The following is a 63,858-nucleotide window of genomic DNA, read 5'->3' on the forward strand; positions in this document are numbered from 1 at the left end:
ACCTATACAGCGTGTCATATACAGCAGTGTTAATGACACCTATTCAACACTGTTAATCACACCTATACAGAGTGTCCTATACAGCAGTGATAATCACACCTATATAGCAGTGTTAATCACACCCCTACAGCAGTATTAATGAACCCTTTACAGCAGTGTTAATGACACCTGTATAGGGTGTCCTATACAGCAGTGTTAATGAAACCTATACAGCAGTGTTAATCACACCTATACAGCGTGTCATATACAGCAGTTTTAATCACACATATACAGCAGTTTTAATCACACCTATACAGAGTGTCCTATACATCAATGTTAATGAAACCTATACAGCAGTGTTAATCACACCTATACAGAGTGTCCTATACAGCAGTGTTAATCACACTTATACGGCAGTGTTAATGACACCTATACAACACTGTTAATCACACCTATACAGCAGTGTTAATCACACACATATAGCAGTATTAATGAAACCTATACAGCAGTGTTAATGACACCTATATAGGGTGTCCTATACAGCAGTGTTAATCACACCTATACATCAATGTTAATCACATCTACAAAGAGTGTCCTATACAGCAGTCTTAATCACACCTATACAGCAGTGTTAATGACACCTATACAGCACTGTCCTATACATAAGTGTTAATCACACCTATAAAGCAGTGTCAATGACACATATACAGCAGTGTTAATGAAACCTATACAGCAGTGTTAATGACACTTATACAGCAGTGTTAATCACACCTATACAGCAGTGTTAATGAAACCTATACAGCAATGTTAATGACACCTATACAGCAGTGTCAATAACAGATATACAGCAGTGTCCTATACATCAGTGTTAATCACACCTATACAGAGTGTCCCATACAGCAGTGTTAATGACACCTATACAGCAGTGTTAATGAAACCTATACAGCAGTGTTAATGACACCTATACAGCAGTGTCCTATACATCAATGTTAAGCACACCTATACAGCAGAGTTAATCACACCTATACAGAGTGCCCTATACAGTAATGTTAATCATACCTATACAACAGTGTTAATGCCAACTATACAGCAGTGTTAATGACACCTATACAGTAGTGTTAATCACACCTATACAGAGTGTCCTATACAACAGTGTTAATCACACCTATACAGCAGTGTTAATCACACCTATACAGAGTGTCCTATACAGCAGTGTTAATCACACCTATGCAGCAGTGTTAATCACACCTATACAGAGTGTCATATACAGCAGTGTTAAAAACCTGTATAGAGTGTCCTATACATCAGTGTTAATTACACCTATACAGCAGTGTTAATCATACCTATACAGAGTGTCCTATACATCAATGTTAATGAAACCTATACAGTAGTGTAAATCACACCTATACAGAGTGTCCTATACAACAGTGTTAATCACACCTATACAGCAGTGTCCTATACAGCAGTGTTAATCACACCTATACAGAGTGTCCTATGCAGCAGTGTTAATCACACCGATACAGCAGTGTTAATCACTCCTATACAGAGTTTCCTATACAACAGTGTTAATCACAACTATACAGAGTGCCCTATACATCAATGTTAATCGCACATATACAGCAGTGTTAATGAGTGTTAATGACACCTATATAGGGTGTCCTATACAGCAGTGTGAATCTCACCTATCAAGCAGTGTTAATCACACCTCTACAGCAGTGTTAATCACATCTATACAGAGTGTCCTATACGGCAGTGTTAATCACACCTACACAGCAGTGTTATTCACACCTATACCAAGTGTCATATACAGCAGTGTTAAAAACCTATACAGAGGGTCCTATACATCAGAGTTAATCACACCTATACATCAGTGTTAATGACACCTATATAGGGTGTCCTATACAGCAGTGTTAATGCCAACTATACAGCAGTGTTAATCACGCCTAAACAGAGTGTCCTATACAGCAGTTTTAATCACACCTATACAGCACTGTTAATCACACCTATACAACACGGTTAATCACACCTATACAGTAGTGTTAATCATACCTATACAACAGTGTTAATGCCAACAGTGTTAATCACACCTATACAGTAGTGTTAATCATACCTATACAGAGGGTCCTATACATCAATGTTAATAAAACCTATACAGTAGTGTAAAACACACCTATACAGAGTGTCCTATATAGCAGTGTTAATGGCACCCATATAGTGTGTCCTAAACAGCAGTTTTAATAACGCCTATACAGCAGTGTTAATAACACATATACTTAATGACACCTATACAGCAGTGATAATGAAACCTATACACAAGTGTTAATGACACCTATACAGAGTGTCCCATACAGCAGTGTTAAAAACCTATACAGAGTTTCCTATACAACAGTGTTAATGCCAAGTGTCCTATACAGCAGTGTTAAACACGCCTATACAGCAGTGTTAATGACAACTATACAGCAGTGTTAATGCCAACTATACAGCAGTGTTAATCCCCCCTATACAGCCGTGTTAATCACACCTATACAGTAGTGTTAATCATACCTATACAACAGTGTTAATCAGACCTATACAGCAGTGTCCTATACAACTGTTAATCACACCTATACATCAGTGTTAATGACACCTATACAGAGTGTCCTATACGGCAGTGTTAATCACACCTACACAGCAGTGTTATTCACACCTATACCAAGTGTCATATACAGCAGTGTTAAAAACCTATACAGAGGGTCCTATACATCAATGTTAAAGAAACCTATACAGCTGGTTAATCACACCTATACAGTAGTGTTAATCATACCTATACAACAGTGTTAATGCCAAGTGTCCTATACAGCAGTGCTAATGAAACCTATACAGCAGTGTTAACCACACCTATACAGAGTGTCCCATACAGCTATACATCAATGTTAATGAAACCTATACAGTAGAGTAAATCACACCTATACAGATTGTCCTATACAGCAGTTTTAATCACACCTATACAGAGTTTCCTTTACAGCAGTGTTAATCACAGCTATACAGCAATGTTAATCACCCCCATACAGCATTATTAATGAAACCGATATAGCAGTGTTAATGGCACCCATATAGTGTGTCCTAAACAGCAGTTTTAATAACGCCTATACAGCAGTGTTAATGACACTTATACAGCAGTGTTAATCAAACCTATACAGAGTGTCCTATACAACAGTGTTAGTCACACCTATACAGCAGTGTGTTATTGACACCTATACACCAGTGTTAATGAAACCTATACAGTAGAGTAAATCACACCTATACAGAGTGGCCTTTACAGCAGTGTTAAATACACCTATACAGCAGTGTTATTCACACCTATACCAAGTGTCATATACAGCAGTGTTAAAAACCTGTATAGAGTGTCCTATACATCAGTGTTTATGACACCTATACAGCAGTCCTATACAGAGTGTCCTATACGGCAGTGTTAATCACACCTACACAGAATGTCCTATACAGCAGTCTTAATCTCCCCTATACAGATCGTCCTATACAGCAGTGTTAATTACACCTATACCGCAGTGTTAATCACACATACCTATACAGCAGTGTTAAGGAGGCATATACAGCAGTGTTAATGACAACTATACAGCAGTGTTAATCCCCCCTATACAGCCGTGTTAATCACACCTATACAGTAGTGTTAATCATACCTATACAGAGTGTCCTATGCAGCAGTGTTGATGACATCTATACAGCAGTGTTAATCGCACCTATACAGAGTGTCCTATGCAGCAGTGTTGATGACATCTATACAGCAGTGTCAATCACACCTATACAGAGTTTCCTTTACAGCAGTGTTAAATACACCTATACAGCAGTGTTAAAAACCTGTATAGAGTGTCCTATACATCAGTGTTTATGACACCTATACAGCAGTGCTAATGACACCTATACAGCAATGCTATACAGCAATGTTAATCCCACCCATACAGCATTATTAATCAAACCTATATAGCAGTGTTAATCACACCTTTACAGAGTGTCCTATACAGCAGTTTTAATCACTTCTATACAGAGTGTCCTATATAGCAGTGTTAATCACACCTATATAGCAGTGTTAATGGCACCTATATAGGGTGTCCTAAACAGCAGTTTTAATAACACCTATACAGCAGTGTTAATAACACATATACAGCAGTGTTAATCACACCTATACAGCAGTGTTAATCACACCTATACAGCAATGTTAATCACACCTACACAGAATGTCCTATACAGCAGTCTTAATCACACCTATACAGCAGTGTTAATGACACCTATACAGCAGTGTCCTATACATCAGTGTTAATCACACCTATAAAGCAGTGTCAATGACACCTATACAGCAGTGTTAATGAAACCTATACAGCAGTGTTAATGACACTTATACAGCAGTGTTAACCACACCTATACAGCAGTGTTAATGAAACCTCTACAGCAGTGTTAATGACACCTATACAGAGTGTCCTATACATCAGTGCTAATGACACCTATACAGCAGTGTTAATCACACCTATACAGCAGTGTTGATGACACCTCTACAGAGTGTCCTATACATCAATGTTAAAGAAACCTATACAGCTGGTTAATCACACCTATACAGAGTGTCCTATACAGCAGTGTTAATCACACCTATACAGCAGTGTTAATCACACCTATACAGAGTGTCCTTTACAGTAGTGTAAAACACACCTATACAGCAGTGTTAATCACACCTATACAGCAGTGTTAATCACACCTATACAGAGTGTCCTATACATCAATGTTATTGAAACATATACAGCAGTGTTAATCACACCTATACAGAGTGTCCTATACAGCAGTGTTAATGACCCCTATACAGCAGTGTTAATCACACCTATCCAGCAGTGTTAATCACACCTATACAGAGGGTCCTATACATCAATGTTATTGAAACATATACAGCAGTGTTAAGTCCTATACATCAATGTTAATCACACATATACAGCAGTGTTAATCACACCTATACAGCAGTGTTAATCACACCTATACAGCAGTGTCAATGACACCTATACAGCAGTGTTAATGACACCTATACAGCAATGTTAATGACACCTATACAGCAGTAATCCCTGGCTGCGAACATAAGGCATATGTGCCTTAATATTTATTTTCTTACTTAAATCATAAACCTCTGTCGGATCACTAGTAAAATTGTAATTAAAAATTCATATATCCATTATATCTTATCAAGTAACCAATAATATTAAATATTGTAAATATCAAGTGACGTCATGGACATATCAAGCGATCACGGCGCCAGATTTGAAATCAATTTAATAATATCTCTTTTCAACATTAGAGTTTTCAACCGTAAAAAAAGTTTAGATATCGCAAAAGTTTAATGTCAGTGTAATACATAACGATATGTTGATGAGATGTCTCAGTATACGTAATGATAAGCACGATAATAGGTATATTTGAATCAAATATCTATCTCGTATCCATTTAATATGAAAAGACATTGGTAATCTGTGAGACTTTACTTTAAAAGCTTTTTAATCTAAGGTGCAAATTACAAGCAAGTAAAAAGTTGCTTGAATTACAGGCCAGGATTATGTTTACAACATGAAAACCTGGAACTCAGCACTACTTTATTGGATGTCCGTGGCTTTGTAGATTATCTCCAGCTTTTACGTTCGTCGTCATAGGGTCTCCATTTATCAACAAGGGGGACAAACAGAAAGTCAATATCGGAATGCAATTTTAGTATGTTAATTAAAGTTCTTGAAAATGAGAAGCCAAACAATACACATATAGAGGCTCTGACATGCATGTCCATGTCATATTGCATTTACTAAACTCGTTCGTGTCATATCAATTTATTGAACGAGCTTAACTAATTCAGCATGACATTGGCACGAATGTACGATTCCGTTTATCCCATAACATTCATAATTTGACCGACTCGCATTGGACGCACGTGCTTTACCCTGCTTGACCCTATTCTGCTCTCCGACACATGTGACTTTCGCTGACGTAATAGACATAGACAAGGACATTTCAGACCACCAAGCGACGACCGTGGAATTGACTATTGAGACAAATAATGGAAGGACATATAAAAGGAAAATAACTCTTTATAGTGACACAAATTACGAATTATTTAAACAAAAAATTATTTGAGACAGATTGGAAAGACTTATTTTCGCTGGTGCACTCCCTGGACGATAAGTGTGAAATATTTACAACGGCTTTTTTTAACCTAGCTAGGGAGTGCATGCCAACAAAATTAGTGACGGTTCGACCATGGTTTAATTCTAACTTACCACGGGAAATCAGGAAAAAAGACAAGCTATTGCACTTATTTAAATCTAATCGTTCTCCAGATAACTGGACTAATTTTCGGAAACAACGGAATCATGTGAATAATCGTAAGAAAAGGACAAAAGCTTTTTTTTACGCGGACGTTAATGGCAGGTTTTGGAAAATTGTCTGCAGAATAATAAAAACTTCAGATATTAACAGAACCGTAAAATTAGAAATGGCAAACGATATCAAAGCTAATATTCTAAATGATTACTTTGTTTCCATCTCGATAACCGATGATACTAACATTGACGTACCGACAGTAGAACTTCGGACAGACTCCACTTTATCTGACATACCGTTCCACTTGAATGACATTATAGACAATCCAAAATCTTTAAATATTAATAAAGCTGTGGGTAGCGACACCATTAGCCACAATATGTTGAAAATACAGCAAGTTCTCTATATCTTCTTTGGATACTGCTATCTTTCCAAACAAGTGAAAACAAGCTGTACTGATGCCTTTATTTAAAAAGGGGGATAAACATGAATCTGCTAATTACAGACCAATAGCATTGCTTAGCACTGTTGGTAACATTTTTGAATTATTGATTGTAAAATATTTAAACAACTATTTGTTAGATAATTCATTAATATATAAGTTCCAATCTGGAATCCAACCTGGTCACTCTAGTGTTCATCAAATGATATAAATTTATCACACTTAATGCGAAAATTTAGAAAATAAGACATCCTACCTGTTTAGTTTGATCGTGTGTGGCACAAGGGACAGAAAGTGAAACTAGCTAGTTATGGTATATCGGGAAAGATATTCGCCTGGTTAAGTAATTATGTAGGTAATAGACGACAGCAAGTTTTTATTGGTAATGATAAGTCTTCTATTAAAACTACTAATGCTAGAGTACCTCAAGGCTCAGTACTAGGCCCTTTACTTTTTATTGTATATTTTAATGATAATTATATCTGATAATCTTGAAAGCTTGTCTAAATTATTTGCTGACGATACATCTTTATTATATTCTGATCCATCTCCCCAGATTATCTAAACTAAGATAAATAATGTATTGGAAAAAAATCAAAATTGGGTTGAAATTTGGCTGGTTAAATTCAACCCTGCAAAAACGGAAGCTTTACTGATCTCTTACTTTGAACTTGAGTATGTTATCGATTTAAAATCTAATAACGTTAGTGTTGATTTTGTTGACAATCATAGGCACCTGGGATAATTTTAAATGAAAATTGTAAGTGGAGTACCCATATTGAAAAGATTTGTATAAAGGTATTGAAACAATTAAGCGTTTTACGTAAGTTGAAATTTATTTTGGGTAGAAGAGCTTTAAGTAAAATTTATAGATCGTACATTCTTCCTCTATTAGAATACTGTTGTGATGTGAGGGATGGGTGCACTCTCGGTGACGCAGACAAATGAGAAAAACTTGAGCTTGAGGCTGTAAGGATTATCACCGGGTTACCATCTTACGCAAGTAGAGAATCATTGTATTTTGAAACTGGTCTAGAAACGTTATCTAAACATAGAACTCGGCGGAAATTACAACTGTTTTACAAAATCCATACGAATCTTACACCTAACTATCTTACCTCCTTACTTACCCTACAGATTCAGAAAACAAACACTATAACCTCCGAACTGCTGAAAACTACTGTATACCTAATTTATGACTTCAATTAACAAATTTGTCTTTTTTCCCTTCCACATTCCGACTCTGCAACCAGTTAGACCTTAATAAAAGAAACAACGTTTCATATACAGCTTTTAAAAATACTTTTCGCATGCTAAATTCATTAGAAGTCCCTATATATCATCTCCTTGGTGATCGAAAAAGTAATATTTTACACGCCAGATTGAGAAATAACTTAAGTACCTTAAACAATCACTTATTTCTTGCTAATTTAATAGATTTTCAGGACTGTCAATGTGGACATCCTATGGAAGATACATGTGACTTATTTTTTTATTTGTGATTATTATGCGGATCAGAGAATTAAACTCTACCGCGAATTAAATGATTTCATTCCACTTAACTTGAAGCTACTACTGTGAGGTAATAATTAATTGTCTCTCCCTCAATTAAAGCCAATGTAAATATATATGTTATATGCCATCTTGATAATTTGTAGTAATATATTGTAAGGAAAGGGCTTAATATAAGTTGTAAAAACTTGTGCCCAACTCCCAATGTATATAAATTACAATAAAATGTGTTTAAAATAAAACTTCATAATTTGAAAAAAAGTTCAAACACAATTATGTGTTATCAACTGAGTCTGTATTATTCAAACCCAAAGTACTCCGATCATAGTATTGTTGTTCCGTGCAGTGCAAAGTAGTTCCAGGGCACCAACCCGTGATTTTTGTAGTTATTACAAATAACTGGATGGTTATTTTAGGAAGAAATATTATTTTATTAGTTTAAAAATAATTACTTTCTATCAGATATGTGACATGATGGCTGCTGGGGGACAATCTTACTGGAACTACGGTTCGCCGTACTACGTCAACGCTGACCAGTGGGTCGGCTACGATGATGAAGAGAGCTTGCACTGGAAGGTACGTTACAGCCATTTAAGACCTTACATGCGTGCCTGACTGTGTTTGATCAATGTCTCATCTTATTATTTCCCTGATAAGCAATGATGAGGCACAAGTGCATCTCACAGTGCCATTGTGTACTATTTCCAGTTAGGGAGGTTGTACAATGTAAGAAGCAGGGGTTATGATAATTTCTTTCTTTTCGAGGTAAATAATTGTAAATTTGTGTGGCTTCGGGTAAAGTGTTTTTTACATATACAAAAAATAGCACGTTCTCTCACACTGACATCTACACTCATCATCATCATCATTTTCATATCATCCATAATGTATGTATACCATCACATCACTGTCATCGATAGCGACATATTGTCGTTGTCATCATCCTCATTAAACACTATCATCAACTTATGATGATCATCATCATACATCATCATCTTACCTCCTCACCAACCATACATCATCATTCACACTGTATGATTGTCATTTTGATCATTTACCATCATCTCAAATCATATACCATCATGATCGGCATCCTCTACACTATGTGATCATCATCATTATCATCATCACCATCATCAACCATGTATGATCATCCTCAACATTATCTATGAGAGAGAGAGAGATGGGGGGGGGGGGGGGGAGGATTTGGGAGATATTATTTCATGTGCATCACTAATGTAATATCCTATGCAACAAGCTAATAAGGCTATGTCAGGGTCCTGTCGATAATAGCAATTGTTAAAAAGGTATTCATTATTAAACAACTATAATTCTAATTAAGGTTTCCATTTCCTCCAGTTAAGTTCAAATTCCCTCTGAACGTAGTTATTGTTACTGTTATTTATATGTTTTTGAACAAGGAAGTTATCTTGGATGACATTAATGAGTGCATTCAAATTCAAAGAGCTGCTCAGGCATCTCGTCTTGTAAATGTAATGCTTTATAAGAATTTTAATTTCGTTGTCCACATAGCTCGAGTGATATTATTCCAAAAAGGAAGGATTCCTTATTATACGCAAAAGGAACCAGGAGTATATCAAGTAGAGATTCAAATCTCTGAGGTAAAGCTTGCACCTCTTTACCTTCCCATAAACAATGCACTATTGTTTCATGGTCCATATTACATAAGGTACATAAAGGACTTTAACTTAATTTGACTTTAAAAAGAAAAGTGTTTGTTACTAAAATATGGTGTATAATTCGAACTTGGAACCATTGTAATTTTGATTTGTTCGAGACTACAAAAGGTAATTTAAATATTTTTGTCCATTTCTCTTTATCTACATTATACTCCTGATTCCATTTTCTGGCTCCAGTAGGCAGTGACACTGGGGCGATAAAAGTATTATACAAATCTTTAGAACCATTCTTACTCTTAAAGAATATATCAAATAGTAATGGTATAATAGGCTGGGAAGGTCTTTCCCCCAGGAAATCATGTCTTCTTAAAAAGCGTTGGATAGCAGATACCAATCCATGGTATTGCAAAAAATGTTCATTGATTTGAAATTATATAGAAACTCGTCAATGAAAAAAGGTCAATTATCTGAATGTTTAATTAGGTCATTGAATGTAAACACACCTGCCTTAAACCAGATTAAATAGAAAACAAACTTATTATTTACCTGGATATCATTGTTATACCAAAGCGGAGTTTTTAGAGTGGAATCTTGTCTTGTTAGCCTCATAAACTTAGAGTTATTAAGTCTATCCCATGCTTTGAATATATTTTTCCAAAATAAATTGTTGCAACTAGAACCACTTAAATGAATATATTCTTTTCCACAGTTGAGCAAATTTTTCATATCAATAATTGTGTTCAACATTAACTTCCATTTGCCTGATGACTGAACAAGTCTTCTTACCCAACCTAGCTTTAGAGAAGTAATGAAAGCAGCTACATCAACCATCTTTAACCCCCCCATCCAAATAGTTTTGAATATCAACATCTTTTTTAATCTTATGACATTTAACATTCCACAAAAAAATAAAAAATAATGAGTTTAAAAGAGTGATATATCTTTCTGGTGGATTTGGCAAAGTAATAATCAAATAGTTCAGTTGTGAAATATACAATGACTTAATAATATTAATCTGTCCTATTGGAGATAAGTTTCTTCTCTCCCATGTATCAATCATTGCATTAAGTTTTACATTTTTTTTTTTATCAAAATTCATTTTAGGAATTTGGCTTAAATCTACAGAAAAGTCTATACGTAAAAAAATGAATTTATCTCTTCCCCACTGTAAATTTGCTTCTGGCATAAAAGTATCTTCACTATATTTCTTACTTCCTATCCATATAACCTGTGTTTTACTAGTATTAATATTGTAAATCTGAATCAGGTATATCGGCAATATCTTCAGGATTGTATATAGGAAGGCAATACTGTAATTTAACTGTTAATATTCTGAACAAAAAAAAGAAACGCACAAGTCCACCTTAGCTGTAAGGAAATAAAGGAATATTTGGTAAGGCATTACATCAAGAACGATCTCTCTTCTCAACAATCTACCCTAAAATCAGCTAAGCGTGACGATGTCATTGTGTGACTTTGTGAGCTTCTTTAGTCCAAATCACGCGGCGTGATCAAGCCAAGCCGGAGTTTTTCAAACAAATAATCTCAACGGATACTCAAAGTTCAGCTACATTAATTTTCCACGTTGGCATTTTGATTTCGCCATTGTCTGAGATGCCACGCTTAACGCAAATTCAAAGGGGTAGAGCAATTGCGATGTTGATGAATGGCCATAGCCAAACTGCTGTCGCACGGCAGTTTGGTGTTGGCCCGTGTACAATTAACCGTCTCTGTACACGTTTCCGTGCTTCTGGGTTAGTTTCCGATCGTCCCAGGAGCGTTCAGCCACTGGAATGGCCCCGACATGTCTCCCATTGAGCATCTGTGGAATGAGCTGGACAGGCGTATTAGGAAACGTTAAAAAAAACAAAACTAACCGCGCCCAGTTGATCGCAGCATTAACACAAGAATGGAGCAACATTCCCTTACGGCGAATACATGTTCTCATGAATTCAATGCATAGGAGACTCAGTGCAGGGATTCGTGCAAAGGTGCCCACACCAGGTACTGAAGTGTCATTTTGTTTTTCACGGGTATCCCACTTTGAGTTACTACTGATGACACGAGTGACGTCACACAGACTTTTCTTCTACAGTATTGTAAAGAGTAGACTTGTTCCTTGATATTGATATAAAGTTTTGTACAAATTTCCCAAAATATCGGAGGCTATTGATTGCATAATTTAATTGTGCGTTTCTTTTTTATGTTCAGTATAGTATCATTAATTATATTAAGATAATCAAGGTCATGTAACAAGGAACTATTTAACTTCCATAGACCTTTACCTTTTTTAAATTCGTTAAATTTTAACATAATTTTTGGGAAAGAATGGTCTGATCTGTAACCTGGATCTACACTTGTCTCATCTACACTTTGTAATAAGTTCCCAGAAACCAAAAAAGAAATCTAACCTAGCCTGTTTGATAGGTTTACTCCTACGCCATCTATATCTGGAAATGTCAGCATGCTGTTCTCTAAAAACATCAACTTAATCAAAGTTATCTATTATTTCTAATACCCTATCACGAGTATTTGGATTATTAACATTTTTGTAGTTTTTATCACAATCTAATTCAGGATGAAGAACTAAATTGAAATCCCCACAAACAACACAGCTAACATGTTTAAACTCATAGAGAGTTTCTTCTATTTTATCATAAAAAGTTGTTGGGTTGTCAGAGTTTGGACCATACAAATTAATTAAAGTTATTTTCTTACCTTCAATTTCTAGATCCAATGCCAAAAAAATCCCTGTTTTTCCCCCCTTTATCACCTTGACTTCAAAATTGTTATTGATAAGTATTGCTACCCCCCTTGCATTAGATTTAAAAAAAAAGAATTAAGCAGATATAGCCCCATTCACTCAGTAAGATTTCTTCCTGTTCTTCGGTAAAGTAAGTATCTTGCAGACAGTAGAAGTAAAACATCTTTGCGCTTAACCTTGTCACCAAGGTCCTGGCAATTGGCAGATAATATCTTAATTCCCCCACAACTGTTTAAGAAATTACAATGAATACAACAAGGTATGGAGTTACAGCAGGCAGTTAAAATTGACCGCCGGAAACTACACAGCAGTAACAGTATTTGCCCGGCTTGATGTCTGACACAAGAGATGAAATAAAGAACTGAACACAGAGAAAAGGCAAACAAAAGAAACACATAACGGACACAAATAAACATTGTCAGGGATATTTTTAATGGAATCAACATTAAATACAGGCAAACAATATTGTAACTTAATATTTTCAATGCAGTTTTTAACCATATCTTTATATACAGGGTCATATAATAAGGAAATGTTTAGTTTCCATAGACCTTTACCTTTTTTAAATTCATTCAGTTTCGAGGTAATAATGGGGGCAGAATGATCTGATCTATAGCCAGGTTCAATACTACAGTTATTTATACTTGATAAAAGGTTCTCTGAAACAAGAAAAAAAATCTAATCTAGCCTGTTTGATAGGATTACTTCTACGCCAAGTGTATCTACTGCTATTCGGATGATATTCCCCGTAGATATCAATAAAATGATAATTTAGAATAATTTCTTAAACCTTATCTCTAGCTGTACTATTATTAACATTCCTGTAACTATTATCATAATCAAAATCTGGATCCAGAACTAAATTAAATCCCCACAAATTATTATGCTATCATTTCAAAAACTATCAACTGTATCTGTAATTTGATCATAAAAGTCAGGATTATCTTGGTTTGGGTCATACAGAGAGATTAGTGTTGTCCTGGAGCCCTCAATGTCAATATCTAGAGCAAGAAAATTCCCATTCAGATCTTTCTTTTCTTTATGTACTTTGCTTTCAAAATTATTATTTAAAAGAATGACAACACTTCTTGAGTTAGATTTAAATTTTCAATTATATCTTCCTCACCTTCCGTAAAATGAGTATCCTGAAGACAGTAAATGTGGGAAATAAGAGAAGACATCTTTTTTCTTTACTCGATCGCCAAGGTAATCATTTCTTAATTTCGATAAATCAACCACTGAAAACACCGGGAAACGACTTATCATTTCTGAATTAAAAGGGCGTCGAATGGTGGAATTAGTTTTCCAAACTTAAATGTTATATGAACATCGCTAGACTCATACGTGAGAGCCAAGAGTTGTTATATGTAACAGCAGGTGACCATTTATAATTGTATTTATATGAGTAGGTTATTAATAACATTGTTTGCCTGTAGATAGTGTGGCTGGTCCAGAAGGACTTGGGTGGTGCTATGATGTTTTCCATGTACTTAGATGCCTTTCGAGGATCTTGTAATTCATCGATTGGAACATTTCCTCTAATAAGAGCAGTGAAAGACAAACTTCTCGCTGCATAAAATGGCACTTTGCCATAATAACAAGTACGTGTATCGTAGTCGCTTCATTTGAATCTGAACATTCCTTTGAATGCAGCGAATAGAGGAAACCGTTATGATTGGTCAATACCAAAAAGTGATATTTTCACAGTGGGAAAATATTGCTTTTGTTATTTGTCACAATGTGAAAGATATCAGCTTGATCAAGTTGATAGAATCCGATATTTCACTGACAAAAATGTAAGAAATCGTAGATGTTTTCAGCTATTTTGAGGCAAGACACCGATTTCACTCTTTGTTTGACAAAGGAAACAGACAAGTTTTCGAAAGCTTGCAAACTATTTTTCAATAACTGCTAATGTTCAAAGCAACCGTAGCATTTAAGCAAGTAATATATTATACCTATTTCAAATTAGACTAAATAACATGATTAAACGATTTTGAATGCTCAGTTTGTATGATTTGCGATTTTAACGAAACCACATCACTGCATTAAGCATGAAGCGGTTTAGTATCCATTTTGATTTTTTCTTTAAGATTTTTACTGTGGAGGAAAACCGAATGGAATATACGCGTATGAGGGAAGCTGCACGGGATTCGGTATGTCTGCTCTTGGACATGATAGCTGGATAGACTGTCCTGAAGATCTCATGTCTGACAAAAATATGTTGATATGCGTCTCGAAGAGAAATGTTAGTTGTCTGGTGTGAAGGGACTTTATACAGCAGTGGACTAGCATGAGACGAAGACAAATGTTAATTGTCTGGTGTGAAGGGACTTTATACAGCAGAGGACTAGCAGGAGATGAAGAGAAGTGTTAATTGTCTGGAGTGAAGGGACTTTATACAGCAGTGGACTAGCATGAGATGAAGAGAAGTGTTAATTGTCTGGTGTGAAGGGACTTTATACGGCAGTGGACTAGCAGGAGATGAAGAGAAATGTTAATTGTCTGTTGTGAAGGACTTTATACAGCAGTGGACTAGCATGAGACGAAGAGAAATGTTAATTGTCTGGTGTGAAGGGCCTTTATACAGCAGTGGACTAGCAGGAGATGAAGAAAAATGTTAATTGTCTGGTGTGAAGGGACTTTATACGGCAGTGGACTAGCAGGAGATGAAGAGAAATGTTAATTGTCTGGTGTGAAGCTAAGGGACTTTATACAGCAGTGGACTAGCATGAGATGAAGAAAATCCAATCGAACTGAACATTTGAAACATTCACACAATACAATGAGTTGAACGTATTATGAGAAATTTTCTATGTGACGTTTCGATGACTAGTACGATATGTACACTATCACCTTCATCAGACAAATGACAAGTGGAGCGTAAGCACAAAGTTGTTAAATGTGTACAAGTTGTCCACAAAATCGATGTCGATTTCGGCTACGCTGTAAGCGTATGTACAATAGTTGTTATACATGTACCAAAATGACTCGATTCATCTACGCTTTGTTTAATACTTGATCAAAAAAGTGCGAGAGTCCTTGAACCCTCTCGTCTCGAGTTAAAAGCATCTTTCTTTTATGAAAACTATGGCGGAATAAAGGCTCCCTTAATTTACTGGACGCCTCAGATGGACCCATCTATCCTCAGGAATGATTAAATGCACTGAAAACATTCCATAGATTTAATAATCATAAACAATAATTTTACATTCTGTCTTGCTTTTTCTTTTCAAATTGAAGGTCATCGTTTCTTATTTTCCTTGGAAGATTTGTTTAGATATAAAATCAAAGTATCATAACCATTTAAAACGCAGAGGTTCAAATTTCATTGATCCAGGTTAAAATGGTTAAAGGACAAATATTGATAGAAGTAAAATTGTGTATTCTAATTCTGCATTGTAACTAGGATAGCAGCATCAATTTTGCATTGGGTTAACCATTACAACATTTTTCTTATCTAGGACGAAAAGGTCGGAGATGAATAACCCATCCTCGGTATGCAATTTGATTTTAACATATTTTATTGACATAGAAGAATGTTACACTGTCAAAAGGATTGGACAACAGGCTTATAGCCTATATAAGTCCTCTCGGTATGCAATTGTGCTTTACCTTCAGCTAAATGTCAATACCTTGCTTTTGGGTTGAACTTTCTTTGTCAAAATCGCACAAGAGTGACGCATTCTAATAATTGTATACTGGGTATAAGGTCGCCGTGAACATAACACGTTTATCTTCATTTACCATATCCTGTAGTCAACCTAACATTTAAGTTCAAAAATAGCTCAGTGAATGTGTCCCAAAAATTCGTACTGTGACCTATGGAAACCGGTGCTTTTGGAGGGTTTCGGACACGTTATGGAATAGCTTACAATCTGCTATTAGAAAGTCAAATACCATGGCCACATTCAAGAGGGTCATCAACACTCAACTTTTCACGTCTGCATTTTAGACTATTTGCACAGAAGTCATGTAAATACCACCCTTCATATATTTATTTATGTGTTCATTCCGATGATCATCTTCTTGCTTAATGTATAATGGTGATTGTAAGCCATTTTTGTTTCACAATTATAACAATTATTGTCCATATGTTGTAAAGCGCTTTAGAATAATTATATAGGGAGCTATATATATGTTGTTATTATATAAATATATATATTATAATATTAGGAATGTGTAACTGTGCTAGCTAAGCAGTGACAGATATAAACAGGCAAGTCTAATAATATTTTAGGACTGTCGGACATAACAGGACATGACTAACAGTGATCAATGACTGTCAGACATAACAAGGCATGATAAACAATGATGCAGGACTGTCAGCTTTATAGAAAAATAACTAACAGTGATGTAGGACTGTCAAATAATAACTAACAGTGATGGATGACTGTCAGACATAACAAAGAATAACTAACAGTGATGTAGGAGTGTCAGACATAATAAGGCGTGACTAACAGTGATGTAGGACTGGCAGACATAACAAGGCGTGACAAACAGTGATGTAGGACAGTCAGACATAACAAGGCCTGACTTACAGTGATGTAGAACTGTCAGATATAACAAAGAATAGCTAACAGTGATGTATGACCGTCAGACATAACAATGCGTGACTAACAGTGATATAGGGCTGTCAGACATAACAAAGGGTGACTAACAGTGTTATAGGACTGTTAGATATAACAAGGCATTACAAACAGTGATATAGGGCTGTCAGACATAACAATGCGTTACAAACAGTGATGTAGGACTGTCAGATATAACAAGGCATGACAAACAGTGATATAGGGCTGTCAGACATAACAATGCATGACAAACAGTGATGTAGGAATGGCAGACATAACAAGGGGTGACTAACAGTGATATAGGACTGTCAGATATAACAAGGCATTACAAACAGTGATATAGGACTGGCAGACATAACAAGGCATGACAAACAGTGATGTAGGACTGACAGATATAACAAAGAATACCAAACAGTGATATAGGGCTGACAGACATAAAAAAGCAGGACAGGCGATGATGTTAGATTGTCAGCTATAACAAAGAATAACTAACAGTGATGCATGACTGTTAGACATAACAATGCGTAACTAACAGTGATGTAGGAACGTCAGACAAAACAATGCGTGACTAACAGTGATATAGGGCTGTCAGACATAACAATGCGTGACAAACACCGATTTTGGACTGTCAGACATAACAAGGCATTACAAACAGTGATATAGGATTGGCAGACATAACAAGGCATGACATACAGTAATCGAGGACTGCCCGAAATAACAAGGCGTGACTAACAGTGATCATGGACTGTCATGCAGGACTGTCAGGCATACCAAGGCATGACAAATAGTGATCTGGGGCTGTCAGACATAACAAGGGGTGACTAACAGTGATATAGGACTGTCAGATATAACAAAGAATAACAAACAGTGACATAGGGCTGACAGACATAAAAAAAGCGGGACAGGCGATGATGTTTGATTGTCAGCTATAACAAAGAATAGCTAACAGTGATGTATGACTATCAGACATAACAATGCGTGACTAAAAGTGATGTAGGACCGTCAGACATAACAATGCGTGACAAACACTGATTTTGGACTGTCAGACATAACAAGGGGTGACTAACTGTGATCGAGGACTGACAAACATAACAAGGCATTACAAACAGTGATCTAAGACTGTCAGACATAACAAGGCATGACATACAGTAATCGAGGACTGCCCGAAATAACAAGGCGTGACTAACAGTGATCATGGACTGTCAGGCATACCAAGGCATGACAAATAGTGATCTGGGGCTGTCAGACATAACAAGGCATGACAAATAGTGATCAAGGACTGTCCGATATAACAAGGCATGACTAACAGTCGTGGACTGTCATACATAACAAAGAATAACAAACAGTGACATAGGGCTGACAGACATAAAAAAGCGGGACAGGCGATGGTGTTAGATTGTCAGCTATAACAAAGAATAACTAACAGTGATGTCTGACTGTCAGACATAACAATGCGTGACTAACAGTGATGTGGGACTGTCAGACATAACAAGGCATTACAAACAGTGATATAAGACTGTCAGACATAACAAGGCATGATAAACAATGATATAGGGCTCTCAGACATAACAGTGCGTGACAAACAGTGATGTAGGACTGTCAGCCATAACAAGGCATGACAAACAGTGATGTAGGACTGACAGATATAACAAGGCATGACAAACAGTGATATAGGGCTGTCAGACATAAAAAAGCGGGACAGGCGATGCTGTTAGATTGTCAGCTATAACAAAGAATAGCTAACATTGATGTATGACTGTCAGACATAACAATGCGTGACTAACAGTGATGTAGGACTGTCAGACATGACAATGCGTGACTAACAGTGATGTGGGACTGTCAGACATAACAAGGGGTGACTAACAGTGATAAAGGACTGTCAGATATAACAATGAATAACAAACAGTGATATAGGGCTGACAGACATAAAAAAGCGGGACAGGCGATGATGTTAGATTGTCAGCTATAACAAAGAATAACTAACAGTGCTGTATGACCGTCAGACATAACAATGCGTGACTAACAGTGATGTGGGACTGTCAGACATGACAAGGGGTGACTAACAGTGATAAAGGACTGTCGGATATAACAATGAATAACAAACAGTGATATAGGGCTGACAGACATAAAAAAAACGGGACAGGCGATGATGTTAGATTGTCAGCTATAACAAAGAATAACTAACAGTGATGTATGACTGTCAGACATAACAATGCGCGACTAACAGTGATGTAGGACCGTCAGACATAACAATGCGTGACTAACAGTGATGTAGGACTGCCAGACATAACAATGCGTGACAAACAGTGATTTTGGACTGTCAGACATAGCAAGGGGTGACTAACTGTGATCGAGGACTGACAGACATAACAAGGCATTACAAACAGTGATCTAAGACTGTCAGACATAACAAGACATGACATACAGTAATCGAGGACTGCCCGAAATAACAAGGCATGACTAACAGTGATCATGGACTGTCATGCATACCAAGGCATGACAAACAGTGATCTGGGGCTGTCAGACATAACAAGGCATGACAAATAGTGATCAAGGACTGTCCGAAATAACAAGGCATGACTAACAGTGATCATGGACTGTCATGCATACCAAGGCATGAAAAACAGTGATCTGGGGCTGTCAGACAGAACAAGGCATGACAAATAGTGATCAAGGACTGTCCGAAATAACAAGGCATGACTAACAGTGATCGTCGACTGTCATACATAACAAAGAATAACAAACAATGACATAGGGCTGGCAGACATAAAAAAAGCGGGACAGGCGATGCTGTTAGATTGTCAGCTATAACAAAGAATAACTAACAGTGATGTATGACCGTCAGACATAACAATGCGTTACAAACGGTGATGTAGGACTGTCAGACATAACAAGGCATGACTAACAGTGATCGTGGACTGCCAGACATAACAAGGCATGACTAACAGGAATCTAAGAATGTCAGACATAACCAGGCATGATAAACAGGGATCTAGGACTGTCAGAAATAACAAGATCTAACTAACAGTGATGTAGGATTGTTAGACATAACAAAGCGGGACAGGCAATGATGTTGGATTGTCAGCTATAACAAAGAATAACTAACAGTGGTGTACGTCTGTTAGACATCACCAAAAAATAACTAACAGTGATCAAGGACTGTCAGACATAATAAGACATGACATACAGTAATCGAGGACTGACCGAAATAACAAGGCATGACTAACAGTGATCTAGGACTGTCAGACATACCAAGGTGTGACTAACGGTGATCGAGGACTGACAGTTATAACAAGGCATGACTAACAGGGATGTATAACTGTCAGACATTACAAGTCATGACAAACAGTAATGTAGGACTGTCAGACATAATAAGGCATAACAAACAGTGATCAATGACTTTCAGACATAACAAGGCATTACAAACAGTGATCAAGGACTGTCAAACATAACAAGGCATGACTAACAGTGATCTAGGACTGTTGGACTGTCAAACATAACGAGGCATGCCTAACAGTGATCTATGACTGTCAGACATAACAAGGCATAACTAACAGTGATCTAGGACTGTCAGACAAAACAAGGCATGCCATACAGTAATCGAGGACTGCCCGAAATAACAAGGCATGACTAACAGTGATCAAGGACTGTCAGACATAACAAGACAAGACAAACAGTAATCAAGGACTCTCAGACATAACAAAGCATGGCAAAGAGTTATTAAGGACTGTCAGAAATAACAAGATGTGACTAACAGTGATCGAAGGCTACCAGACATAACAAGGCATGACAAACAGTTATGTATGACTGTCAAACATAACAAGGCATAACTAACAGTGATCTAGGAGTGTCAGACATAACAAGGCATGACTAACAGGGATCTAGGACCGTCAGACATAACAAGGCATGACAAACAGTGATATAGGGCTGTCAGACATAACAAAGGGTGACTAACAGTGTTATAGGACTGTTAGATATAACAAGGCATTACAAACAGTGATATAGGGCTGTCAGACATAACAAAGGGTGACTAACAGTGTTATAGGACTGTTAGATATAACAAGGCATTACAAACAGTGATATAAGACTGTCAGACATAACAAGGCATGATAAACAATGATATAGGGCTCTCAGACATAACAGTGCGTGACAAACAGTGATGTAGGACTGGCAGACATAACAAGGCATGACATACAATAATAACAGTGATCAATAACTTTCAGACATAACAAGGCATTACAAACAGTGATATAAGACTGTCAGACATAACAAGGCATGATAAACAATGATATAGGGCTCTCAGACATAACAGTGCGTGACAAACAGTGATGTAGGACTGTCAGCCATAACAAGGCATGACAAACAGTAATCGAGGACTGTCAGACATAACGAGACATGACAAACAGTAATCAAGGCCTCTCAGACATAACAAAGCATGGCAAAGAGTTATTAAGGACTGTCAGAAATAACAAGATGTGACTAATAGTGATCGAAGGCTACCAGACATAACAAGGCATGACAAACACTGATCAAAGACTGTCAAACATAACAAGACATGACAAACAGCAATCAAGGACTCTCAGACATAACAAAGCATGGCAAAGAGTTATTAAGGACTGTCAGAAATAACAAGATGTGACTAATAGTGATCGAAGGCTACCAGACATAACAAGGCATGACAAACAGTAATCGAGGACTGTCAGACAAAACAATGCCTGACAAGCACAGATCAAAGACTGTCAGACATAACAAGGCATAACTAACAGTGATCTAGGACTGTCAGACAAAACAAGGCATGACAAACACTGATCAAAGACTGTCAGACATAACAAGAGATGACAAACAGTGATCTAGGACTGTCAGACATAAGAAGGCATAACAAACAGTTATGTAGGACTGTTAAACATGTGATCTAGGACTGTCAGACATAAGAAGGCATAACAAACAGTTATGTAGGACTGTTAAACATGTGATCTAGGACTGTCAGACATAAGAAGACATGACAAACAGTGATCTAGGACTGTCAGACATAAGAAGACATGACAAACAGTGATCTAGGACTGTCAGACATAACAAGACTTGACAAACAGTAATCAAGGACTCTCAGACATAAGGCATGACTAACAGTGATCGTGGACTGCCAGACACAACAAGGCATGTCTTACTGTGATGTATGACCGTCAGACATAACAAGACATGACATACAGTAGTCGAGGACTGTCAGACATAACAAGGCATGATAAACAATGATATAGGGCTCTCAGACATAACAGTGCGTGACAAACAGTGATGTAGGACTGACAGATATAACAAGGCATGACAAACAGTGATGTAGGACTGGCAGACATAACAAGGCATGACAAACACTGATCAAAGACTGTCAGACATAACAAGACATGACAAACAGTGATCTAGGACTGTCAGACATAACAAGTCATGACATACAGTAATCGAGGACTGTCAGACATAACAAGACATGACAAACAGTAATCAAGGACTCTCAGACATAACAAAGCATGGCAAACAGTTATTAAGGACTGTCAGAAATAACAAGATGTGACTAACAGTGATCGAAGGCTACCAGACATAACAAGGCATGACAAACAGTTATGTTGGACTGTCAAACATAACGAGGCATGACTAACAGTGATCTATGACTGTCAGACATTACAAGGCATCACTAACTGTGATCTAGAACTGTCAATCATAACAAGTTATGACTAACAGTGATCGAGGACTGTCAGACAAAACAAGGCATGACAAACACTGATCAAGGACTGTTAGACATAACAATGCATGACAAACAGTGATCAAGGACTGTTAGACATAACAAGGCATACCTAACAGTGATCTAGGACTGTTAGACATAACACGGCATGACATACAGTAATCGAGGACTATCAGACATAACAAGGTGTAACTAACAGTGATCGTAGACTGCCAGACACAACAAGGCATGACTTACTGTGATGTATGACCGTCATAAATAACAAGGCATGACTAACAGTGATCAAGGACTCTCCGACATAACAAGGCATGACTAAACGTGATGTAGGGCTGTCAGTCATAACAAAGTATGACTCATAGTGATCTAGGACTGTCAGACATAACAAGGCATGATAATCAGTTATTCAGGACTGTCAGGCATAACAAAGCATGATTAATAGTTATCGAGGACTGTCAGACATAACAAAGCGGGACAAACAGTGATGAAGGAGTGTCAGATATAATAAAGAATCCCTAGCAGTGATGTAGGATTGTCAGCTATTATAAAGAATAACTAGCAGTGATGTACTAATGTCAGATATAGCAAGACATGACTAACAGTGATGAAGGACTGTCCGATATAACAAGTCATGACCAACAGTGGTCTAGGACTTTTAGACATAACAAGGCATTACAAACAGTGATCAAGGACTGTCAGACATAACAAGATGTGACTAACAGTGGTCGAGGGCTATCAGACATAACAAGGCATGACAAACAGTTATGTATGACTGTCAAACATAACAAGGCATGACTAACAGGGATGTATAACTGTCAGACATTACAAGTCATGCCAAACAGTGATCAAGGACTGTCAAACATAACAAAGCATGAGAAACAGTGATCTAGGACTGTCAGACATAAGAAGGCATAACAAACAGTTATGTAGGACTGTTAAACATAACAAGGCATGACTAACAGTGATCTATGACTGTCAGACATAACAAGGCATCACTAACTATGATCTAGGAATGTCAAACATAACAAGACATAACAAACAGTGATCTAGGACTGTCAGACATAACAAGGCATGACATACAGTAATCGAGGACTGTCAGACATAACAAGGCATGACAAACAATGATCAAGGACTGTCAGACATAACAAGATGTGACTAACAGTGATCGAGGGCTACCAGACATAACAAGGCATGACAAACAGTTATGTAGGACTGTCAAACATAACGAGGCATGACTAACAGTGATCTAGGACTGTCAGACATAACAAGGCATCACTAACTGTGATCTAGGACTGTCAGACATAACAAGGCATGACTAACAGTGACCTAGGATTGTCAGACATAACAAAGCATGACATACAGTAATCGAGGACTGTCAGACATAACAAGGTGTAACTAACAGTGATCGAGGACTGTCAGACATAACAAGGCATGACATACAGTAATAGAGGACTGTCAGACATAACAAGGTGTAACTAACAGTGATCGTGGACTGCCAGACATAACAATGCATGACTAACAGTGATGTATGACCGTCATAAATAACAAGGCATGACTAACAGTGATCAAGGACTCTCCGACATAACAAGACATGACTAAACGTGATGTAGGACTGTCAGTCATAACAAAGTTTGACTCACAGTGATCTAGGACTGTCAGACATAACAAGGCATGATAATCAGTTATTCAGGACTGTCAGGCATAACAAAGCATGATTAACAGGTATCGAGGACTGTCAGACATAACAAAGCGGGACAAACAGTGATGAAGGAGTGTCAGATATAATAACGAATCCCTAGCAGTGATGTAGGATTGTCAGCTATTATAAAGATTAACTATCAGTGATGTACTAATGTCAGATATAGCAAGACATGACTAACAGTGATCAAGGACTGTCCGATATAACAAGGCATGACAAACAGTGATCAAGGACTGTCAGACATAACAAGGCATGGCATACAGTAATCAAGGACTGTCAGACATAACAAGATGTGACTAACAGTGATCGAGGGCTATCAGACATAACAAGGCATGACAAACAGTTATATATGACTGTCAAACATAACAAGGCGTGACAAACAGGGATGTATAACTGTCAGACATTACAAGTCATGACAAACATATGTAACAAGGCATGACTTTGTGTTGGAGGACTTTTATACATTCATATGTAATAAGGCATGACTTTGTCATGGAGGACTGTCAGACATAACAAGACATGACTTTGTGATGGATGACTGTTATACATACATATGTAATAAGTCATGACTTTGTGTTGCAGGACTATCAAATATAAGAAGGCATGACTTTGTGTTGTAGGACTGTTATACATCCATATGTAACAAGACATGACTTTGTGTTGGAGAACTGATATACATACATATGTAATAAGGCATGACTTTGTGTTTGAGGACTGCTATACATACATATTTAATAAGGCATGACTTTGTGTTGGAGGACTGTAATACACACATATGTAATAAGGCATGATTTTGTGTTGGAGAACTGCATACATACATATGTAATAAGGCATGACTTTGTGTTGGAGGACTGTCAGACATAACAATGCATGACTTTGTGTTGGAGGACTGTTATACATACATATGTAATAAGGCATGACGTTGGGTTCGAGGACCGCTATACATACATATGTAATAAGGCATGGCTTTTTCATGGAGGACTTTTATACATACATATGTAACAAGGCATGACTTTTTCATGGAGGACTGTCAGACATAACAAGGCATGACTTTGTGTTGGAGGACTGTTCTACATACATATATAATAAGGCATGACATTGTGTCGGAGGACTGTTATACATACATATGTAATAAGGCATGACGTTGTGTTCGAGGACCGCTATCCATACATATGTAATAAGGCATGACTTTTTCTTCGAGGAATTTTATACATACATATGTAACAAGGCATGACTTTGTGTTGGAGGACTGTCAGACATAACAAGGCATGACTTTGTGTTGGAGGACTGTTATACATACATATGTAATAAGGCATGACATTGTGTTCGAGGACTGTTATACATACATATGTAATAAGGCATGACGTTGTGTTCGAGGACCGCTATCCATACATATGTAATAAGGCATGACTTTTTCTTCGAGGAATTTTATACATACATATGTAACAAGGCATGACTTTGTGTTGGAGGACTGTCAGACATAACAAGGCATGACTTTGTGTTGGAGGACTGTTCTACATACATATGTAATAAGGCATGACATTGTGTTGGAGGACTGTTATACATACATATGTAATAAGGCATGATTTTGTGTAAGAGCCTGTCAGACATAACAAAGCATGACTTTGTGTTGGAGGATGTCATACATACATATGTAATAATGCATGATTTTGTCTTGGAGGATTGTTATAAATACATATGTTATAAGGCATGATTTTGTGTTGGAGGATTGTTATACACACATATGTTATAAGGCATGATTTCGTATTGGAGGACTGTCAGACATAACAAGGCATGACTGTGAGATGGATGACTGTCATACATACATATGTAATAAGGCATGATAATCAGTTATCGTAGATTGTCAGATATAGCAAGGCATGCCGTTGTGTTGGAGGACTGTTATACATACATATGTAATAAGACATGACTTTGTGTTGGAGGCCTGTCAGAGATAACAAGGCATGACTTTGTGTTGGAGGACTGTTATGCATACATATGTCATAAGGCATGATTTTGTGTTGGAGGACTGTCAGACATAAAAAGGCATGACTTTGTGTTGGAGGACTGTTATAAATACCTATGTAATAAGGTATAGTACTTTCAGACATAACAAGGCATGACTTTTTGTTGGAGTACTGTTATACATACATATGTAATAAGGCATGACGTTGTGTTCGAGGACCGCTATACATACATATGTAATAAGGCATGACGTTGTGTTGGAGTACTTTCAGACATAACAAGGCATGACTTTTTGTTGGAGGACTGTTATACATATATATGTAATAAGGCATGAAGTTGTGTTCGAGGACCGCGATACATACATATGTAATAAGGCATGACTTTTTCATGGAGGACATTTATACATACATATGTAACAAGGCATGACTTTGTGTTGGAGGACTTTTATACATCCATATGTAATAAGGCATGACTTTGTCATGGAGGATTGTCAGACATAACAAGACATGACTTTGTGATGGATGACTGTTATACATACATATGTAATAAGGCATGACTTTGTGTTGCAGGACTATCAAATATAACAAGGCATGACTTTGTGTTGTAGGACTGCTATACATCCATATGTAACAAGACATGACTTTGTGTTGGAGAACTGATATACATACACATGTAATAAGGCACGACTTTGTGTTGGAGAAATGCTACACATAAATATGTAATAAGGCATGACTTTGTGTTTGATGACTGCTATACATACATATTTAATAAGGCATGACTTTGTGTTGGAGGACTGTAATACACAGCTATTTAATAAGGCATGACTTTGTGTTGGAGGACTGTTATACATACATATGTAATTAGGATTGATTTTGTGTTGGAGGACTGTCAGACATAACAAGACATGACTCTGTGTTGGAGGACTGTTTTGCATATATATGTCATAAGGCATGATTTTGTGTTGGAGGACTGTCAGACATAATAAGGTATAACTTTGTGTTGGAGGACTGTTTAAAATAAAGATGCAATAAGACATGACTTTGTGTTGGAGGCCTGTAAGACATAACAAGGCATGACTTTGTGTTGGAGGACTGCTATACATACATATGTAATAAGACATGATATTGTGTTGGAGGACTGTTATACAAACATGTGTTATAAGGCATGATTTTGTGTTAGAGGCCTGTCAGACATAACAAGGCATGACTTTGTGTTGGAGGATGTCATACACACATATGTAATAATGCATGATTTTGAGTTGGAGGACTGTTATACATATATATGTAATAAGGCATGTCTTTGTGTTGGAGGACTGCTATACATACATATGTAATAAGGCATGATATTGTTTTGGAGGACTGTTATACAATACAAACATATGTTATAAGGCATGATTTTGTGTTAGAGGCCTGTCAGACATAACAAGGCATGACTTTGTGTTGGAGGATGTCATACACACATATGTAATAATGCATGATTTTGAGTTGGAGGACTGTTATACATACATATGTAATAAGGCATGTCTTTGTGTTGGAGGACTGCTATACATACATATGTAACAAGGCATGACTTTGTCATGTATGACTTTTATACATACATATGTAATAAGGCATGATTTTGTGTTGGAGGACTGTTATACATACATATGTAATAAGGCATGATTTTGTGTTAGAGGCCAGTCATACATAACAAGGCATGAATTTGTGTTGGAGGACTGTTATACATACATATATAGTAAGGCATGGCTTTGTGTAGGAGGACTGTCAGACATAACAAGACATGACTTTGTGTTGGAGGACTGTTATCAATATATATGTAATAAGGCATGATTTTGTGTTGGAGGACTGTCAGACATAACAAGGCATGACTTTGTGTTGGAGGACTCTCAGATATTACAAGGCATGACTTTGTTTTGGAGGACTGTTATACATACATATGTAATAAGGCATAACGTTTTGTTGGAGGACTGTTGTACATACATATGTAATAAGGCTTGATTTTGTGTTCGAGGACCGATATGCATACATATGTAATAAGGCATGACTTTGTGTTGGAGGACTGTTATAAATACCTATGTAATAAGGTATGATTTTGTGTTGGAGGACTGTCAGACATAACAAGGCATGACTTTGAGATGGATGACTGTCATACATACATATGTAATAAGGCATGATAATCAGTTATCGAAGATTGTCAGATATAGCAAGGCATGCCTTTGTGTTGGAGGACTGTTATACATACATATGTCATAAGGCATGATTTTGTGTTGGAGGACTGTCAGACATAACAAGGCATGACTTTGAGATGGATGACTGTCATACATACATATGTAATAAGGCATGATAATCAGTTATCGAAGATTGTCAGATATAGCAAGGCATGCCTTTGTGTTGGAGGACTGTTATACATACATATGTCATAAGGCATGATTTTGTGTTGGAGGACTGTCAGATATAACAAGGCATGATTTTGTGTTGGAGAACTGCTATGCATACATATGTAATAAGGCATGACTTTGTGTTGGAGGACTGTTATACATACATATGTCATAAGGCATGATTTTGTGTTGGAGGACTGTCAGACATAATAAGGCATGACTTTGTGTTGGAGGACTGCTATCCATACATATATCATAAGGCATGATTTTGTGTTGAAGGACTGTCAGACCTAACAAGACATGACTTTGCGTTGGAGGACTGTTATGCATATATAGGTAATAAGGCATGATTTTGTGTTGGAGAACTGTTATACATACATATGTCATAAGGCATGATTTTGTGTTGGAGGACTGTCAGGTATAATAAGGCATGATTTTGTGTTGGAGGACTGTCGGATATAATAAGGCATGATTTTGTGTTGGAGGACTGTCGGATATAATAAGGCATGATTTTGTGTTGGAGGACTGTCGGATATAATAAGGCATGATTTTGTGTTGGAGGACTGTCAGATATAATAAGGCATGATTTTGTGTTGGAGGACTGTCAGATATAATAAGGCATGATTTTGTGTTGGAGGACTGTCAGACATAATAAGGCATGACTTTGTGTTGGAGGACTGCTATACATACATATGTAATAAGACTTGATTTTGTGTTGGAGGACTGTTATAAATATATATGTAATAAGGTATGACTTTGTGTTCGAGGACTGCTATACATACATATGTAATAAGGCATGACTTTGTGTTGCAGGACTGCTATACATACATATGTAATAAGGCATGACTTTGTGTTGGAGGACTGCTATACATATATATGTAATAAGGCATAACTTTGTGTTGGAGGACTTTTGTACATACATATGTAATAAGACTTGATTTTGTGTTGGAGGACTGCTATACATACATATGTAATAAGACATGATTTTGTGTTCAAGGACTGCTATACATACATATGTAATAAGGCATGATTTTGTGTTGGAGGACTGCTATACATACATATGTAATAAGGCATGACGTTGTGTTCGAGGACTGTTATACATACATATGTAATAAGGCATGACTTTGTGTTGGAGGACTGCTATACATACATATGTATTAAGGCATAACTTTTTGTTAGAGGACTGTTGTACATACATATGTAATAAGGCTTGATTTTGTATTGGATGACTGCTATACATACATATGTAATAAGACTTGAATTTGTGTTGGAGTACTGCTATACATACATATGTAATCAGACATGATTTTGTGTTGCAGGACTGTCAGACATAACAAGACATGACTTTGTGTTGGAGGACTGTTATACATACATATGTAATAAGACATGACATTGTGATGGATGACTGTTATACATACATATGTAATAAGGCATGACTTTTTGTTGGAGGACTGTCAGATATAATAAGGCATGACTTTGTGTTGGAGGACTGTTATACATACATATGTAATAAGGCATGACTTTGTGTTGCAGGACTATCAAATATAACAAGGCATGACTTTGTGTTGAAGCATTGTTATACATCCATATGTAACAAGGCATGACTTTGTGTTGGAGAACTACTATACATACATATGTAATAAGGCATGACTTTGTGTTGGAGAATTGCTATACATACATATTTAATAAGGCATGACTTTGTGTTGGAGGACTGTAATACACACATATGTAATAAGGCATGACTTTGTGTTGGAGGACTGTTATACATACATATGTAGTAAGGCATGACTTTGTGTTGGAGGACTGTAAGGCATAACAAGGCATGACTTTGTGTTGGAGGACTGTTATGCATATATATGTCATAAGGCATGACTTTGTGTTGGAGGACTGTTATGTATACATATGTAATTAGGCATGACGTTTTGTTCGAGGACCGCTATGCATACATATGTAATAAGGCATGATTTTGTGTTGGAGGACTGTTATACATACGTTTGTAACAAGGCATGACTTTGTGTTGGAGGACTGATATACATATATATGTAATAAGGCATGATTTTGTGTTGGAGGACTGTTATAAATACATATGTAATAAGGTATGATTTTGTGTTGGAGGACTGTCAGACATAACAAGGCATGACTTTGAGATGGATGACTGTCATACATACATACGTAATAAGGCATGATAATCAGTTATCGAAGATTGTCAGATATAGCAAGGCATGCCGTTGTGTTGGAGGACTGTTATACATACATATGTAATAAGGCATGATTTTGTGTTGGAGGACTGTTATACATACATATGTAATAAGGCATGATTTTGTGTTGGAGGACTGTTATAAATACATATGTAATAAGTGTTGGAGGACTGTCAGATATAATAAGGCATGATTTTGTGTTGGAGAACTGTCAGATATAATAAGGCATGATTTTGTGTTGGATGACTGTCAGATATAATAAGGCATGATTTTGTGTTGGAGGACTGTCAGAGATAACAAGGCATGATTTTGTGTTGGAGAACTGCTATACATACATATGTAATAAGGTATGATTTTGTGTTGGAGAACTGTTATACATACATATGTAATAACGCATGACTTTGTGTTGGAAGACTGTTATACATACATATGTAATAAGACATGATATTGTGTTGGAGGACTGTTAAACATACATATGTAATAAGACATGACTTTGTGTTGGAGGACTTTTGTGTTGCAGGACTGCTATACATACATATGTAATAACGCATGACTTTGTGTTGGAAGACTGTTATACATACATATGTCATAAGGCATGATTTTGTGTTGGAGGACTGTCAGACCTAACAAGACATGACTTTGTGTTGGAGGACTGTTATGCATATATATGTAATAAGGCATGATTTTGTGTTGGAGAACTGTTATACATACATATGTAATAAGGCATGACTTTGTGTTGGAGGACTGCTATCTATACATAAGAAATAAGGCATGACTTTGTGTTGGAAGACTGTTATACATACATATGTCATAAGGCATGATTTTGTGTTGGAGGACTGTCAGACATAATAAGGCATGACTCTGTGTTGGAGGACTGTTAAACATACATATGTAATAAGACATGACTTTGTGATGGAGGCCTGTCAGACATAAAAAAGCATGACTCTGTGTTGGAGGACTGATAAACATACATATGTCATAAGGCATGATTTTGTGTTGGAGGACTGTCAGACCTAACAAGGCATGACTTTGTGTTGAAGAACTGATATACATATATATGTAGTAAAGCATGACTTTGTGTTGGAGGACTGTCAGACCTAACAAGGCATGACTTTGTGTTGAAGAACTGATATACATACATATGTAATAAGGCATGCCTTTGTGTTGGAGGACTGTCAGACATAACAAGACATGACTTTGTGTTGGAGGACTGTTATGCATACATATGTAATAAGACATGACTTTGTGTTGGAGGCCTGTCAGACATAACAAGGCATGACTTTGTGTTGGAGGACTGTTATACATACATATGTAATAAGGCATGATTTTTTGTTGGAGGACTGTCAGACATAAGAAGGCATGACTTTGTGTTGGATGACTGTTATACATACATATGAAATAAGGCATGATAATCAGTTATCGAAGATTGTCAGACATAGCAAAGCATGCCGTTGTGTTGGAGGACTGTTGTGTATACATATGTAATAAGACATGATTTTGTGTCGGAGGACTGTCAGACTTAATAAGGCATGACTTTGTGTTGGATGACTGTTATACATACATATGAAATAAGGCATGATTTTGTGTTGGAGGACTGTCAGACATAACAAGGCATGACTTTGTGTTGGATGACTGTTATACATACATATGTAATAAGGTATGATTTTGTGTTGGAGGACTGTCAGACATAACAAGGCATGACTTTGAGATGGATGACTGTCATACATACATATGAAATAAGGCATGATAATCAGTTATCGAAGATTGTCAGACATAGCAAAGCATGCCGTTGTGTTGGAGGACTGTTATGTATACATATGTAATAAGACATGATTTTGTGTCGGAGGACTGTCAGACTTAATAAGGCATGACTTTGTGTTGGAGGACTGTTATGCATACATATGTAATAAAGCATGACTTTGTGTTGGAGGACTGTCAGACATAATAAGGCATGACTTTGTGTTGGAGGACTGTCATGCATTCATATGTAATAAAGCATGACTTTTTGTTGGAGGACTGTTATGCATACATTTGTAATAAGGCATGACTTTAGATGATGAAAGAAAATAACGTTTTCTTATTATGATATTGAAAACAAATTGATGAAGAGTGAGATTAACTGTATGTCAAATCCCTTATGGAATTTTATTTTCGATTCTATGAGATGTAACTGCTTGAAAGACACGGATTTTAAAATTGGTTTCACAATATAACCTTTGTTAAAATAGACTTCATGTTTGAAAATCTTCTCGTGGTCTGATTATTGCACAATAATTGGTGGAATAAAAATGTATCATCTTCCATCCATGATATTTTCTACATGTATGCTTATGATTTTATTGTATTGGGACTCTCTATATAATATCCTCTTCAGCGTCAGCCAGCGATCATAGGACATACGCGTGCATGTCTAATTCTTAAAAAACTGTACACATGTTACGTTCTCTTATACGTTTCCTCCATGTTCAAATATAAGTCAGTGTGTCGCGTGCGACTTTGGTTCCGTCGACTACTAGTACAGCTATGCATACACGCATCTGAATATTTCCATATGACTCCACATCAACTGTTAAAATATAACCGTTTGCTAAACGTCCAGAAATGAATAGCACAATATTAGCAGATTAATAAATTACGAGACTGTAGTCACAATACTGTTAGTAGATTGTATGAGACTTATAGCACGTTACACAATTATGTTATATAACCTATTATTTTTATGGAGTTTAACACCTTAATGAATAAGTACTAGGCTGCACTATACTATATGATATATATATCATGTTATACAATTACATTATATAACCTATTATGTTAATGGAGGTATCACCTTAATAAATAAGTATTAGACTGCACTTTACTATATAATATATAACATGTTATACAATGAGATTATATAACCTATTATTTTAATGGGGTTAACACCTTAATGAATAAGTATGGAATATAATGTTGGTACATTGATTTACATGTAAAGTTAGTCTACCATATAACCTGTGAGGTCAGAAAATTGTATTAGCTGTTCTTTTAGTATATTGTATTACCTGCACTGTAATTGATGTAATTTAAGTGTATTACATCGTCTATTGTAAATGTATGTATATATATATATTAGTGTATTACCAATGATTTAAGCAGATTGGTTATTGTTTTTTAATCTTTTTGCTTAGACACAGCTATGCTAGAATCATTTACTCTTTGTGAATGAAAGATACTAAGGTGCTATTTCAAAACGGCGAATTTTATAAACTCAAGGGTCACTATTCTCCATTTAGGAGATGGTGAATCATAAATGTGATTTTTTCTGTTTTGTGACGAATATCAGCAGTGTATATAGTAAATGTTGGTCGATACTCAACAAAAGTGATAGGAAATCCAGTCGGAAAAGAAAGATTTTATTAAATATTCTTTTTGTAGTCACAAAACCACAACAGAAAACAGTTGTATTACGACTCACGTGGCCTAAGGTGGTAAGGTAGATAAGGTAGGGTAGGTTGATAGGAAGGTAAGTAGGTAGATTGATGTGTTTGGGTGGGTGATTAGATTTGTTGGGTTGATAGGTAGATAGGTGTTTTAGGGTGGCCGGCTGAGTAGGTAGATAGATAGATAGATAGATAGATAGATAGGTTACATCAGAGATTAGTATGGTTGTCTTTCTTACTAATCGTTTCATCTTTGTCTTTGTCATGTCAACCTAAGGAGAGTATTAAAATATGGTTTATAGGGGGGTTGGCTGGTTAGGAAGATAGGTAGGTTAGTAAGTAAATTGGTATGTTTGGGTGGGTGGTTAGGTAGGATGGGTTGGTAGGTAGATAGATTTTATAGGGTGGTCGGCTTGGAAGGTACATAAATGGGTTAGAAGGTATATTGGTATTTTTGGTTAGGTGGTTAGGTAGGTTGGATTGAAAGGTAGATAGGTTTTTAAAGGGAAGGTAGATAAATAGGTTAGTAGGTATATTGGCATGTTTGGATGGATGTATGGGTTTGGTGGGTTGTTAGGTAGATCGATTTTTTAGGGTGGTCGGCTGAGTAGGTAGACAGATAGGTTAGTAGGTATATTAATATGTTTGGGCGGGTAGGTTAGGTAGTGTGGGTTGATAGGTAATTGATTTTAGAGGGTGGTCGGCTGGGAATGTAGATATATAGGTTAGTAGGTAAATGGGTATGCCTGGGTGGGTGATAAGGTTTGGTGGGTTGATAGGTAGATAGGTTTTGTAGGGTGGTCGGCAAGGTAGATAGATAGATAGGTTAGTAGGTATATTGGTATGCTTGAGTGGATGGTTATGTTTGGTGGGTTGATAGGTAGATAGGTTAAGTAGGGTGGTCAGCTGGGTAGGTATATAGTAAGGCTAGGAGGTCGATTTGTAAGTTTAGAAGGGTGTTTATGTAGTTTGAGATGATAGGTACATAGGTTTTATAGGTTGGTCGGCTGGGTATGTAGATAAATAGGTTAGCAGGTAGATTGGTATGTTTGGGTGGGTGGTTAGGTAGGCGGGTATATAGGGTTATAGATATATTGGTATATAGGTTTATAGGTAGACATAGTTGCATTGAATATTTGGATTGTCACTGTTGGTTTTTTTTTATAACAGATGGGATTGATTTTGAATAAATTCAAAAAAGCAAAAAAATAAAAATAAATGTGAAATGCCTTTTAATGATTTGTTTACACTTTATATCTATATATCGTGATCATCACAACATTTAAAGTAAATCATACGTAAAGTAATATATCAATTGTAAAATTTATAACGGATAAGTTCGTGACATTGCTGATTATCTTGTATTGTAGTCGCACACCATCAATGTCGAATCAAACACCAAATCTGCTGGACACCAGTACAAGAAAGCAGTGCCATGTGAACACTTGTAGAAGGTTCTGGAGTTTCTGGGGTTTTCGTATGGTCCGTCAAGTGGTTTCATGCTGCAGTCAATGTGTGCTAAAAAAATCGGAAAGAAAATATAAAGCACAAATGCAAATAAATACTAGGCGGAACGATAACGACAAATAATCAATAATCTGTACAGCGGTTGCAAGTAACGGTAAACTGTTCGGGGAAGAAAAGAAAGCAATTGACTGTACGGGGAAGAAAAGTAAATAATAGACTGTACGGGGAAGAAAATTAAACACGAGACTGTACGGGGTAGACATGTAAACATGAGACTGTACGGGGTAGACATGTAAACACGAGACTGTACGGGGTAGACATGTAAACATCAGACTGTACGGGGTAGACATGTAAACACTACACTGTACAGGGTAGAAAAGTTAACACAAGACTGTACGAGGTAGACAAGTTAACACAAGACTGTAAGGGGTAGACATATAAACGCGAGACTGTACGGGGTAGACATGTAAACATCAGACTGTACGGGGTAGACATGTAAACACGAGACTGTACAGGGTAGACATGTTAACATTACACTGTACAGGGCAGACAAGTTAACACAAGACTGTACGGAGAAGACAAGAAAACACTAGAATGTACGGGGTAGACAAGTAAACACAAGACTGTACGGGGTAGACATGTAAACACTACACTGTACAGGGTAGACAAGTTAACACAAGACTGTACGGGGTAGACAAGTTAACACAAGACTGTGCGGGGTAGACATGTTAACACAAGACTGTACGGGGTAGACAAGTTAACACTACACTGTACGGGATAGACATGTAAACATAAGACTGTACAGGGTAGATATGTAAACACAAGACTGTACAGGGTAGACAAGTTAACACAAGACTGTACGAGGTAGACAAGTTAACACTAGTGGTGATGCTTACGTCCTGGCGTTGTTGTGGAAGACATTGTCGTTGATTCGAATGTTGTTTCTTCTGTAACTCGTGTTGTGAGTGAACCATTTGTGAAACCGGTCAGCGTGTCCTTTATTGCAGTAAGTAGAGGAGATTTGGTTGCAGATCCGCACGTCTGTTGAAAGTCATCCAAGTCCAGAGACCAGACCATCGCGCCACCATATCCTTCCTTAACCAGCCACTGCATCTGTGAACCAGGGTTAAACTTATTTAGTTACAATTTCTCTGCATCCTTCAATTGCAATGTATTGAGAAGGCAAATGTTTTTTTGAGACTATAACAACTTTTACTAAATCTTTCATTGCTTAAATAAATACGAAAATAAAAAAAAAGAAACATGTTTGAAAGTACATCGCATTCTTCCTAACCTTTTGCTTTTTAAGGCAGAATTTCATTCAGATGTTTTTTTATATGGTCGAAACAATCGGAATGTAAAGAATCATATATTGACTCTTTTTGCGTTAAACATTAAAAAATGTGTACTTTCTCATTTTGCATAAAAATACTAAAACTATGACGTTTAACTTAAACAACCCACTTCTGTCAAATTCAAGATCTTTAGTTAAATGAAATATGTATAATTCAGAACCGAACCAGGAAATTCGGAGTTGGAACCATTTAAATAATAATGTTGAAAAGATTCAATTTTAAAATTTTGAGATTTTGTGTTTTGTTCATCAAGGATAAAAAGGAATATACGTTTGAGAAAGGACTGTCAAGTAGAAATAGCGATAACAATTTTAAATTCAAGATGCGTACAAGCTGTTTTCCATTTGTCCTTTCCGGTCAGTCTCAAAACAAGAGGTCAATGGGCATTTAAGGTCTTCTAAGAGAAAGATGTAATAATACACAAAGTATTGAAAAATCAAATACATTTATGAACGAAAATTCCTGATTTAGCCTTTTCCCTGAGCAAACTCGTTCTGTTAACGTATATTTGAAGTAAAGACAATTTGGGAAATCTGGATTATTTTCCAACTTTTCCGCCCCATCTTATGTGCCTCTGAGTAAACACCGGAGACGATATTAATATTTTCTCCTGAATGCAACAAGAGGCATAAGGACCTTGATCATCACAATTTCTAAATAAAATATGGATGCAATATTGCATCATTACAACTTTCGATATTAAAGTTTACGTTTTATTAACCTGAGCAATTGTTAACTAAATAGATATGCAGATATCCTACTGACAACAGCTGGTTTTATGCCAAAAATCCGAATGTTGGTAGCTTATAATTAATGGGATCATTCGATAATAAAGGTTAAGAAAAGGAAAAGACAGCAAAACATTTATTTTCGAATTTATATAATATTTGTTAAAACCCATCCATACGTTCAGAATTTGTTTGTTTTTTTGAACATTTTGAATTCCGCAAACGTTTTAAGCCCCGTCCCTCAACCCCCCAGAGTTTCATCACTGTTTTTAACATAAACTCTGATCCCAACCAAAGATTGGTGACTAGCATCATGTTTTATGAATTATTCTGACAGACGGTATTTGATTAATAGCAAATAGTATTGGCCAAGAAAAAAAATGCCAAAACATAGACAGAATTGCACCCGAATTTATATGTTTATTTATCTATTTATTTTTACAATTATGAAATTTATATATATGAAAAACAGAAAAAAAGAATAATAGAATAAATCTTTAAGGAAACTGTTATATCAGGTTCTTTGAAAACATTAGCAAAATAGTACTATTAGCATTAAAAATATCCCAAAGGTTGATTATTGAATCCTATTTTGTCTGTAATAATGAAATATAGATGAACATTACTGTGAAAGAAAAATATTATAATTTTGTCTAGTTGAACTGTAGTTTAATTGGTCTTTTTAGGGGATTATCGCCGTAACAACTGCCCACCATTAAATATGTTACCTAGAAACGTCATACCTTGTTTGCTACGCTCATTTCGTCATCGTACCCAATCCACAGGGTGTCGTTGGTATAATAGGGAACCCCAGACTGTCTCACCACCATGCCATCTCCAGATTCAACCAGTGGACATATCTACCACAAACAAAACATGTTTACACTTGCCATTCACCAGTTAGTTACAACCGTATCTTTTAATCAACATGGGAACACGAAACTTAATGAAAGGAATCTAGGTCATGGCATTTAGAATTAAATTGAAGGGGGAGGGGCATTATTTGATGGTAAATAGGTTTATAAAGACTTCCTTTCAAAACACCAACCTCGTAATAAGCTAGAAAACCTTCCTCATCAGTGAAGGACCCTGGTTGGTTTGGTCCATCAGCCCAAGCTCCGAAACCATTTTCATTAGACCATGACAGTTCAAAACCACGCCCGTACGTAGCAATACCAATATTGATCTTGTCTTTGTCGACTCCAAGCATCTGCCAATATTTGCCTGACCATATCTGATGGGAAGATTGTATGTTGAATAATATAATTGAAATAGAAATTCATGTCAAATAAAAAAGGTTTATGCTTACACGTATTACTTCTCAATAATTCAAAGCAATGTCTAAATCTAGACTTAACATGAGTTGTCAAAAGCTGAATTATTTCAATATCTTGGAATTAATGTTCTGAATCATGGAATTATATTTGAATACTTGTTTGTTTTTTAAGTATTAGAAAAATTGTAAAACTTTAGTAAAAATCTTTTTATTTATATTTGTATTTGAAATTTCGTGCTGTCCAGTGCTTTTTGTTTCATGTGTAGTCTGACATAATTTGTTTGAAGCGGTATTTTTTTCAAGACCTTTACAATATGAATCAAAGATTTTGAATATGAATATATAATATGTTATATCAAAATATGATTATACACAAATATCACACATTTTAAAATAATAATGAGAGGGGTCTTGAAACTAAATCACAAGATGCTGGTATTCTTGATACCTGGATGAAAATTTGACGTATTATTAACCAACCTGATTGCTAACATCAATATTCATTTTTATATTTCAAAAAGGTGGAAAATACATGTATACATTTCTAAGTTCTCTTTTAGATATTAGATATCTTTTATATATTTTTAATCACAATCATGTTCAAAACATACCATATTTAGGTTACCCTCAGTTCCGGTTTCCCAAGGGAACGCCTTTAATTGACTGTGATGAGAGGTCGTCATGTCCCAGTATCCATGCATGTCAAACGTCTGGATACTGAGGAAATCCAAGTTTCTAAAATAAACAGAAAAAAAACACATTTTAATTACCTTAAAAGGATACACTGCATTGCTGTTTATTGTGAAAAGTTACTGATCTGTCGTTTTGCCCTAGACATTTTGTACTACTGTTTGCGAGTTACTGTAAAAGAAACGGTTAAATTGGCGCAAACCAATGTTATTTAAATTGACGCAAACCATATGACTTAAAATTATTTTCGGCGTTATGAGTATTGTGAGAGGACCAGTTTTTGTGAATCGATAAAACAGCGATAGGGATATATACGGACAATTTTCAGGATAATTTAGTACTCTGAGAAGGAATATGCCGGTCTTGGGCTGGATGATGATTAATTAATCAATCCAGTTTATATTTTAAACGGGCTTTCTTTCGAGATATATTTGACTGTAAGGAACCCCAGGTTTATTTTCAAAGCTGGACAATTTTCAAATTAGGCTCATTATCGAGATATTAGGGTTATTCAAATGTCCAAACCAGTGTTGCTTAACTTGACGAAAAGTTATCTCTATTTTTTTTATTTTTTTTATTGTCTTCGTTGTAATAAGATGAATTCATTTTTGTCTAGTCCTAAACTCACTCTTCCCCCGCCCGAATAACTACATATCCCCGCTTTACAAAGGTAAGGTTCAGCTTGATTAAGTCTATAAAACACTTTTCGGTCAGTCAAATTGCTTAACAATAAATATGTATTCTTAAAAAAAGTTATCAAATTCTCATCCCGTGCTATATATTGTCAAATACACAAAAATATCAACATCATTGTTTTGCTGGAAAAGTTGCAAAATTCTTGTTGTGATTTCCAGTACGGCTAATAACCTTTCAGGTAGCGCAAAAAAAGTCACATAATTTAATTAGATGTGATGGATCTTGATAATTTAATTGCTGTCCTACTTTGCCAGGGCCTTAACATCGTATGCGTAGTCAATATATTCCTGTTCCGCAGCCACTGCAGCTGTCAACAGCAGACAAGGTATGCTGTTATTTCGCGCCTCTTCTTCATATGTCCGTCTGAGTAACTGGCCGCATAAAAGATTCAAAGATAAAACAGAATATGAAGCCACGAAGATTTATATTCGAAAACATAAATTAAAAGCGAATTTTCAAAAACAAAAATGAGGAGAGACACACAGTTATATTATCCAACTACATTAATGATATATCAATCAATACGGATTGTTAATGGGGTGAGTATTTGGTTAAAAAGACCTGAGAAACCTATATGAACTTAGATGAAATGTAAGTCAATGTTACTACCAGGTCCACATAACTACATCAACACCGAAAAAAAAGTTTATTGTCAAATTATATATAAAGATATATTTTATCATTTACCATAAATCCTAAATTCGCCTGAAGAGAGTTCATAATGAAGAGTAGGATATATTCAAGTTGTTTAAATATAGAAAGAATTGAGACCAGTCAAAATATCAGAGATTTGAAATGGGATTGGTGATTTTTGATGTGATTAGAAAATAGGATAAATACTATAATGGCAAACTTTATCAGAGAAAAGTAGAATTTGTGTAGAAAAAAGAAATGTATATGGACACATGATATGCAAAAAAACTAATTTCAATTTTTACTTACGTCGACAAGAATTCCAAAATTCTTTTTGTCTGTTTCGGCAGCCCCTTGTCTTTGCGTTGGGTACAACCAAGCTATATCAAGTCCATCAAAGCCATAAGAACGCAAAAAGTCGATACTAGAGCTCACGAAAGCCCTCCTCCGCTTGGGTCCTGATACCATGTAGGAAAAACTTTCACTGGCCTGCACCCAACCACCAACAGACAGCAACACCTTCAGGTCTGTGTTATTTGTCTTCAAGGCGATGACACGTTCGTATCTGTCGTGTATCAAAAATACATCATAAGTATCACTTTAATACTGTTTAAATCTATAACTCGCGAATATGTTATAAAGCAAACATTATGTTCCTTGTTTTATTTTATTTGATGCCGATTGTACAAACGAAATTATAAAGTGGCGAAATCGTAAATCCATGAAATGTCTCCCTACAACCAAAACTATACTTACAGTATTTTTTCTCTGAATATTATATCAATCGTATCACTGTAAACTTGCTATACATATGTGTATTCCGTCAACATATTCATCTTCATCACAAACTGATGTCCTGTAATGGTGTCAGAGTATACTAATTTAATTGAAGAGCTATGCCCCACAATTTTGAACCCGACATAACCTGCTCTGTTCCAGGGTCACATGTAGTTATTGATAGCATAACGCAATCTATTGAAAACAAAAGTCATTAAGTGTAAAGAAGTGTATAGTGTAAATGTTACGATTGGGGTCACAATCAAAAGAATCTGTGGACAATAATATTATTTACTTCTGTAAAGCTAAAGACGGCTGATTGTTTTTATAAATTTTACAAAGATGCATATTTTAAAAATAACAAAGTGAACTAAGCTTTATACTTTCCACTACTTACTAAGCATTATACTTTCCACAACTTACTAAGATTTATACTTTCCACTAGTTTCTAAGCTTTATACTTTCCACTACTTACTAAGCTTTATACTTTCCACTACTTACTAAGCTTTATACTTCCCACTACTTACTAAGCTTTATACTTTCCACTACTTACTAAGCTTTATATTTTCCACTACTTACTAAGATTTATATTTTCCACTACTTACTAAGATTTATATTTTTCACAACTTACTAATTCATACTTTCCACTACTTACTAAGCTTTATACTTTCCACTACTTACTAAGCTTTATACTTTCAAATACTTACTAAGCTTTATATTTTCCACTACTTACTAAGATTTATACTTTTCACTACTTACTAAGCTTTATATTTTCCACTATTTACTAAGATTTATATTTTCCACGAGTTACTCAGCTTTATACTTTCGACAACTTACTCATCTTTATACTTTCCACTACTTACTAAGCTTTATATTTTCCACTTCTTACTAAGATTTATACTTTCCACTACTTACTAAGCTTTATATTTTCCATTACTTACTAAGCTTTATATATTCCACTACTGAATAACTTATACTCATCTTTATCCTTTCCACTACTTACTAAGCTTTATATTTTTCACTACTTACTAAGCTTTATACTTTCCACTACTTACTAAGCTTTATATTTTCCATTACTTACTAAGCTTTATATATTCCACTACTGAATAACTTATACTCATCTTTATCCTTTCCACTACTTACTAAGCTTTATATTTTTCACTACTTACTAAGCTTTATACTTTCCACTACTTACTTAGCTTTATACTTTCCACTACTTACTAAGCTTTATATTTTCCACAAGTTACTAAGCNAACTACTTACTAAGCTTTAAATTTTCCACAAGTTACCAAGCTTTATATTTTCCATTACTTACTAAGCTTTATATATTCCACTACTGAATAACTTATACATGTTCCATTACGAAGTTTTACATATTCCACTACTTACTAAGTTTTACATTTTCCACTACTTACAAAGTTATATCTATTTCAGTACTTACAAAGTTACACATTTTCCCATATTCACAATATTATTCAATTTCGACTACTTATTAAATTAAACATTTTTTATTACTTAGTTAATATATTCCAGTACTTTTAAAAATTAATGCGGGATTACGTACAGATGCTTAGTAAGTAAGGAACGCTCTCATGTGGATCTGTGAAATTAAATCATAATAAAAGTTTAAATTCAAACAAGTATTATAGATATAGAAATATGTGTGTGTTTGCGTGCGAGCGGTTATATATATTATTCTTACATCAGTGTGTCGTTTACGTCGGAAACTTCAAGCTTGCACTCATCTGAAATCTCAGCGAATGCGACAATAATGTGGGTACACAGAGAGGGGTCTATATCATCGGCTGTAAATTTACCAGCCCCCGTACGAAGCTCCGCCCAGGTGGTGAAGTAACACACACGCCTGTACTCTGTCAAAGAGAAAGATCAAGTACTTAGTTCACGTTTATACGAAACAGCTAGTAGAAATCATTCCATATTTATTTTAATTACAAAATCGGCAAACATGAGTCCTTATGACTCAGTCGTTTATCAACTCTCATACATATATACTTCCCAATAAAAACTCACCTTTTGGAGCGGTAGCCTCCTCAAATACATCCTTGACAGTGCTGATGAGTGGAAAGGGTACCTCAGAAGAGGTACAATCTTGATTAAAATCGTCGTCACCTAAGGTATATATCGCCGCGCCACCATAGCCCTCCTCAACTATCCATTTTGCCTAAATAATAGAAAATGATTCGATGACAAAAACAAATTTATAAAATATTAGATAATAAAGAAACATGTTCTTGCGAAAGAAAATATAGAATAAAGAAACAAGTATACAAGACTGACCGCTAGGCCTTTCTGCTTTCTTTGGCCGTTTCACATAAGTCACATATGCGGGCGCGAAACGGTGAAAATTCAATAAAGAGCTATGGCAAATAACTGCCCATATTTCTCTTAGTTGGCATTTATGAAAACGGGAAAAAAATATTCATAGAAATAATTTCTAGTAGCGAAAATGCATAGAATATATATAAAACCAATTGAATATGAGTTATATAGCCATATACACTATATCTATGAAAAGAATGAAAAACAGGGGTGAGCAAGTTTCTCATATTTGCGACAGGTGTTTCTGGAGTTAAAACAGTTTGTTTTTCCATATTCGTCTATGTCCGATGTAGCAGAATGTATAGCAGTTAGTTTGTGACCAGACGAAGTGAACGGTGCAAGTTCTAGTTCGAATCTAAGTTCAGATTTACCTTTATTTCTTTTGTTTCTTTTTTCTTTTAATATTTAGGCATGTTATAGTTTTTATTACATAATTTATAAAACATTTTTTTTCAAATCAAAGGAAACATTTCGTTATATTTAAATAGCATACCTATTGATTAATCTTCTATGGGTTCATGTCAACAAATCTATGTAAACGTGGTAAGTACAGCTACGCTTTGGTATCATTTTAAATTATATTAATGAACTGTTTTAACCTCAAATTGTCACTATTATTTTCAGTTTTTAAATAAATACAAACAATGATGCTGAAATTCAAAATATGTGGGATTGTTGCGTCAGAATATAATAAGGCCAAGCAAAAGAAATGAACTGTTAGTATCGCAAATATATCACCAAAAATACGGGAAAATTCATCGTCGATGACATTCTCATTTGTTTAAAATGCAGGAAGACTGCAGCACAAAATTAGGAGCGAAATACACGTGTAAACCATGCTATTCGAAAATTCTATGTAATTTTGCCAAAGGTGCTGGAAGAACAAAATCAAGTGTGTGTTTTGTAAGAAAACAGGTAACGGCATGACGCAGGTAGAATTAATGAAAATTGAACCTTTCAAAACTTGCTGGTACTGGTTGTGCGATCTTGTGTTACATACAGCATATGATTTGTTTTAAATTGACAGAAATAATGCGAAATAAGCATTCTGCTTTTATCGTGTAATGCATGTATCAATAGCCATGTCATTAAATTCGGCTGTTTACAATAATCTTTTAATAGACACAGGCTGTCGATAGAGCTATATGTATACAAAATACCTGAGGACGCGTCAAGACAGTACACGGTAGCACTCACAGCTTTGAGGAAATAGGCATATCTCTTCGATTTATCATAAGTTTGTGTATATTTTCCAGCATATACAGTTATACATTTTTCATTATACCGATATCAGACCTGAATTTCATCATAGATTTGTAAAATAACAAAAGAATGAATAAATTAGAAGGTATACCTTATAGTCCTTTGAAATTTTGTTATGAGTAGTATTGTTTATTTTCCTGATAATCCACATTAGTCTGCTATTGGATACTTTTGTACTGACTCGAAATATTTGCCTTTTCTTTCTAAAATGAATATACAAATAAGATCACGAACTGATCTCTTGATCCCTTCGGTAGATGTCGGTTGTATAACAAACGCCACGTGGGCGTGGTAAAAAGGGTAGATGAGCGGAGGTTCCCAGATCTACTTGCCCGAAATGAGACGAAAAAGTTGCGAAAGGAAGGAAAAAGGAAGGAAAGCTGCTCCAGGTGGTTTAGGACTCTGCTTGCACTTCCCCCTGACTTAGCCTTAGACGCAGACTAAGTCTAACGAGGCCTTGACTTAGCCTTCTTCCTTGCCGGACCCGAACCTTGAGTGGTTCCTTAGAAATTAAATGTGCTGAGGCTCCTGGGTCCTCCTTAACTTCCTTCTGAATAGAAGGAAGGGAACGCCCAAAGAGCCAAGTACCCTCGAAGAGAGAGGACAAAAGCCTGGAAAGATAAGGCTCCTCAATAGGCTTACCCTTAAAAACTGAGGCACGCCGACTCTCCAATGGGCACTTTTGATAAAGGGAAGAGGGTTACCGTCAGGAAACCGAAATACGAAAGCATCTGGAGAGAGTGTTTGTGGTGTTCCTTGGCAGAAAAAACCACCTGGTTAGTCGCCAGCCTTGGCCACTGCCGAAGCTCATGAGTTTCCAACATATCTGGTTGACTCTCAAGCTTGGCATTGTGAATGGCGTAGTTCAAGGGCTTAACCTTAGACAAATCTGCCAAACCCAACTGCAGGCTAGCTGCACCAGATGCACGAGAGGAGGAAACAGCATTATCTACCATCCTATCATGGGTGACAATCACAGATTAGGAAACAACAGAACCCTCAGTCAAAGATTTGTAGGAACGAGCCGAAACCTTAGGCGGAACAAGCTGACTCAGCAGAGTGTTAGCTTAAGAAATGGCAGACGCCGGAGGAGGACACATCTACTCCCCGAGGATTCTTGCTACGTCATCGCGAAGCGCCTGCATACCAGATAGAGCACGGTGGACTTCTGCTTAAACCCCAGGCTCTACTTCGTGCTCAGATGACACCTTCTCATCGTCTCTAGATTCAGAAGAATCCAAATAAGAACACTGAAGACTCTACTGTAAAGAGCAAGGTAGAGGTCTGGAGACTCTCTGAGAAAGTCCTCTTTCGAGTTCTCTTTGGCTCCAATGGGCCAAGCTTAGACCTGCGAGTGGAGGGGATATCGGAACCCTAAATCCTAAAAGCCACAGCCCTAATAAGCCTTTCTCCACAGACTCAGAGATTTCGGGGGGGGGGGGGAGCAATCAGCGTACCCCCCAATATGCTGAGATGAGACCGGTCCCCAACCCTGATGAAATCCCGGAGGATAACCCGAGTTGTACCAAAAACCCTGAGAAAATGGAACTATGGAACCAGAAGGGAACGAGTGAACCCAATACTGACGAAACTGACAAGTGGTAATATGGTGGAACACCCTTACCAGGAGGAAATTGTGAACCGCCACTCGCTAGCCTTGTCTTTCTTCCTTCCCCGTTTGTCAGACTTGGAGGAGTCCTTAGTCCTTCGCAAAAAAAATACGATAAACAAACAATTTCGCCTTTATGTTTTGAATAAAATGAACTCTATTCACAAAAAAACACCGTACACGAAAACGAAAGTTACAGTAAACGCACACGATAACGAACGGGAACCATAACGCGTGGCAACTGAACGGACGTTTTACGACGAAAAATAAGACAAATTAACTATAACAGGGATAACTAGTATAGTAAACGAAGAATTGATAAACACATGAAACACGTAACCGCCCTCAAAAGACATGAATTAACTCCAGAAAGAAACCAACCGCCATGTGCTTTTCCGAAGTGCTCACATCCTACATCGGTATGTCCGGTTGGACACGGAATACATTTGTAGTTTCGTATTTGCGTGGGGTATTTAAAACTTTCGTTGGGAGTTGTTAAAGAAGTGGTAGTTGAAGATCATTTGCATAACAATTGGACGTGGGAAGTACTGTTTTTATATAAAAAGGGTTTTCAGCAGTAATTATTTAGACTTTTATTTCTCATTGTTTTCTTTTGAAATATACTTCATACATTCGACATTTTTTTGCAATCTAACTTCATGTAAATGTCAGTATGTATGGCTTTGATAAAAGTAAAACTTGTGTCAATACATGCTTAAATATTATGTCTGTTACACCTATCAACACAAAACATAAAATCAACTAAATGTATAACAGTCGAAACAAAAACAGGAACTGAGAAAAGCAACGAAAGTCTAACTAACACCATGGACCGAGAGGACAACAAGGAAAAGTCTAAACAACAACAGGGCCGAGACACATCAAGGAAAAGTCTAAACAGGACGGGTGACAACAAGGAAAAGTCTAAATAACAAAAGTACTGAGGGGACAACAAAGAAAAGTCTAAAGAACAACATGACCCAGGAGACAACAAGGAAAGATCGAGATAACAACAGGAACCCAGGAGACATCAAAACAAAAAGCTGGTCTCCCCGAAGTCTTATGTTCTTAAAATACTTGTAATGTCTTTACATAGCTTTTCGTATGGGTCTCAACAGTATGACTAACACATAAAGATGCAAATGTAGAGTAGAGATAAACATATCGGTATTGTATAATTACTTAGAACCTACTTTTAGTTGGTGGTGTAATGTCAAACGACAATTGCATTATTTTTATGTGAAATTAAGCCTATCTGACTGCTTAAAGTGTATCGTAGTGAATTTATGTGTCACGTGGAAATACCTCAGTATATTTATATAGATATATATATGTCCAGTACACGTGTCCTGTTAGGGAAAGTTCATATGTCTATTGTCTGTGTTCTGTCCGATGAGTGTTTGATACTGTCCGTACCTTGACGTGTATGTCCATATTTGGTGTGTACCTGTCCGGTAGTGTCGGTGTTTGTCCATATTGGGTGATGTTTTGAGTACGTGTCCATGTGTGACAGGTGATAGTGTCGTGCATTAAGGGAGCCACTTTTTAATAAAACCAAGTGTACAGTCGCGGAATCGCGCAAATAGCCGGAGCAGTAGAACGTATACGTACTGAACGTCCTCCGGAGTCCAGAGTTGGACCATATAACTATAGACAATGACAAGACTTAAAGCTGATGAAGTAAGATATCCATTTACATAAATATGTTCAAAGTACCGTAATGTAAAATATATTTCGGTGTAGCTCAAACTTTACTAAGGCATTGATTGTGTACATTTATGATTCTTTTAACAACACTTATATTCGTGTGTACGTTTCTTCTCGAGAAATAAAAAGCTGCACAGACGTTCGGAACGACTTCAGTCTCCTTTATTCCTGTTACTTATGGGCAGTGTAAACTGTGATTCTCTATATAAAATATTTTCCATGAAAAGGTACAGTTTATTTGATGCTAAGATTATTGCAAATGTTTTAACTTGCCTTTTCTTCGATACTTTCGACGTCGTCGTAGCCAATCCACGTGCTGTCTTTGAGTAAGTATGGTGCATCTTCATCCCGTGAACTTGTACCACTACCATCCTCGATGGATTTACAGACCTGAAATTGTGTTTATTATATTTGAAAATATATTTGTATTTATAGTTTAACTTTATGCATATGCACGTCACAAGAAAAAGATACAACACAACAATTTTAACACATGTTTAGATACCTCAAAGTATCCCCTGATACCAGACGACTGAGTAGCATTCGTCGCATTCGCAGGTCCAGTGGTTGGTGATCCTATACCAGAACTTGAAATATTCGCTAATGTAAATCCATATCCAGAGGTGGCAATGCCAATATCCATGTTTGATTTGGGAATTCCAAGAAAACTGAAATAGTCAGCTGTGGCTTTCTGAAAGGAATGAGAAATATATTCGCATTGAATTCAAAACGACGGTGCCCGGCATACATATACAGTGTCATTGCCAATTGATTATAACTTGCTAAAAAATTCACTTCTTATATCCCGCTAATGTTTAAACTAATTGATCTTTTCCTGGAGAACTGTATTACAGAATGGTAATATCCTGGGAATGACATTACAAATTTGTTATAATCCTGTAATGTCAATACTGGTTGGTTGTATCTGGGGAATGTCATAACTGATCGTTTATATCCCGGGAAGGTCATTACTGAATGGTTATATCCCGGGAATATCATTCCTAATTTGTTATATCCTGGGGATTTCATTACTGATTTGTTTTTTCCCGGGAATGTCATTACTGATTGGTTATATCCCGGGAGTTTCATTACTGATTGATTATATCCTGGGAGTTTCATTACTGATTGATTATATCCTGGGAATGTCATGACTAATTGGTTATATCCCGGGAATGTCATTACTGATTGGTTATATCCCGGGAGTTTCATTACTGATTGATTATATCCTGGGAATGTCATGACTAATTGGTTATATCCCGGGAATGTCATTACTGATTGGTTATATCCCGGGAGTTTCATTACTGATTGATTATATCCTGGGAGTTTCATTACTTATTGATCATATCCTGGGAATGTCATGACTAATTGGTCATATCCCGGGAATGTCATTACTGATTGGTTATATCCCGGGAGTTTCATTACTGATTGATTATATCCTGGGAGTTTCATTACTGATTGATTATATCCTGGGAATGTCATGACTAATTTATATCCCCGGGCGGTTATTACTGACTGATTATATCCCCGGAGTGTTATTACTGACTGATTGATTAAACCTGGTGTTGTTAAATTTGAATGACTATAACCTTGATTTGTTATTACTGGTTAGTTACATGTTTTCCCAAAGAAATTATTACTGATTGACTATATCCCGGGAATATTATCACCGATTGACTATATCCCGGGAATATTATCACCGATTGACTATATCCCGGGAATGTTTTTACTGATTGACTATATCCCAGAAATATATGTACTAATTGACTATATCCCGGGAATATTATCACTGATTGACTATATCCCGGGAATGCTATTGCTCAGTGGTGAAATCTCGCTAATGCTTTTATTTATTGTACTAATTCGGGAGTGTTTAACTGACTGACTTTATTCCTAGAATATTTTAATAAGTTGATTATACTCTATTTATTCTGATTCCTGGACATCCATAAAATATGTATACAACGTGTTAGATAACTTTAAGGCGTATCGTGTGTAGCACTGCACTCTGTATATAAACCTCTTTCGAATGTATCTGCTTTGGCTAAATGAACTATTTTCACTTGGAAATAAAACAAATATCATACATCGATTACGCGTAAATGACGTCACAATTATCAAATTAATTTGCATCGAATGCATTGTAATAAGTAAAAAAATATTGATTACAAGGTTGAGGAAATAGGACGCTCCAGTGGCATCGCTTCTCGCTACTCTGCGACTGTGATGAGCGACAGACGAATAGTCCTCAATCAAACCGTAGGTCTGCAGCGTGATAAAGTCGTAGTTCCTATAGAAATAACAAAATGCATTAATATTTTATTATATATATTGTAAGATGTTATATTAAATTATATAGAACACTACACTGACAGGTCCCAGAGGGCCCCGCTATACACCTGACCATGCATATTCCCCATATTCGATAAGCAGAATTCGCAGCGATCATTTTTGAACTTGAAATACTGGAAATAAATCATTACACAATGAAATCAGGAACAAAATATAGATCCTAGGACAATATTCACTTTACTTCAAAACGTCATCAATGGAAAACGTACGTTGGTGGGAAATAGTGATAACAAACTTTCTTTTATAAAAGTCAAAGATGGCTGATTGGAGGCCAATGTTGAATAATGATAAGTGTAATGGATTTTTAATGTGATAAACAGATTCCAAAAATGGTAAATATAAGTATTGAACTGCTTTCAGTTGGCATTCATAGGCAATATGAATTCCAACCGGACAATTCCAACATGTAGCGCGCTAGAGCTTCATGTAATAAGCCTTTGTCCAGTTGGCATTCGTATTGCCTATGAATGCTAACTGAAAGCAGTTATATGCTTAAGGACCTTAAGTGTGAACTACATTATTAAACAGGGGAAGTGTTTACTATATTGTTATATGTATACAGGGATGCGTTTACCACACTGTATTAGCTACATTACTGTACAGGGGATGTGTGTATTACTATATTATTACACAGGATATATGTGTTCTGTGTTGTACATGTATCATACTTGTTTGCTGTAACCATTTCTCGTAAAAGTAATAAATGAAGTTTCAGAACAAATTAAAAAATTACATCACGAATGACCGTATTACTCACATCACTGTTTCCTTGACAGTGTTTAGATCATACTTTGTGTTGAAATCGTCAATGGTAGGGCCGAAGAGATTACACACGAGCATCAAGCCAGTACCATCTAGGTCAAACGCTTGGCGAAGTTCCTGTGTTCCAAAAAATACATTGTAAATATTTTGTTAACACGAGCATTTATGTATGATATTGTAGGATCATTGTCAGGTCGCAGTTGTTCATGGTTCCAAGGATTAATGAGCTGTTAAAGCTTATTATCGAAAATCATTTATTTAGAAATATCTTAATGTTTTTAGATATTCCTGTTGTTAAGTAAAACGTACAAATTGCAGTAGTAGTCTTCATATTTAATAACTTTTTAGAATATACATGTTGGGTCAGTATCTTTATCTGGCTAGATCAACAAGCATATTCTGGGATATTCCTTTACATGAAGTAGAAAATGGAAACTTTAGCCTAATGAAAGTATTGAAATTATAGACAAATTTTTAAGTAAAAATTGCTGAAGTGTTTCGGAGGAAAAACACAGTCTCATATTGCAAACATTATTGAAACTAATATAGACAAGGCAACTAAAGTCAAACAATAATAAGACTGTCAATCTTTAATATTACAAGGAATTTATTTAATGTTGACAGGTATAACTCAAGTATCGTGAAAAAGGAAACGATAATAGTATTTGGTTCATAAGGAAACCAAAACCTAATGTTAACAATGAAACCAAAACCTAATGTTAACAAGGAAACAAAAACCTCATGTTAACAATGAAACAAAAACCTAATGTTAACAATGAAACAAAAACCTAATGTTAACAAGGAAACCAAAACCTAATGTTAACAAGGAAACCAAAACCTAATGTTAACAATGAAACCAAAACCTAATGTTAACAATGAAACAAAAACCTAATGTTAACAAGGAAACCAAAACCTAATGTTAACAAGGAAACCAAAACCTAATGTTAACAATGAAACCAAAACCTAATGTTAACAATGAAACCAAAACCTAATGTTAACAAGGAAACCAAAACCTAATGTTAACAAGGAAACCAAAACCTAATGTTAACAAGGAAACCAAAACCTAATGTTAACAAGGAAACCAAAACCTAATGTTACATTGTAACAATGAAACCAAAACCTAATGTTAACAATGAAACAAAAACCTAATGTTAACAAGGAAACAAAAACCTAATGTTAACAAGGAAACCAAAACCTAATGTTAACAATGAAACCAAAACCTAATGTTAACAATGAAACCAAAACCTAATGTTAACAATGACCCCAAAACCTAATGTTAACAATGAAACCAAAACCTCATGTTCATAAGGAAACCAAAACCTAATGTTAACACGGAAACCAAAACCTAATGTTAACAATGAAACCAAAACCTAATGTTAACAATGAAACTAAAACATAATGTTAACAATGACCCCAAAACCTAATGTTAACAATGACCCCAAAACCTAATGTTAACAATGACCCCAAAACCTAATGTTAACAATGACCCCAAAACCTAATGTTAACAATGAAACAAAACCTAATGTTAACAAGGAAACCAAAACACAATGCTAACAATGACCCCAAAACCTAATGTTAACAATGACCCCAAAACCTAATGTTAACAATGACCCCAAAACCTAATGTTAACAATGACCCCAAAACCTAATGTTAACAATGAAACCAAAACCTAATGTTAACAATGAAACAAAAACCTAATGTTAACAATGAAACAAAAACCTAATGTTAAAAAGGAAACCAAAACCTTATGTTAACAATGAAACCAAAACCTAATGTTAACAATGAAACCAAAACATAATGTTAACAATGACCCCAAAACCTAATGTTAACAATGAAACAAAAACCTAATGTTAACAATGAACCAAAAACCTAATGTTAAAAAGGAAACCAAAACCTTATGTTAACAAGGAAACCAAAACCTCATGTTAACAATGAAACAAAAACCTAATGTTAACAAGGAAACCATAACCTCATGTTAACAAGGAAACCAAAACCTCATGTTAACAAGGAAACCAAAACCTCATGTTAACAATGAAACAAAAACCTAATGTAAACAAGGAAACCAAAACCTAATGTTAACAAGGAAACCAAAACCTCATGTTAACAATGAAACCAAAACCTAATGTTAACAATGAAACCAAAACCTAATGTTAACTAGGAAACCAAAACCTAATGTTAACAAGGAAACCAAAACCTAATGTTAACAATGAAACAAAAACCTAATGTTAACAATGAAACCATAGACCTAAATAACAAGAAAACCACAGACTTGTATTACAATGAAACAAAAAACGTATGTAACAAGGAAACCATATACTTCTATGAAATGGAGATCATAGACTTCTATCACAAGGAAACCACAGACTTATATAACAATGAAAACATAAACTTATATAATAATGAAATCATATACTTACATCACAAGGAAACCACATACTTCTATTACAAGGAGACCATAGACCTCTATCACAAGGAAACCACAGACTTATATACAACAATGGAACCATAAACTTATATAACAAGGAAACCATAGACTTATATCACAAGGAAACAACTACAATTTTAAGTACACAATTAGATCATCGACTCATATAAGAAGAAAACTACAGTATTATAACATAAAGGAACCCATAGACTAATAAACACTAGAAAACTACAGCAGTATAATGTCAACAATTAACCCATAGACTAATATACACAAGAAAACTACAGCAGTATAATGTTAGCAATACACCCATAGACTAATATACACTTGAAACTACAGTATAATGTCCACAAGGAGCTCATAGACTAATATATACAAGAAAACTACAGTATAATGTGAATAAGTAGCTCATAGACTAATATACACAAGAAACTATAGTATTATGTCAACAAGGAACCCATAGACTAATATACACATGAACTACAGTATAATGTCAACAAGGAGCTCATATATTGATATACACAAAACAACTATAGTATTATGTCATCAAGGAACCCATAGACTAATATATACAAGAAAACTACAGTACAATGTCAACAATAAATCCATAGATTAATATATACTAGAAACTACAGAATAATGTCCACAAGGAGCTCATAGTTAATATACAAAATAAACTACAGTATAATGTCAACAAGGATCCCATAGACTAATGTATACATGAAACTATAATATAGTGTCAACAAGGAACTCATAGCCTAACATATACAAGAAAACTACAGTATAATGCCCACAAGGAGCTCATAGCCTAGTATATACAAGAAAACTACAATATAATGTCAACTAGGAGCTCATAGCCTAATATACACAAGAAAACTACAGTATAATGTCCACAAGGAACTCATAGCCTAATATATACAAGAAAACTACAGTATAATGCCCACAAGGAGCTCATAGCCTAATATATACAAGAAAGCTACATTATACTGTCAACAAGGAACCCATTGACTAATATATACAAGAAAACTACAATATAATGTCAACAGGGAACCCATAGAGTAACATATACAAGAAACTACAGTTTAATGTCAACAAGGAACCCTTAGACTAATATATACAAGTAAACAATAGTATAATGTCAACAAGGAACCCGTAGAGTAACATATACAAGAAAACTTCAGTAAAATGTCCACAAGGAGCTCATAGACTAATATATGCAAGAAAACTACAGTATAATGTCAACAAGGAACCCATAGAGTAACATATACAAGAAAACTACAGTACAATGTCAACAAGGAACCCATAGACAAATATACACATGAACTGCAGTATAATGTCAAAAAGGAGCTCATAGCCTAATATACACATGAACTACAGTATAATGTCAACAAGGAGCTCATATATTGATATACACAAAACAACTACAGTATTATGTCATCAAGGAACCCATAGACTAATATATACAAGAAAACTACAGTACAATGTCAACAATAAACCCATAGATTAATATATACTAGAAACTACAGAATAATGTCCACAAGGAGCATATAGTTGATATACACAATAACCTACAGTATAAAGTCAACGAGGATCCCATAGACTAATGTATACATGAAACTATAATATAGTGTCAACAAGGAACTCATAGCCTAATATATGCAAGAAATCTACAGTATAATGCCCACAATGAGCTCATAGCCTAGTATATACAAGAAAACAACAGTATAATGTCAACTAGGAGCTCATAGCCTAATATACACAAGAAAACTACAGTATAATGTCCACAAGGAGCTCATAGACTAATATATACAAGAAAACTACAGTATACTGTCAACAAGGAACCCATTGACTAATATATACAAGAAACTACGGTATAATGTCGATAAGTAACCCATAGAGTAACATATACAAGAAACTACAGTAAAATGTCGACAAGGAACCCATAGACTAATATATACAAGAAACTATAGTATAATGTCGACAAGGAACCCATAGATTTACATATACAAGAAACTACAGTATACTGTCAACAAGGAACCCATTGACTAATATATACAAGAAACTACAGTATAATGTCGACAAGTAACCCATAGAGTAACATATACAAGAAACTGCAGTATAATGTCGACAAGGAACCCATAGGGTAACATATAGAAGAAACTATAGTATAATGTCGACAAGGAACCCATAGACTTACATATACAAGAAACTACAGTATAATGTCGACAAGGAACCCATAGACTAATATATACAAGAAAACTACAGTATAATGTCAAGGACATACACAGGAAGCTACTTTCATATATAAAAATGATAACAAGAACTTAAAATTGCAAGGAAGGAGAGCTCCTAATAAAGCCAATAATATACACTCAGAATGTATTCAACGGTATTAAAAATCTTTCTATATTTTGCAAAGTATAATCAACTTATATCTACCGTGCTCATTGCTTTGAATCCAGAAGAACTGCCTTCCCATTCAAGAACAAAGCCATCAAAATTGTATGTTTTCAGGAAGGGAATAATGGTACTGATGAACGCTGTTTGATTTTTCGAGTTTGATGTCATCGCTTCTAAATCTCCCTCATTTTCTTCTTTTAACATGATCAGTGTTTTCAGCTCAGGGTTGGCCATTGTGAGATTGGTTAATAAACCATAACTGAAACAAAAATGATGTATATTTCTTCAAGGTTGTTTCCCTATTTCGTCTGTTAATTGCATATAATTCGTAATAAGTTAGAAATATTAAAACAAACAAAAAACCATTATTTGACCTAAAAAAATTGATAAAAATAGAACAAAATATAAGCAAGGTGAAATTAACATAGAGACACTTGAACAATTACAGGAAGGTTACATGGTCTTTTTGACGTGTAACTCTAGGTCGAATCTTTGTACTGTAACGTCCGGAAAGCGGAAAATGGGGTAGTTACATACTAATGAGCATAATAAAAACTATAGACCTCCATAGAAAATATCATATTCCTCAGGGAGACATGATTGAGACCATAAAATGCCCTTGTTTATCGTCAACCTGCATCTGTCGAAACCGTGTGCTGTAAGTTTGTCAGATAGCAGTCGATATCTATCACGGAAATCATGACATTCAAAGTAAAGACCTAGGTAAATGATTGATTCTTGATTTAAAATTCAGAAGGGTAAACACGATCGACGTGGTCAAAGAACAGCTCTTTCTTGTTAATGAAAGACGATGTATCGTTGATATATCTACATATGTAGTAATTGAAAGTGAAATTGCAGGTCTTGTCAAAATTGTTGTAACATATGTACTGATAATCTCTTCAATAAATCCAACCTGATAGGCACCAACACAATTCGGTCAGGAGACATGCACAGTTTGTTCTCGTAGGAATGCCAACAGAAAAATCTTACCATCGAGCTCAAAAAAAATATTTTCAACAAGGAAATTAGTCATTCCGACGATTTCAGCCTCAGTGTATTTCATCTCGGCCTTTGTCTTATTTTGAAACAATTTGAACCAAAATAGTTTATAACTGTTTTTCTTTTAATATTGCCGTTCGTCTTCCGTGGACGAAAGACGGAAAAGAAAAACTGTCCTTCACCGGAGTATAAACATATATTTACCATCGTATGTCATTGCCACTATATAACAAAACCAAATTATGTTGGCATTCATATGGGCCATATTGATACATACATCATTAGATCTTAATGTTGAGAAATAATAAGTATAATTGATATTTTTTTATGAGATAAACATATTCTAAAATGGTAAAGATAAGTATTGAACTGCTTTCAGTTGGCATTTATAGGCAATTTGAAATCCAACTGGACATAGTCAAATCTAACATGAAGCACTAGCGCGCTGCATTGAATTTACTTTTGTCAAGTTGTCATTCATATTGGCTATGCATGCCAACTGAAAACAGTTCAATGCTTAAATACTTATCAATGTAAGTGTAACACGTAACACCAGGGCATTAACATACACTTGCCATTGTTTCAGTATTTACCGCACATAAAAACATATGTTTGTGTCCATGTGGTACATCTTCAGGATACTCAGTACTGACTTATTCTACATTGTACATTGTGTAAAAATATGTGGTCTTATTCTATACATTGTCTTGCAATGCTTTTTTAAGTGTATACGTTTTCAATATTTTAAATGTTGCATTAACGACACTAAGCGACACTGCTATATGACTTAAACTATGTGTGTTGTACTTACTTTTGTACGTCAGAGGAGCCAGGACTGTACAACTCATAGGCACTATTGTTGTTTCTCACCACGACATATGAAAAGACGATGTGAGTGCAGAGGAAAGGATCAGTCATATCTGGTGTATATGCGTTTAAACCACTTCGTTCTGCAGCCGTGCCATCGTAGTAACAAACACGACGGAATCCAAATGCTTCCAACAAATAACAGTTATCAGTATATTGAAACCACTTATAAAATCAATAGATGGATACATCCTGTATCGTTAAATTAAAAACAAATTGCGCCATATTCAAGTTTACTTTAAAATATACGTCTATCCTGCTTGATAAAACAACCTGGGGTTTTCATACAGCGACAATAAAATCAAATACTTCTGTTTGTATATATTTATTTCCGTTGTACGGCCTTTAAATAAATCTACCATTTAAAAATAACACAATAACAGCAAGAATTGTTAAACTAAAATGTATCAATAGGAAACTGTTTGGTTTTTTCCCGTCATAGTTTAAGTGATCGAGGAACAATCATGGCCTGGCGTTAAATGCTATTTTATCGAAATTCCCAAATGGTTTCCGATTGAATAGCTTATGTCACGTGACGAAAATGGTAACCATAGAAAACGTGCGTCGTTCTTTATACCCTTAAAAGGGCTGTTCAACCTTTTGCTAAACACGAAGTTGGTTTAAAATCTTTAACCGAAAGAAACCATTCAGACAGATGAAAAATAAATTTCTTTTTCTTTATGAACTTCAGTGAAAAGATTAAAATGTAAAGAATATGCATATTTTTTAACATTTATGTTTGTTTCCAACAGTGTTTCATTCAAATATATTCTCTTAGATTGGCTTTCGCGATTTATGGATTATGGTTGAGCATAATCGTGTTGTATACCATCATAAACGTTGAATAATTGGCTGATATCAGTTATTAGATGTATTAGGAAAAGGTTATTTACTATTCATCTGAGATATTCAATAAACATGTAACACAGATGTTTTTATGAATACCAGTTTCGGAATAACAGCTTAATTCTGATCCTGATGTCATTTAATCTTTTTGAAATAATTAAATTATGAAAAATATAACATTTGCCCAAGTATAAAATGTCAACTACAGCTGATATTGATGAAATAAACTCAAAATTGAAAGAGCAAATCTCAAAATATAATATTATGGGTTTTATGTTCATTCGGAAGTTCAAATAAGTAATATAGACTGCAGCAAAATTATTGAAATACAACTTAAATGGACAAAAGTGTAACATTAACGCATTACTAAAAATATGAGTGCTACAAAGTTGTTTTATTATTATTTATTTCTAAGAAGTGAGCTGGCACCGGCCAATAGCTAAATGTTATCTATTCTTGTTCATTCAATTCATAGATAAAAGAATTAAGTCGAAAACAAGCACGGCACTTGTAATAAATTGCATAAAACACCTTTGATCCCATGCTTTAAAGTAACGAGTTATTGATAATATAAATAAAATGGTACTCACCCAATTCCGACAAACCTAAAACAACTACAGTACACAGAAGGAATTTTAGGACCACCATCCTAGCTGTTCTGTGCTAGTTCGTTCGACTTTCACCTTTCCTGTGTATGTTGCATGCGCTATTTGTCTTCCTTATATAGGTAACACTGACCAATAGCTGATTAGTCATTAGAGACAAGCGACAGACCCTCCAGGCGATGCCGTCTGGAGAACCTATTATATTACGTAGGATTTCTTAAGTAAGGTCCATTAAAATTCATTTCTAGCTTTGAGTTAATTGCTCAGTAGCTATAGCTTTCCCCTTGCAATAATGATACGTCATCATTACAATTTCAACAGGGACGTTTTTGAACGGTTCAAATTGTTTTCCCCAAGAAGAATAAATCTCATTGCATTATAATCTGCGTCATTTTTTATATTAAGCCTTTGACAGCTGTTGCATTTTTTATCGTCTAGTAAAAGTTTTGGTTTTAAAGTGCTAATTCAAACAGCGTCAAAAACAACGTCACGAATATGTCCTTTGTGTCTACCTCAAATAGAATGCCACATACCTTATGTCTAAATGTATGTCAACTTACTCAAAACGAACAGAAATATGTCCTTTATGTAGATATTACACAGAACGTCTCTGATTTATATCACTTATGTCGTTCTGGTAATGTGTAAAGTATGGACAATATTACGACGCCAAAAATAATTAAAACGATACTTTCATCCTCGATTTCTGATACATCTCTTCTATACAAGCGTCGATTACAGATGAATAATATAACAGGAAAGCTTTGTATAATTTTGTACGGGTAAATTCTATTTCAGGACTATGCCTTTTCTCCGACCATCTGCGTTACATCTATGTGACTTCAACCCAAACTCCCGACGATTATTACTCTATACGTTCATGTTAACGTAACCATCCCGTGTTTCATATTTCTTTTATGTAAAAATAACACTAAAACAAGTTAAAAATGTCTATGGTACGATACAATAATATCTCAGGAATGAAAGTATTGTTGTGTACACTTATAGTTCATGGTGGGGTTGTTAAATCAGCCGGTATTGATTTGATACTAAATGAATATTAACTTGAATATATTGATATTTGTGTACCAGTTCTGCATAAGCTGTTGAATAATATGTTGGAAGTAGGATATTTCCCTCAGGCTTGGGCACAGGGTGAAATTGTTCCTTTATATAAAAAGGGAGATGAGAACAGTGTCAATAATTATAGGGGGATAACTCCAATTAGTCATGTAGCTAAATTATTCACTAGCCTGTGAAATAGTAGACTGCTGAAATGGAGCGAATCAGAGTATGTGGTTATAGATACCCAATTTAGGTTTAAGCCAAAATAAAAGACTTTATTGCGTATTTGTTGATTATAGTAAAAATTTTGATTCTGTAAGGCCTACTCATGACAAACTTTGGCTTCAAATATGGAAAAGTGTAGTTAGAGGTAGGTTGCTGAATGTAATTAAGACATTTATAAAAAATCTAAATCTTTTACAAAATTAAGCGGAAAATAATTTCCTGCTATGTTCGATAAACATTTCGTACTTTAACAAGGGGAGGCTTTATCGCCCATGCTGTTTTCTTTACTTGTTAATGATATGAAAAGTGTTCTTATTCATTCTAATTGCCAGAGTTAATAGTTACAACTTTTAAATATATTTCTGGTTAAATTTTCAGAAGATGTTAACGATCTTTAAAACGTGTTAAATTGCTTACATGTACAAGCTTATACTGAAAATGGAGCTTAACGGATCACACAGAAAAAAAACCCACTTACTTTTAGAAAAAACAAACGAATATTACCTAATGGAAATTTAACGAAAGGACCATAGAGGTTGTAAATCAGCTTTATTATTAGAATTAGTCTTTTATTATAACGGAAGGTTTACGGTGGCTCAGAATACTTTAGCATCTTAAGGAAGGAAAGCTTATGATCTTTTGAAGAATAGAATTAAGTATCATATGCTTAATATTGAAACTAAAATGTCACTATTTGACACGTATGTAACATATAAACATAATTATGGTTGTGAGGTTTGGGGTCATTATCAAACATTGAATGAATAATTTACTGTTTAGAATCCCGTAATAGTTCTATGGTGTATTTTGAAACGGGCATGTATTCATTACATGTACAGCGCTAACTAACTATTATTTAGTATTGTTTAAAATTGATAAACACAAACAATTGTGTATTAAAATCATGTTATGATGCTTTATTTGAGTTAACCATCAGGAAGCCAAAAAGTAAATTGAAGTGGATTCATAAGGTTAAAAACGTTTTATGTAGAATTGGTTTTAACCATATTTGGATCGCTCAAGATGTACAAAATGAAAGGCAGTTTTTGGAATTCTATTCGCAACGCTTGCATGGTTCATTTATTCGAGAATTACGTTGTACGTGGGTATTTGATAAATCTTCTAAATGCGACTTTTACAAACACCTTGTTAATAACTTTCAAATTCAAATTTACTTAACAAAGCCCCGAAATTCTAGAATCGAACAATTAAATAAAGTAAATAAAGCATGCAAGCACAATCTCTTAATATTGAGTCAGGACGTTACAATGCCGTTCCAAGAGGCCATAGAATATGTACTGTTTGTAACAAAAACGATGTAGAAAATGAGACGGAGAAGGGCGTCGGTCGTTCGTCCGTCCGTCCGTGAACCCGTCAGTCTGTTATTGATAGCTTGACCAGTGTGTGCTATATATGACGATGTGTCCTCAGACCCTCAACAGGTACGCACCACTAATGACCAGATTGGCATGCTGACATCTAATTCATTAATAAATTGCCAACGTGTACATGCACTTCACAGTTCCTCAGATTGTCTGAAAATGAAAATTTTTATTAATGAAATTAACTACGCCAAGAGCAAGTTAAGTATTTGAAGGCCATATTCCATTAAGTGTTGTTAATTGGTACAAATAGATCCGTCGTTTAATGTTTGACTAGAGGCGTTTTACAAAGAAGTTTTGAAGATAATCAATTAACTACCTCCTAACATTACGGGGAGGGCATTCTGTTCTTTCCGTAGATAGTACCTACATTGTTAATAACTATTCGGCATAAAATGTCATTGTTTTAAAATCATTTTCCTTTTAACTTGTTGCCGCAAGGTTGAATTGATCTCTCAGAAACACATTCAAAGTGTGTAACAAATGGTCACATATGCTATGTATAAACAACAAATACTATGTTGGACGGGAAACAAATTTAGCTACGACCTATTTTATTTTAAAAGGAAGAAATATTTACGTAACATATATCACTGCTTGCCCGAGGATTTTATTTTATTTTGCTTTAAAATCCACCCTCACAGGAACGATAACTGCTTTAAATGAAGACCACACAGATCATGTTCTTAGCATAGACATTAAACAGTATTTGCCAGTTTTACTAGCAAACAATGGTTACACTACAACATAAAAATAGTC

General features: G+C 35.5%; 1 protein-coding gene across 1 annotated transcript; it reads right to left on the reverse strand.

Annotated features, from left to right (window-relative positions):
- Positions 1 to 35,851: 35,851 nt before the first annotated feature.
- LOC110441962 (acidic mammalian chitinase-like) lies at positions 35,852 to 60,499 on the reverse strand. Its single transcript, XM_021485287.1, has 16 exons — positions 60,413 to 60,499; positions 58,921 to 59,104; positions 57,147 to 57,366; positions 52,278 to 52,399; positions 51,338 to 51,458; positions 49,677 to 49,862; positions 49,445 to 49,561; positions 44,284 to 44,434; positions 43,955 to 44,123; positions 41,785 to 42,040; positions 41,089 to 41,213; positions 40,068 to 40,191; positions 39,229 to 39,414; positions 38,924 to 39,040; positions 36,994 to 37,210; positions 35,852 to 36,148 (listed from the first exon to the last, which is right to left on the reverse strand). Exons 1-16 carry the CDS (start codon positions 60,468 to 60,470, stop codon positions 35,985 to 35,987), a joined length of 2,517 nt encoding a protein of 838 aa, XP_021340962.1. The 5' UTR covers positions 60,471 to 60,499; the 3' UTR covers positions 35,852 to 35,984.
- Positions 60,500 to 63,858: the final 3,359 nt, after the last annotated feature.

This window comes from Mizuhopecten yessoensis, unplaced genomic scaffold, assembly GCF_002113885.1.
Source record: "Mizuhopecten yessoensis strain PY_sf001 unplaced genomic scaffold, ASM211388v2 scaffold716179, whole genome shotgun sequence".
Lineage (NCBI taxonomy): Eukaryota > Metazoa > Mollusca > Bivalvia > Pectinida > Pectinidae > Mizuhopecten > Mizuhopecten yessoensis.

Coding starts and splice junctions, on each gene's coding strand:
- LOC110441962 (XM_021485287.1), bottom strand. CDS start 60,470: ATGGTGGTCCTAAAATTCCTTCTGTGTACTGTAGTTGTTTTAGGTTTG. Junction 44,124..44,283: donor GGAGGCTACCGCTCCAAAAG/GTGAGTTTTTAT, acceptor TCTCTTTGACAG/AGTACAGGCGTGTGTGTTAC. Junction 40,192..41,088: donor GATGTTAAGGCCCTGGCAAA/GTAGGACAGCAA, acceptor TGTTTATTTTAG/AAACTTGGATTTCCTCAGTA.